This window comes from Leucoraja erinacea, chromosome 4 (genome assembly GCF_028641065.1).
Source record: "Leucoraja erinacea ecotype New England chromosome 4, Leri_hhj_1, whole genome shotgun sequence".
NCBI lineage: Eukaryota > Metazoa > Chordata > Chondrichthyes > Rajiformes > Rajidae > Leucoraja > Leucoraja erinaceus.
The window spans coordinates 79,242,164-79,314,252 of NC_073380.1; the positions used below are offsets into that span (position 1 = coordinate 79,242,164).

At 43.0% G+C, this 72,089-nt stretch overlaps 1 protein-coding gene across 1 annotated transcript; it reads left to right on the plus strand.

Annotated features, from left to right (window-relative positions):
• The first annotated feature begins 13,634 nt into the window (after positions 1-13,634).
• Positions 13,635-52,747, plus strand: mal2 (mal, T cell differentiation protein 2). Its single transcript, XM_055634607.1, has 4 exons — positions 13,635-13,994; positions 14,124-14,294; positions 49,008-49,178; positions 51,262-52,747. Exons 1-4 carry the CDS (start codon positions 13,647-13,649, stop codon positions 51,331-51,333), a joined length of 762 nt encoding a protein of 253 aa, XP_055490582.1. The 5' UTR covers positions 13,635-13,646; the 3' UTR covers positions 51,334-52,747.
• The last annotated feature ends 19,342 nt before the right edge of the window (positions 52,748-72,089 follow it).

The following is a 72,089-nucleotide window of genomic DNA, read 5'->3' on the forward strand; positions in this document are numbered from 1 at the left end:
TCTTCTCAAAATGCCAATATTACACACTCATTTGTCTCTTGTTCAAAACTTTATAAATTTTGGTGTGATATATTTGATATATTCTCAAAGCTATTTAAGACAAAAATGGAACCCAACACTGAAATGATTATATTTGGAGTAAGTGGAGATGGGAACAAATTAAATACACACCAAAACGCATTTTTCAATTATGGGTTAATAACAGCAAAAAAACATACTTAAATTTTGGAAAAATGCTAATATACCAACATTTAAAATGTGGATCAGTAATATGCTGGACACAGCACATTTGGACGAAATGAGACTCCTCCTAATAGACAAACAAGACCTATTCTTAAGGAGTTGGTCCCCATTTATTGATTTTGTGGATTCATGTGGTGACATAGTATCATGAAAACCAACAGTTTCAGGTATGGGTGAAAGATGATTTAGAATATTTAAAAAAACATCTCACTGTGGCAATGGAATAATCTCCCTCCTGCTTTCCTTCTTCACTTATTCCTTCTCTTTCACTTTTTCTTTATTGGTTTTTCACCCACGCTCACTAATCTATTCTTCACTTTTCACAACCTCTTTTTCTTCTCTCCTTTCTCACCTCTCTTTAAAAAATAAAAGGGGAGTTGTACAGAGAATGTAATATGTTAACATCATTTTTGTACCAATGCATTGTACTCACTTCTAATAAATAAAATATTTTTTTTTTAAATAAAAAGATGCATAGGGACTCGGGAGTGCTGGTGCAGAATTCCCAAAAAGTCAAATCGGTAGTAAGGAAGGGGAATGCAAGAGGGGAATTTTGAGGGCTAGAATACATAAATAGGGATGTTATTCACTTGATAAGGCACTGGTCAGACCCCATTTGGAGTATTGTGAGTTTTGGACCCCATATCTGAGGATGGGTGTGCTAGCGTTGGAGAGTAGTTTTACGAGAATGATCCCAGGAATGATTAGGAAGCATGTCAGGGGTTATGGGGAGAAGGCAGGAGAATGGGGTTGAGTGGGAAAGATAGAATGGCGGGGTAGACTTGATGGGCCGAATGGCATAATTCTAGAATTTATAAACCAAGATTAAGGAGAATCCAAAGAGATTTTATGTAAATTGAGGGAAAAGGAATAATTAGTGAGAGGACAGTACCTTCAAGGACCAAAGAGAACATCCATGTATGGAGCCACAGGAGATTAGCAAGGTCCTCAGTAAGCCTAAAGGGCCTGTCCCACTTTCACAACCTTTTTTACTCATGGACATTTTTTATCATGCTAGAAAAACGCCCCGACCTACTTGATGCCGCGAGTACCTACCACTAGCATCACGGCCTGCTACGACCTGCCTACGACCTCGTGACGACCATGCTGCGAGTACGAGTCAAGGGCAAATTCGGCAGGTCGTGAATTAGGTCGTGAAAGTGGGACAGGCCCTTAACATCTGTAATTGATAAGGTACTCAAGTTGATTCTGAAGGATGAAAGACGGGAATAGTCAGCATTATTTTGTATGCGGGAGATCATGTCACATGAATTTGACAGATTTTTTTTAAGAAATAAGACGATCGATAAAGGCAAGATGATAGACATGGCCTCTGCCGACTTCAGCAAGGCCTTAGATAAGGGTTTGCATCATAGACTGCTCTGGAAGGTTCAATCCTAAGGGATCCGGTGAGATCCAGCTAATTTGATACATAAGATAGACAAAAAAGCTGGAGTAACTCAGCGGGACACGCTGCATTTCTGGAGAGGGGTGGGTGACGTTTCGGGTCGAGACCCTTCTTCAGTCTGAAACATCACCCATTCCTTCTCTCCAGAGATACTGCCTGTCACACTGAGCTACTCCAGCTTTCTGTTTAAACCAGCATCTGCAGTTCCTTCCGACATAATTTGATACATAATTGGCTTGATGTTAGGAAGCAGAGGGTGATGGTACAAGGTTGTTTTTGAAAACTTTAAATTGTGACAGGTGGTGTGCCTCAAGGACACATTTGAAGCTGGTTTACTGAAATAAAATGTGAATTCCCATGAAAGTGTTTTCGCCGTTTCTGTTTTGAATGCATAATAAATGATTTTGACACCAGACATGTTTAGTTTGCAATATTTGTTTGTAGTAAAACAGTTGGCATTTTGACAAAGAACAGACAAGTCTTGTCCAGGAGCTTCTCTAATCCCAGGTCTGTTCCGCCAAGTTACACATCACAAGTTAGCTGAACATTTAATTAGACTGCTTCAACCAGTGCCACAACGCCATCTGCTAATAACATACAGGCACTGTTCCCCAGGTACTGTTTCACACCAGTTTGCTGTGATGTAGTCGCACAGGGATTATGAAGGCTTCTATCAAGATTTCAAATCTTTGCATCAGAAAACTAGCATTAAATGTTTGGTGAGGAATCAGTGATTGACTGTTTTGCTGCCTGCTGTTGGACAGCATTAAGAAGAATATGGGACTGCCCTGAGCGAAGGGGGCAATCGGGCAGATGCTGATTGACACAGCACAGCGGTTAGCTATTTGAAATTCTTACTTTGGGCTTTGTAAAGAATTGAAAACTATGATTCCATCTTGCATTTAGAATTTGGGCAACTAACTGTGTTTGATCTGAACCTTAAGCAAATTATATTTATTTGAAACCGAGAGATTTGTGAATTTGTGGAATTCTCTGCCACAGAAGGCTGCGGAAGCCAATTCACTGGATGTTTTTAAGGAGAGTTAGATATAGCTCTTACGGTGGAACAGAGGTAGAGTTGCTGCCTTACAGTGAATGCAGCGCCGGAGACCTGGGTTCGATCCCAACTACGGGTGCTGCCTGCACAGAGTTTGAACGTTCTCCCCGTGACCACATGGGTTTTCTCCGAGATCTTCGGTTTCCTCCCACACTCTAAAGACGTACAGGTTTGTAGGTTAATTGGCTTGGTAAATGTAAAAATTGGCCCTAGGAGATGTAGGATAGTGTTAAAGTGCAGGGATCGCTGGTTGGCGCAGTTCCAGTGGGCCAAAGGGCCTGTTTCAGTATCTCTAAACGAAACTAAGCTAAACTTAGCGCTAACAGAATCAAGGGAGAAAGCAGGGATGGGGTACTGATTTTGAATAATCAACTTAAATCAATTCATATTGAATGGCGGTACTGGCTGAAAGGGCCAAATGGCCTACTCCTGCACTTATTTTCTCTGTTTCTAAAAATTCACAAAAATGTAAAACTGTGAGGGGTTTAAATGAGAATGTTGCTGCCTACAGTGTTCTGACAGAGCTGATCTTGCAGCCATTGTAGAACATACCCAATTGTCATTGAGTTGATGAGCATGGACTAGGTTGTGTGATGATCACATAATCTACTGCCCCAGGTCATCTCCCAGGCACCAAGGTGAAAACCTTCCTTCCTTGCTTCATTGAAAGCAGTTGATGGCTGACCTACAAAAGCACATTCCAGTCCACAAGGCCCAAAAGAATAATTAATAGCAAATACCGAAAAATATTAATGATTAACTGAAAACAAATAGTGAACAGCCAGCAAGGTTTACTTATTTCTTTACTTTTTGAAAAGAGCTATCTCTGGACAATGATAAATCATTCCTCCTTGCATACAATATGCCATGTTGCTAACTGACAGTTCAAAAAATGCTTGAAGTATCAGAAGGTGTAACTGTACCTTAGGCCCAGTGTACTTTCAACATCATGATCTCAGCAGAATTAGCCCACACTAATAATGTATTCAGTGCTAAAAGGGCTTGGTGCTGTGTCATCTTAATGTGTCTTAATGCCAAAAGGGCTTGGTGCTGTGTCATGGAGCAAATTCCACATAGAAACATAGAAAATAGGTGCAGGAGTATGCGATTCGGCCATTCGAGCCTGCACCGCCATTCAATATGATCATGGCTGATCATCCAAATCAATATCCCATACCTGCCTTCTCTCCATACCCTTTAGCCACAAGGGCCACATCTAACTCCCTCTTAAATCCAGCCAATAAACTGGCCTCAACTACCTTCTGTGGCTGAGAATTCCACAGATTCACTCTCTGTGTAAAAAATGATTTTCTCATCTCGGTCCTAAAAGACTTCCTTCTTATCCTTAAACTGTGACCCTTTGTTCTGGACTTCCCCAAAATCGGGAATAATCTTCCTGCATCTAGCCTGTCCAACCCCTTAAGAATTTTGTAAGTTTCTATAAGATCCCCCCTCAATCTTCTAAATTCTAGCGAGTACAAGCCGAGTCTATCCAGTCTTTCTTCATATGAAAGTCCTGCCATCCCAGGAATCAGTCTGGTGAACCTTCTCTGTACTCCCTCATGGCAAGCATAGAAAGCAAAAAACAAAGGTAAAGCAATGTTCATGTAAAAAAGCTGGAGGAACTCACTATTGTCACCTATTCCTTTTCTCCAGAGATGCTGTCTGACCCGCTGAGTTACTCCAGCTTTTTGTGTCTATCTTCAGTTTAAACCAGCTTCTGCAGTTCATTCCTGCACAAAATTCATTTAAAGTTACTTTTAAGTCAAAGTTTAACATTTTGCAATGCTTAGCTAAAAAGTATTTGTTATAGTTTAATTGCTGTTTCTTGTATAAGTAATTTGGTCCATTTACCCACCATCACTCTCACTCCCCACCCCACTAATGAGCATGTTTTAGTCACCAAGACATTATGTTTCTCAATTCATTATGTCACTCCCCACCCCACTAATGAGTATGCTTTACCAAGACATTATGTTTCTCAATTCATTATGTCACTCCACACCCCATTACCCGTTTTAAAACCAATCTTCAAATTTGACTAATGGGCCTGCTCCACTTAGGCGATTTTTCAGCAGACTGCCAATGACTGTCAGTTACCAGCAGTCGCCTGAAAAACCGAGAACTGGAACGGCGACTGTCAGAGTGCAACACACACATCGTAAAGGCAGGGGCCAGGGCAAGCGGGGAGGGGGGGGGAAGGAGGAGTGGAGTCATCTTTTAAGAAGTCAGACAACATTTAATAAACCAGTGATACACAGCTGTGAAGTTCGGCGGACATTTAACATTACCAGTCGGTTATCCTTAGTTCTGAAAACTCCTGCTTATGTTTTATTTCCCCAATGAGCCAATGAAAATGGCCAATCAGCAAAGGCAATTAAATAAAACTACCTACAACTACATGGCGACCCCATTACAACTGCACCTACGACTAGCGGGCAAAACAATCAGACGTGATGATAGGTTTAAGAGAGCTGGCAGCGAGGTGGAGCCAGATATGAGATGGAGCCGACGTCACAGCTGATGTGGAATCTGATAATACAATGCAGATGATATGAAGATAGGTGGAGGGGCAGGTGCTGTAGAGGAAGCAGGGAGTCAGCAGAAGGAATTAGATAGTTTGGGAGAGCTGGCACAGAAGAGGCAGATGGAATGCAGCATAACAAGGTGTGCGGTCATGCACATTGGTAGTAGGAATAAATGTATAGACTATTATCTAAATAGGGAGAGAATTCAGAAATCAGATGTGCAAAGAGACTTGGGAGTGTTGGTGCAGGATTCCCAAAAGTTTAATTTGCAGGTTGAATTGGTAGTAAGGAAGGCAAATGCAATGTAGGCATTCATTTCAAGAGGACTAGTAAAATATAAAAACAAGGATGTAATGTTGAAGATTCATAAGTCACTGGCCATTTGAAGTATTGTGAGCAGTTTCGGGCTCAATATCAGAGGAGGGATGTGTTGGCATTGGACAGAACCCAGAGGTAGTTTATAAGAAGGTAGACACAAAATGCTGGAATAACTCAGCGGGGCTGGCAGTATTTCAGGAGAAGGAAAAGGTAACATTTCGAGTCGACACCATTCCACAGGAATGATCCCGGGGATTATTGGGTTTGATGAGCCTTTGACGGCTCTGGGCCTGTATTCACTGGAGTTTACAAGGATTAATGTTGGTGGGGGGGGGGGGGGGGGATCTAATTGAAAGATACCATATAATGAAAGGCCTAGATAGAGCAGAAGTGGAGAGAATGTTTCCACTAGTGGGTTAGTCTAAGACCAGAGAACACAGCCTCAGAATAAAAGGATGTACCTTTTGAAAGGAGACAAGGAGAAATTTCTTCAGCCAGAGTGAATCCATGAAATTCATCCGTGGAGGCCAAGTCTTTGGGCGTTTTTGATTCTTGATGAGTAAGGGTGCCAAATGTTATGCGGAGAAGGCAAAATAATGGGATTCAGAGGGAACGATAGATTGGCAGAATGGACTCAATGGTCTAATTCTGCTCCTATGAATTGTAAATTGGAAGGGTCTGTCTGGAGAGCTTTAAGAAACTTCAAAGTTCGGGTATAGGAAGATAGGCCATTACTGGATACTTTCCTACTTTGTAGATAAATAAAATGGGACAAGGTAAATAAATCACACCCATCAGAACAATGTGATTCCTTAACTGTGTGTACACTAGAGCAAACTTTAATCACACAGTTTATTAATATAAGCATATTTACATATTTTTCAATATCACGTTTTTCAGCAGGTCTATTTCAAGTTGTTGCTGGATAACATATCTATGCCTTTAATATTTTACCATTATTTTGAATCCATGGCTCAGATTGTATCCATAAGCAGGCAAAGCTCAGGTGCTATTCAGTTTAAGAAATATTTAACTCTTGAAACAACTTGTACCTTCATCCCAGAATCGACCTTTATACTACTAAAGGGCCTCCTGCCCCACTTTCACGACCTAATTCACAACCTTTTTTACCCGTGGACATTTTTTATCATGCTAGAAAAAAAGCCCCGACCCACTTGATGCCACAAGTACCTACGACTAGCATCACTGCCTGCAACGACCTACCTACAACCTCCTACAACCTTGTGATGACCATGCTGTGAGTACGAGTCCAGGGCAAAGACAGAGGTCGTGAATTAGGTTGTGAAAGTGGGACAGGCCCTTAAAGAGAAAGGTACTGAAATTATTTTTTCAGGCAGTCTCCAGTTTACAGCAGGATTCTGTGCCCGAGAACAGTTTGTAACCCAAAATGTTTGTAATATTGGAAATAAGCAAAAGCAGTGTATTCACAGAAACAACTGAGATGGGAGAGCAGCCGCAGGTGGCCTCTCTGATCTTGTAAGTGACCGAATGAGACTTCTTGTTCATCTAGCCCAGCTCTGCTTGGCTCAACCCAGCCAGCCCCTGATATTTAGGACTTGGAAGGGGAAGGGGAGGGGGCCGAGGAAGAGAGAAGTTACCCGGAAATGCCCCGTTTCTACCCGTCAGGTCTGACAAATTCACTTCCATCCACCCCAGCAGACTGCCAAATGCTCACGTAAGCACAAATTGTCCATAAGAAAGTGTTCATAACCCAGGGAGGAAACAGTACAATAATAGAGGGTGAACATCAGTGGTCCCATCTAATGAGTTCAGTAGATCACCTCTTCTCTAAATCGTCTGTATAATGACTGATCTCCATTTCACTGTATGTCAAATTCCTCATCAACAATCATAAGGTCATATAATAGGAGCAGAATTATGGCATTCAGCCCATCAAGTCTACTCCATCATTTGATCATGGCTGATCTTTCTCTCCCTCCTAACCCCATTCTCCTGCCTCATAACCCCTGACACCCATACTAATCAAGAATCTATCTATCTCTCCCTTAAAAAATATTAATTGGCTTGGCCTCCACAGCCTTCTGTGGCAAAGAATTCCACAGATTCACCACCCTCATGATGAAAACATCCTAACCAGAAATGCACATCACATCCGGCCATTACATGTTATTGGAATGGGCATGATGAATGGTGGTGGGGACCGGGCAGGGCTTAGAGTAGGGATGAGTTACAGGGGTTATTATTGTTTTCAGCAGGTAAAAATTACTATTCCTAAGAAATATTATTAAATTGAAAGACATTCCATGGTTGTTTTTGTGTTCAGATCTTCAAAATAATATTGTACGAGTCAAAACAAATTACTGTTGATTCTTCTTGAAGATGTAGACAAAAAGTGCTGGGGTAACTCAGCAGGTCTGGAAAAAAAGGATGGGTAATGTTTAAGTTCCTCCCCCTCACTTTCAACTGCCCAACTGATCCCAATTTTCAATGTCCTGCCTACCTGTTGATCATTTCATCCTTTTCCCCTTTTCTTCCACGTGATTATTGAAAATAATCACAATATTCAATCAATTGTCACAATTAAGAGATATAGGACTTTGTGTATATGAAAGTGGGTCAGGCAACACAGGTAGGGGAGATATGGGGGATGATTAAAAAAATGGAAGGTGATAAAAGGGTGTGGAGTTATCCTATCCTGATGGTTAACACTTTTAGTAGGGTTCACAGCTCCCACAACTTATCAGATGAAGGAAGAAGAGGTAGGGAAAGAACAAGAGAGGAAAATGTTGAGGCCTTACAAAGGAAAGGTATCACAGAGGCCAAGTACAATATTCCATTTAATTTGGGGGAACTAAAGAGAGCTCTGGCCAAGTGTAAGAACTCAGCCCCAGGGAAGGATGATATTTGTTACATAATGATAAAGCATCTAAGTGAGGAGGGACTCCAAAAGATACTTGCACTATATAACAAGGTGTGGGAAGAAGGGCGAATACTGGAGAGGTGGAAGGAAGCAATCATTGTGCCTATTAGAAAACCAGGGAAAGATGCAAGTAATCCAGTAAATTATAGACCTATAGCTTTAACAGCACACATGTGTAAACTGATGGAAAGACTGGTAAATGAAAGATTAATGCATCTAATGGAAGAAAAAGGTATAGTGGCTAATTATCAGAGTGGCTTTAGAAAAGGGAGAGGTACTAATGATCCAGTTCTGTGCTTGGAAGATGATATAAGGAAAGCACAAGTCAAAAAATAATCTGTAGTTACCATATTTTTTGATGTAGAGAAGGCTTACGATATGTTGTGGAGAGAAGGTCTTCTAATAAAGCTGCATTTAATGGGAGTAGGAGGAAATATTTTTAACTGGATAATGGATTTTCTCAACGGTAGAAGTATCCAAGTTAAAATAGGGTCAGACATCTCTAGTAAATGTGTAGTCGAGAATGGAACTCCCCAGGGAAGTGCGATAAGCCCGATCCTATTCTCAGTCATGATCAATGATATATTTGCAAACATTCAACCAGAGATGGGGCGATCGCTCTTTGCAGATGATGGCAGCCTATGGAGAAGGGGGAGGAATATAGATTTTATTGTGGAAAAAGTACAGCAAGGGATAGCCCAGGTGGAAGAGTGGGGAGGGAAATAGGGTTTTAAATTCTCTATAGAGAAGACAAAGACAATGGTTTTCACAAGGAAGAAAATTAAAGAGGATGTCCAGTTAAAACTATACGGCAACAATTTGGAAAGAGTTAAAGATTTCCGCTTCCAGGGGGTTCATTTTGACTCCAGATTAACATGGAGGGTCCACATTACAAAAGTAATTGAAAAATGCAAAAAAGCCATCAATGTAATGAGATGCTTGGCAGGTTTAGAGTGGGGAGCAGATGTATTATCTCTTAAACGTATTTATGTATCGCTGATCAGATCCAGACTAGAATATGGCAGTATAGCTTATGGGTCAGCATCTGGGTCAGTGTTGTCCAAGTTGGACAAAGTCCAAGCGGAAGCTCTAAGAGTCTGTATAGGAGGTGTGCGGACGTCACCTGTATGTGCACTACAGGTGGAAACTGAGGAGATGCCGTTGAGACTGTGCCGCAAACAACTATTGGCTAATTACTGGCTAAGCCTTAAGGGTCATGGAGAGAACCACCCAACAAAACAGGTAGTACAGGAGTGCTGGGAGAGAGGGGTGGCTCAGCCTGGAAGCTTCGGCTGGGTTGGAGGAGTTGTGGCAAGGGACATGGGAGTAGAGGACAAAGAGTTCTGCCCTGCAGTATTGTGGCCATCTGTGCCAATATGGTTACTGAACATCCCAAAAGTAGATCTGGAGATATGGGAGGCAAAAAGGAGGAACACAAATTCAGACCTAAAGACAGAATATCATAGCCATATAGATACAGGGAACACCTCTTAATTTTCACAGATGGATCAAAGGATCCAGTAGCTGAAACAACAGGGGCGGCTGTGGTAGTCCAGGGGATGAATGTTGAGCTTTATAAAAGAACAAACAACTATTTGACAGTATATACAGTGGAACTGTACGCTATTTTTATGGCAGTTCGGAGGATGGAAAATGGGGCATTACATGTAAAGTAGTAATATGTAGGTACTCATTATCCGCAATCCAGAGTATTGGATCTGGTGCATGCCATAGGCGGCCTGACTTAGTTTATGAAATCCTGCTACTATTAAGAAAGGTGACAAGGAGGGGCAGTCTGACAAACTTTAGAGTGGGTCCCAGCACACATTGGCGTGGATAGGGAATGAAAAGGGGATAAATTGGCAAAGGAGGCCAGTAGGCTTTCGACAAGGGTCCCACATAAGAGATTAGTAACAATCTGAAGGACAACACATTGTGTGGAAGAAAATTGATCAGGAATGGCAACAATACTGGGAACAGGAGACAAAGGGGAGACACCTCTATTCGCTACAAAACAGAGTGTGCATTACAGCAAGAAGAGTGGGGGGAACCCAGGTAGTATTTAACAAGATTGAGGATAGGACACACTCACCTGAGCAGCACATTAAAAATTTGGGAAACACCCTGGGGGGCTGTGTGTGAGGAATGCCATCAGACTGCAAAACAGTTCAGCATGCCCTAGTTGCATGTAGGAGATATTAGGCAGAAAGAGGATTTATGATCATTGAAATGAGGTTAAATTGGATTGACAGAAAAAATCAGTAAAGAAGACATTCTAAGTGTGATGGGGGAAAGGAAAATGCAGCGATAAAGTTGTTGTTTGATTTCAGTCATTGAGGGCCTCTGGGCTTATAAAAAGGATCTAATATAACCATATAACCATATAACAATTACAGCACGGAAACAGGCCATCTCGACCCTTCTAGTCTGTGCCGAACACATAATCTCCCCTAGTCCCATATACCTGAGCTCAGACCATAACCCTCCATTCCCTTCCCATCCATATAACTACCCAATTTATTTTTAAATGATAAAAACGAACCTGCCTCCACCACCTTCACTGGAAGCTCATTCCAGGAGCTTGACCTTATAGAAACTTACAAAATCTGAGGCTAGATGCAGAAGATTGTTCCCATGTTACCCCTAAACTTCAGGGTCCCTTAAGGATCATGTCATGTCCCCTTGTTTGAATCTTCCCTACTCTCAGTGGGAAAAGCTTTTCCTCGTCAACTCTGTCTATCCCTCTCATCATTTTTAAACCTCTATCAAGTCCCCCCTTAACCTTCTGCTCTCCAAAGAATAAAGCCCTAACTTGTTCAACCTTTCTCTGTAACTTAGTTGCTGAAACCCAGGCAACATTCTAGTAAATCTCCTCTGTACTCTCTCGATTTTGTTGACATCCTTCCTATAATTAGGCGACCAAAATTGTACAGCATACTCCAGAATTGGCCTCACCAATGCCTTGTACAATTTTAACATTACATCCCAACTTCTATACTCAATGCTCTGATTAATTAAGGCCAGCACACCAAAAGCTTTCTTTACCACCCTATCTACATGAGATTCCACTTTCAGGAAACTGTGCACAGTTATTCCCAGAAACCTCTGTTCACCTACATTCTTGTGGGTCCCTACCATTGTTCCATGTACGTCCTATTTTGATTTGAGGCTGTAAAAAAGATGTAGAGGTACCTCACACATCCAAATCAGCATTAAAACACATCGTGTCTGCCATCTTTCAGCCCACAATCTTCCAACTGGCATAAAGGGGAGACACTCTCTATTTGCTACAAACTCTAGTGTCATTACCCGCAACCCCACCTATCTTAGTATCATCTGCATACTTACTAATCCAATTTACCACACCATCATCCAGATCATTGATGTACATGACAAACAACAGTGGACCCAACACAGATCCCTGTGGCACCCCACTCGTCACTGGCCTCCAACCTGACAAACAACCATCCACCATTACTCTCTGGCATCTCCCATTCAGCCACTGTTGAATCCATCTTGCTACTCCACCATTAATACCCAACCATTGAACCTTCTTAACCAACCTTCCATGAGGAACCTTGTCAATATAAAGAAATGAGTACTGTGGAATGAAGCCAGAAGGTGGCAGCAATGCAACATTGCGGATGCCGGCTGCCGTAAAACTCCAAAGAAGAAGAAGTAGAAGAAGAAAGTGGGTCAGGCAAAATTATATCAGTGTAGGAAAGAACCGCAGGAATGGGAGACTTTTCAGGTCGAGACCCTTCTTCAGACTAGTCAGGGGAAAGAGAAATGAGAGATATAGACGGTGATGTAGAGAGATATAGAACAGATGAATGAAAGATATGCAAGAAAGTAACCATGATACTGGAAACAGGCCATTGTTAGCTATTTGCTAGGTGATAACAGGAACCTGGTGTGACTTGGGTGGGGGAGGGATGGAGAGAGAGGGAGTACAGGGGTTACTTGAAGTTAGAGAAAACCAATATGCATACCACTGGGCTGTAAGCTGCCCAAGCGAAATATGAGATGCTGTTCCTCCGCTTTGCGATTAGCCTCACTATGACGTTGTAGGCGGCCTAGGACAGAAAGGTCAGTGTGGGAATGGGAAGGGGAGTTAAAGTGTTTGGCAACAGGGAAATAAGGTAGGTCCAGGTGCACTGAGCGAAGGTGTTCAGCGAAACAATCGCCCAGTCTACGTTTGGTCTCTCGCCGATGTATAAGAGTGCACATCTTGAACAACGGATACAGTAGATAGACACATAAATCTGGAGTAACTCAGCAGGACAGTCAGCATCTCTGGAGAGAAGGAATGGGTGACGTTTCGGGTCGAGACCTTTCTTCATACAATAGACACTGGTTTATACTGTAGATATCAAATGCTGGAGTAACTCAGCGGCACAGGCATCTCTGATGAAAAGGAGTGTGTGACTTTTCGGGCTGAGACCCTTCTTTAGACAGGTCTCGGAACCTTCTTCTGAAGAAGGGTCTAAAACCAAAACATCACCCATTCCTCTCCAGAGATGCGGCCTTTGCCGTCGGAGTTACTCCAGCATTTAGTGTTTATCTTCACGATAATTCAATTCCTGGTTCATTTAACGTCCAATGCACTGCAAACTTGGATCCGAGCTGTCAACAATAACATCTAACTACTACTCTTCCCTGGTTACCGCATACAACTTATTTTTCTGGTAATTATAACCGGGTTATTTAATTCTTAAATTCTAAAATCTAACACTATCCGTTTGAAAGTGATACCAGCCTTCACCTGACTCTCAGTCTGAGAAAGGGTCTCGGTCTGAAACATCACCCATTCCTTCTCCCCAGAGATGCTGCCTCGCCCGCTGAGTTATTCCAGCCTTTTGTGTCTATAACCAGTGAAATAAAGATGATTCGACTTTACAAACGTCAGCAAGGACAACGTTCGTGTTTACCTTTCTCCTCAGAACCACCGTCGCAGACTTGGTGACTGATTTAGACACAAAATGCTGGGGTAGCTGAGCGGGACAGGCGGCATCTCTGGAGAGAAGGTACTTTTTGTGTCGAGACGTGTGGACATAACACATTTGACGGAGTGACGCATTCGATTATTTTTTTTTCTCTTTCTTTCTTTCTTTCTTTCTTTCGCTCTCTCTGGCCAACTCTCAAAAGAGGCGTGAATTATTGCATTTTATTGCTGCCAATTAAAAACGCATGATGATAATAATAATACTTCTACTACTACAATGCAGCAATTGCCCCACACACAGGAAGGCAACGCCGTGCGGCGGGTGGAGCGCTGCAGGTGTTCCCGGGCCATTGCCGCTGCTGCTGCCGCCGCCGCCGCGTCGCGGGGAGTGGCTGCACCTGGCCGGGCTCCGCCTCACGTCACGCCGCCTGCTCCCCGGGGCTCCTCTCACCTGCACCATGTCGGCTCCCGCTGTAAACGCCAACGCCAACACCAACCCTAACTCGGTGTCTTTCCCGGCTCCGCGGGTAACCCTACCCCTCGGCATACCGGTGCTACAAACCTACTCCGGTGCATTCATCTGTTTGGAGATAGTGAGTACGGCGGTTGATTTATTCGGCGGGAGGGCGACTCTGGGACTGGGCGGCGGCACCTGTTTACTCTCGCATTTTAACAATCCCCCCCTCCCTCTCTCTTTCCCCCTTTTTCTCTCCACGACAAAGTTGTTCGGAGGCCTGGTGTGGATTCTGGTCGCCTCGTCTAACGTGCCGGTGCCTCTGTTGCAAGGATGGGTGATGTTCGTGTCGCTCACCATGTTCGTGGGCTCTTGCCTCTACCTGTCGGTGTATCTTTGCGGGCTGGCCGACCGGGTGGACACAGACTGGAATATGGTGGTGAGTAAGCGTTGCCTGTCCTCACCACAGCCCGGCATGTCCCGAGAGTCCGTCCCTGCCATTGTCAATTGCGAAATCTCAGCCTACTCGCTACTGGAAGGTGTAGGGCGGAGCCAGCTTCTGGTTACCTGGTTGAAACCTCGCCATCCACCGGCCGCCCTTATCCCTGCAGCCCAGACTCTACACTAGAGCTTGAAGATCAACCCACCTTTCGTTAGTGTGTAGGAAGGAACTACATACACCATGCTGCCTGCCTCGCTGACTTACTCCAGCATTTTGTGGCTACCTTTCGTTCGTAGCTTGTTTAAGTGACATTGCGGGAAACTAGAGAGGAAATTGCTGGAGCCCTGGTTGAAATTTGTGAGTCGTCCTTAAATACAGGAGGGGTGGAGGGGTGCCAGAAGACTGGAAGGTGGCAAATGTTGTGCTTCTTTTCAAGAAGGGCTGTAGAGAAAACGCTGGGAACTATAGGCTGGTGAGCTTAACATCAATAGTTGGAAAGTTACTAGCGAGTATTCTGAGGGACAGGTTATACAGGAATGTAGACGGGCAAGGGCTGATTAGGGATAGTCAGCATGGTTTTGTACGTGGGAGGTCGTGTCTCACAAATCTGATGTGACCAAAAAGGTTGATGAGGGCAGAGCTGTAAATGTTGTATACATGGACTTCAGTAAGGCATTCAACAAGGTTTTGCATGGTAGGCTGCTCTGGAAGGTTAGATCGCATGGGATCCAAGGAGAGATAGCTGAATGGATAGCAAATTGGCTCCATGGAAGGAAGAGGGTGATGGTGGAAGGGTGCTTCTCGGACTGGAGGCCTGTGACTAGTGGTGTGCCTCAGGGTTCAGTACTGGGCCCACTGCTGTTTGTCATCTACATCAATGATTTGGATGAGAACAAACAGGGCAAGATTAGCAAGTTTGCAGATGACACAAAAGTGGATGAATTTGCAGATAGTGAAGATGGTTGTGAAAGATTGCAGCAGGATCTGCATCGATTGGCCAGGTGGGCTGAGGAATGGTTGATGGAATTTAATACAGAGAAGTGTGAGGTGTTGCATTTTAGGATATCTAACATGGGCAGGACCTAGACAGCGAATGGTAGGCCTTCAGGGGAGTGTTGTTGAGCGGAGGCATCTAGGAGTGCAGGTGCATGGTTCCTTGAAGGTCGAGTCGCAGGTGGATAAGGTGGCCAAAAAGGCTTTTGGCACATTGGCCTTCATCAGTCAGTATATAGTTGCAGTTGTATAAGACATTGGTGCGAACACATTTAGAATATTGTGTTCAGTTCTGGGTACCATGTTATAGGAAAGATATTGTCAAGATTGAAAGGGTTCAGAGAAGATTTACGAGGATGTTGCCAGGACTAAAGGGTGCGAGGTAAAGGGACAGGCTGAGTAGAATGAGTCTCTGTTCTTTGGAACGCAGGAGGATGAGGGGTGATCTTATAAAGGTGTACAACAATAGCATGAGAGCAATAGATCGGGTAGATGCAAATGGTCTCTTGCCCAGAGTAGGGGAATCAAGGACCAGAGGACATAGGTTCAAGATGAAAGGGAAAGGAATCTGAGGGGGAACTTTTTCACACACAGGGTGGTGGGTGTATGGAACAAGCTGCCAGATGAGGCAGTTGAGGCTGGGACTATCCCAACGTTTAAGAAACAGTTAGACAGGTACTTGGATAGGACAGGTTTGGAGGCATTGTTTCCACTTTGAAGATAATGACCCAAAATTCGTGAAATTCGGGTTGTCTTCGGGTAATTTCTGGGAAATAAAATAATTTCGGGAAATTTTCGCATCCGGCATGCGGGATGATTTTGGGGGAAGTAAGTATATTTACGACCATCCACACCTGCGCAGTTGGGGGAGACCCAGCAGCCGCGTCACAATTGAAAATGGCGGAGGTGACGCGGTGGAGACGCAAAATGACGCCGTCTCCCCGCGTGCGTGCAGTGGACCCAGATCACCGGTTTCACTACATCGCCTCATGTCTGGTTGAGTGGGGCCATGGAATATTGCGTTGGGGAGGGGGACTCGGACCTAACGGGTCCACACTTGTTATATCAGAGGTGTCAAACTACCCGCAAAGGGGTCCAATCCGGCCCGCGGGATGATTAGGGGAAAATAAAAGGAGTGCCTGCTTCTCCAGGCCCGGGGCTGCGGTGTCTGCCCACGGGGCCCATCGCCTCCATCCGCTGTGTCGGATCCTCGCCACCGGTCAGCCTGGCGACCAGGGACCGGGTCTGTTGCCGGCGGTCCAGGGAGACCATTCTCCCGTCGCCTGGCGGGAGCAGGAAGGACCGACTGCACCCAGTCCTGGCGGGCGTGACCCTGACACCAGACGCCGCTCTGGCTGGGCCCCCGCATCCTCCGCCCACACATTCACAGCCCCCCCCATCGTGGCCCTCCATCGCTGTGAGGGAGACAGAGGGAGAGAGAGGAGGGGGGGGGGGCGGAGAGTGGGGAGGGAGGGAGAGGGGGAGGGAGAGAGAGGGGGAAAGAGGGGAGAAGGAGAGAGCGAGGAAGAGGGATGGAGATGGAAAGAGGGGGAGGGGAGAGGCAGAGAACGGGGAGAGGGAGGGAGCTGTCACAACCAGGTAGTGTAGTTTGAAGCTAACTGTGTTCATTGTCTGAGCTTGATTGCTGTGTTGTTAACGTGTGCCCGCGAAAGAAAAACAACAAATAGCACATAGGAATCATTTTTGAAAATTTCAGGAAATACCATCAATTTCCAGGAAATTTGGGATTCTATTTCCGGGGGAAAAAAATTGACGTGTGGAAGCATTGTTTGGAGGGATATGGACAAGCACAGGCAGGTGGGACTAGTGTAGCTGGGACATTGTTGGGCCAAAGGGCCTGTTTCCACGCTGTATCACTCTATAACTCTATGACTAAGTCAAATTGTGGTTATCTGTACTTGGTGATATTGTTGGGGGCAACAGCCTCTCCTAAACTCCTTTACTTCTCTTTCCGTGACTTGGGGTGAGAAATTGGTAATATTAAGAAGCACAAATTGTTGAAACGACATTATATTATTGATGAGACAAGTTTATTATTCAATTACATATTATTGAAGATACAAATCTGCCTGGGCCTACCCGATCTCCTGGTTGCCAAGAACTTTAAATCCCATTCCCACACTGACCTTTCTGTCCTGGGCCTTCTCCATTGTCCAAGGGTGAGGCCAAATGCAAATTGGGGGAACAGCACACCATATTTAGCTTGGGCAACTTGCAACTCAGCGTTATGAATATTGATTTATCTAACTTCAAATAACACTGGCATCCTCTCTCCATCCCCCCCCTCCCCACTTTAGGTTCAAAGTTGTCTTGTTGAGTCTCATCGTCTGTAACTCATTTTCACCCAGCCCACAGCTAAGCCTGTTTCCTTTATCATCATTACTTTTTTGAATATCTATGATTCATTTGTTCTATATCTCTCATTTCCCATTCCCATTGACTCAGCATTAATGTTTTCCAGTCTTTGTTTGAATCTGAAGAAGGTTCTTGACCCGAAATGTCACCTATTCCTTTTCTCCAGAGATGCTGCCTGACCCGCTGAGTTATTCCAGCTATTTGTGTGTATCTTCATATTTTAGACAGGAACTGCAGATGTTGGATTCGAGCAAAAAAAAAAACAGAGTTCTGCCTAACTCAGTGGGTCAGGCAGCAGCACTAGAGGCACTGGAAAGGTGATGTTTTGGGATGTGCCTGTATACCTTTTCCCTCAATTTGTCTTCTCTCTCAGTAAGAATGTGAGTGGGAAGAAAGAGCTGATTGGCTCCAAGCGTGCAATTATGTTTGTTCAGCACAAGCCACTTTAATCTAATGGTAGAGGTATATTAGCTGGTTAGGGTCCTAATCTTTCCTGATTCCTTGGGAATTATGTCTTGCTGTAAATTAATTATCTACCAAAATATTGCATTTTCACAAAGCATTTTATAGTAAACTAGACCAAGGGGGACCCGTTGGGTCCCGTCCCCCCAACACGCGGTTGGGGGGGGGGGGGGTGTGGCCTATGGCGTCACATGCATACTAACCACCCCCCACACACAACCCACCCCCCTTGGTATTATATTAATATTATTAATTGCCTCCTTATACACCATCCCTGCCCAATCCGCTGGCGCGTAGCCCCCACCTCGCAGGTGTGTCTAGAGAGGGAGAGCGGGGGGGGGGGGGGGGGGGGAGGGGAAGGGGAGAGTGGGGAGAGAGGGGGGGAGAGGGAGTGGGGGGTGGAGAGGGGAGGGAGATGGAGGGGGAAATAAGGGGGATGGAATGGGGGAGAGAGAGGGGGGGGGAGAGAGAGGGGGAGGGGGATAATGTGCATTGTGCGCCGAACTCAGAAGCGCTCGGAATGTTCTTGAAATGCTAGTGTGCGTCGTGCATTGACCAAAGCTCTCGGCAGCTCTCGGGAGTTCTTGGGAAAAAGCCGAACCGAGGCGCTAGTGTGCGTTGACGTCGGAAGTGCTCTGAAGCTCTCGGAAGTGCCTTCGGAAGCACTCGGGATCTGCAGAACAGAGCCCGCTTGCTTGTTCTTTCTGCGTCTTTTGAAGAACGGGAGGGGTGGTGAGGGGGGAGGGTGTTGACGCCACTCACTGCACGTGGAACACAGGGCAGCAGGCCGCGAGGGGCAGAGCCATTGGAGCTTTAAAAAATCTCAGATTTGTGAACAAATGTAATAGAAAACTCAAGTAATAATGAATCAAAGTGTCAGATGAGGCGAGTTTCGAGATCATGAGGTAAATCCCTATCGGAATATTAACAATTTCACCATTAGTGTGTCATGTTTTTGAGGAGATGTGAATCACAGAAAAATACACACACACACACACACACACACACACACTTTGAGTTTTTATACTAGACCAAATGCAGACCCGCTAGCTACCCCCCTTGATATTGTATTAATATTATTAATTTGCTCCTTTTACCCCATAACTGCCCTATCCACTGATGCATAGCCCCCAACTCGCAGGCGTGTCTAGAGAAGGAAGAGGGGTAGAGAGTGGGAGCAGAGAGAGAATGGGGAGAGACAGAGAGAAAGTGGCAGAGACAGAGGAGGAGAGAGAGGGAGAGGGGGTGAGGGGGTAGGGTGGGGGGGGAGGAGTGGGGGGGGGGGGGAAGGAGGGGAGGGAGAGGGTGTGAAAGGAAAGGATGGGGGAGAGGTGGGGGGGAAAGGGAGGGTGGGGAGGTGATGCGGTGGAGGGAATGGGGTAGGGGGAGGGAGGGAAGAGGAAGAAGATGGAGAGAGTGTGGGGGGGAGGGGAGGAGGGAGGGGGGGAGAGATGGGGGGGTAGCGTGGGGAGGGATGGGGAGAGGGGTAGGGAGAGGGGTGGGGGCAGTCCATCTATTCCCCACTCCCTATCACCCCCACTCCTCTCCCTCTATTCCCACACTCTCCCTCCTCACCTCTCAGTCCCTACTCTCCCTCAAATGCCAGCGCTCGTTGCGGGGGAGGGGGGTGTTGACGTACCTCGGCCTCGCGACGCCTGCATCCATTGATAACTGCCAGCTGACAACAGCGGCGGGGGACGGGGCCAGGACGCAGGTGGGCCTGGATTGGTGGGCATGTGGGCATTGTGACGTCAGCAGCTGGTGAGCGGCGTTTATATTTTAAAAATTAAGTTTTGTGAACAATTCTATTCAAAATCTGGATAAATAATTGACGAAGGAGTGGATTTCTGAACTGCTAAGTTAAATCCCTACCGAAATTGTAAAAATCTCTGCGTTGTTACGTCTGGTTTTCGAGGAAATGCGTTTCAAAGGCAAAACACCCCCACACACACGCACACAGTTCTAAAAGTATATAGATTGGTATTTCGAGAGAGAAAACAATTTCCGTCACTGCAATGACATCATTCACTCTAGATTTTCAATCTGACAAACCGTTCCATTCAATTACACTTACATTAGGAGCCATCACTGGGGATAGACTATCGACTGATATCTATAGTGAACATCCCGCACTACATCTGTTATCTGCACTACACCTCTTTCCATCCTGGCTCTTGTAAAGATGCTATTTAGACACATAGGCAATATGTGCAGGAGCCCTTTTACACACCAAATCCATACTGCCCATTGATCACCCATTCACTCTGTTATCCCACTTTCCCAGTGCTTCCAAAGCTTGTCGCTATTTTATGTAGAGAAGAATGTAAGAAACTTGTCATTATCATTATTTGTCGTTGAATTTTCCATCAAACACCAAAATTATAGACTTTTGTGTTAGATAGATGAAACACTTTACTGAGTCAGATTCGTTTTGTGCAGATTTAAATGACTGTCCGTGCTACCCTATGCAACTTTAGAGACTGCAGAGAAAAAAAAGTTGCAATTCTCTTGCCTTGTCACTATTTAGTAAACCCTGGAGGGAAGTGTATGCATACTGGTTGAAGGCAGGGCCATTCTTGAAATAAGCGTGTCATTCAGTTGCACAAGAGGCACCAGAGGGAATGATGTGATGCCCGTATACTATCTACCTCTTTGGTGACCCTCAGACTACCCTTGATCGGACTTTGCTGGATTTACCTTGCACTAAAGATAAAGGATTTATCTATACACTGTAAACGGATCGATTGTAATCATATATTCTTTCTGCTGACTGGTTATAACGTTACAAAAAAGCTCGGTACATGTGACAAAACAAACTAAATCTTCAAAAAAGGCAGCAAGTAAGAATCTGAAGATAAATATTTTAGAAAAGACACTGGAAAAGATGCACCTGGCTTTCAGATAATGGCAACTTTGGACTCAAAAGTCACTTTTTAGAAAAAAAGCTATCAGACAAATTATGAGAATGCTAAAAGCAAGCAAACGTTTACTTTTGTAATTTAATTTTATAGGTCTGATTCATTATACTTAGAATCAGTTATTTAAAAAAAGTTATAGATCAGTTTTATAGCCCTGTCCCACGGTACGAGTTCATTCCAAAAGCTCTCCCGAGTTTGCTCAGATTCGAACTCGGAGATTTACGGTAATGGCTACTCATCGGTACTCAGGGCTCTCGTGGACATTTTTCAACATGTTGAAAAATATTCACAAGTCCTCCCGAGCTTACCTGCCATTAGCGAGTCTTCCCGAGTACCTGCCGTTAGCGTTTTGAGCCACTAAGAGACATCCCTGAGCTCTGACGTACCCGCTACGTTCATTCTCCGTGCTTACAACGAGTTTGAATTTTTTTTTAAACTCGGGAGAGCTCTTGGAATGAACTTGTACCGTGGGACAGAGCTTTAAAGGCTACTAGACCAAGTGCAGACCCGTTGGGTCTGTTCCTCCAACGCCCGGATGCGGTGGGGGGCTGGGGGGGGCGGCATGCGGCATCACACGCACTGACCACCACCCATACACACGCTAACTACCCCCCCTTGATATTATATTAATATTATTAAGAGGGGGGGGGGGTAGAGAGTGAGGTCAGAGAGAGAATGGGCGGGGAGAGAGAGCGGCAGAGACAGAAGGACAAGAGACAGAGGGAGGGGGTGGAGTGGAGGAGGAGAGGGAAGGTGGGGAGAGAGATGAGAGGGGAGGATCGAGTGGGGGGATAGTGGAGGGGGTTTAGGGGAGGGGGGGCAGAGGGGGGAGAAGGGAAGGGGGGGTTGAAGGGTAGGGCCACTCAGCAGCCATCGGCCTCAGTCAGCCTCAGCTCCTTGGCCTCGCATCCTCTCTGTACCCCCAGAGCCAGCCGGTTACCTCCGGGTAGTCGCAGAATTCCCGAATGCTTCAGTGGAAGAGAGCCGGGCGGCAGCAGCCATTGTCGCCGAACAGGGCACGCAATGAGAAGTGGCTACGGTGGCCATTACTCCCTCTAGATCTTTGGTCCGTAGCACAGTGGGAGGCAAAAAAAATGACGGGGGGGGGGGGGGGGGGGGTGGGGCAAAGTGCTCCTGCGCGGGTGAGAGCATCTACCGCGTTAATCAAGTGCGGGGGGAGGGGGGGGTGGTGCCGCGAGCAAGGGCATTGTGACGTCCGCAGCTCCCGCAGCGGTTTGATTTTTTTTTTAAACAGTCCGTCTTGTGAACAACTTTATTAAAAATTTGGGGAAATAATTGATCAAATTTAGAGAGGAGTCGATTTGCGAAATCGTAAGTTAAATCGCTACCGAAATATGTAAACATCTCAGCGTATGTGTGTCTGGTTTTCGGGAAAATATGTTTCAAAGGCAAAATGACATACACCCACAAACACACACACATAAAGTTTTAATAGGTATATGATATATTTAATACATAGTTTTGGCTATACAAGCATAAACTCATGCATTGGGTCATATTTTAAAAAGCCATAATTTGCCACGTTCTCCTTTGCCAGTAACATTAAAATTGGTTGAATATTTTAGAATGGATCAGTAACACTTTAAGAATTATGTGCATTATTTTGTTTGTCGTTATTCCATAAGGTTATGTTCTTAATACTTTGAACTTTGGCTTCATTGTTCTTGAGATTCTACCAAACTTTGTCCAGCATCATACAAATTTAAAGAAACGTTATCCAAAATGAAATGTATTATGGTGCACTTGAAAGTATCATGTACAATTCTGGGTAAGGATTGCAATTTCAGTTGTAATGTCAAATGTGTTAAATATGTTTTTAGCACCCATGACCCATTGGTAATAAAGGAAACGAGTTTGGACTTGGCTATGGTGACGAACTTTAAAAAAACGTCTTGATGAAGTACTGGTGGTTTGATTGTGTAATGTGGCAAGCTCATACACAATGTGGCATGGAGATCTATATATTTCCAATTGCACTTGTATCAATACTTATTTAAATGTTTGGATTGTTTAAATTTCTAGGCTTTTCATGTTCAAGTAACCAAATAGGAACTAAGATGAATGCCAATGGTTGTCATAAAATTTAAACTGGGGTTAAGGCGTGCAATAAGCAAAATTCTGAATGTTGTTTATGGGATCTTCCATTTTAAATATCCTCTGCAACTCTGAACCACTGGTCCAAATATTGTGACTGTGAATGAGTCACTGGAGACAAAAGCTGATAGATGCATGAGGTCTTTATTCATCACAACAAGCAGGCATTCTTTCGGAGACACTCGGTAAAATCTCCCAGAACTGAAAGAATTCAGTTTTTATGCTATTAACAACAAAGATAACAGCAGGTGATAAAATACAATTTCAGTCACTGCAATGACATCATTCACTCTAGATTTTTAATCTGACAAATCGTTCCATTCAATTACACTTACAATAGGAGCCATCACAGGACATGGACTATCGCCTGACATCTATTGTAAATATCCCGCACTACATCTGTTATCTGCAGTACATTTCTTCCCACCCTGGCTCTGGTAAAGATGCTATTCCCTACTCTCATAGATACATACACAATAGGTGCAGGAGTAGGCCATTCGGCCCTTCGAGCCAGCACTGCTATTCAATGTGATCATGGCCGATTGTCCACAATCAGGACCGCATTCCTGCCTTTTCCCCATATCCCTTGATTCCGCTAGCCCTAAGAGCTATATCTAACTCTCTTTTGAATGCATCTAGTGAATTGGCCTCCACTGCCTTCTGAGACAGAGAATTCCACAAATTCACAACTCTGGTTGAAAAGGTTTTTCCTCTCAATTTCTCCGTCTCGCCAAATCTGCTCCCAAGATGAGGTGTTCCATAGTAGAACATCTGAGTTTAGTTTAGGGATGCAGCACGGAAACATGACCAGTGATCCCCACACCCTGACACTATCCTACACTCGCACTGGACAATTTTACAATTTAACCAAACCAATTAACCTACTAACCTATACATCTTTGGAGTGTGAGAGGAAACCGGAGCTCCTGGAAAAAACTCATGGGGCAAACGTAGAAACTCCGTACAGACAGTACACGTGGTCAGGATTGTACCCGGATCTCTGTCACTGCAACTCTACTGCTATGCCACTGTGCCACTCTCATTCTTCAGGGAACGTGGGTTCCCCCTTTCTGTTATAACTGAGGCCACGCACATCTCCTCTGTGTCCGGTAGTTCTGCTCTCGCGCCCGCTACCTCAGCTACAACAAGGTTCCCTGAGCTCCGACGTACCCGCTACGTTCATTCTCCGTGCTTACCACAAGTTTGATTTTTTTTTTTAACTCGGGAGAGCTCTTGGAATGAATCGTACCATGGGACAGGGCTTTAAAGGCTATATATTTAATACATAGTTTTGGCTATACAAGCATAAATTCATGCAATAGGTCATATTTATAAAACCATAATTTGCCACATACTCCTTTGCCAGTAACATTAAATTGGTTGCATATTTTAGAATGGATCAGTACCACTTTAAGAATTATGTGCATTAATTTGTTTGCCGTTATTCCATAAGGTTACGTTCTTAATACTTTGAACTTTGGCTTTATTGCTCTTGAGATTCTACAAAACTTTATCCAGCATCATATAAATTTAAAGAAACGTTATCCAAAATGAAATGTATTATGGTGCACTTGAAAGTATCATGACCAGTTCTGGGTAAAGATTGCAATTTCACTTGTAATGTCAAATGTGTTAAATATGTTTTTAGCACCCATGGCCCATTGGTAACAAGTTTGAACTTGGCTACGGTGACGAACTTCAAAAAAACGTCTTGATGAAGTACTGGTGGATTTGATTGTGTAATGTGGAAGCGCGTACAAAATGTGGCATGGAGATAATCGCATCTTCCAATTTCTGTACATCGGCGAGACCAAATGTGGACTCGGCCACCATTTTGAAGAACACTTGTACTCCAAGTCTGCAGAAGCCTACGGGATCTCCCAGTTGCCAACCATTTCAACACCCCGACACATTCCCGTATTAACCTTTCAGTCCTGGGCTGCTCCAATTGCCATAGAGAAGCCACACACAAATTGGAGGAACAGAACCTCCTATTTTACTTGAATAGCTCACACCCAGCAGATTGAACATTGAATTCCCTAGTTTTAAGTGACTTCTACTAACACACTCCTTCCCCCCCCCCCCCCCCCCCCCTCCCCTCCCGCCCCTTCCTCCACCCTAGTCGTTTAACCAGTTCCACAGTTCACCACATTGTATCCCACTTGAGATCACACTTTCCCTAGCCTACCACCTGAGGAAGGGTCTCGACCTGAAACATCACCCATTCCTTCTCTCCAAAGATACTGCCTGTGCCGCTGAGTTACTCCTGCATTTTGCATCTATCTTCGGTTTAAACCAGCATCTGCAGTTCCTTCCTACACAATTGGCCTACCAGATCATTCGTGGCCAGCCCTGATTTGATCTGGTCTTTTCCGCCTCCCCCCCCCCTCCTCCAGTTGGTCTGAAGAGAGTCCTAAAACATCACCTATCCTTTTCCTAAAGTCCTTTTCTCCAAACATTATGGAGGGCACTATATCCACACAACTTCTTGGATGGACTGTAGAAACAAAGAACTGCAGATGCTAGTTTATACAAAAGATAGACAAAGTGCAGGAGTAACTCAGCAGATCAGGCAGCTTCTCTGGATGAAAAGGAAGGGTGAGGTTTTGGGTCAGGACTCTTCTTAGATGTGGTCCTTGTGGCTAAAGGGATCAGGGGGTATGTAGAGAAGGCAGGTACAGGATACTGAGTTGGATGATCAGCCATGATCATATTGAATGGCTGTGCTAGCTCGAAGGGCCGAATGGCCTACTCCTGCACCTATTTTCTATCTTTCAGACTGAAAGTAAGGGGTGGGGGGGGGGGGTGACGAGCTGGAGGTGAGAAAGATTAGAGCGAGTGACAAAGGGAAACTCCCATTCCCACTCTGACCTTTCTGCCCTGGACTACAGGAATGAGTTCATATGCAAAGTGGAGAAACAACACCTATTTTGCTTGGCTTGCTGATAACTTAGCGGTTTGAATGTTGAAATCTCTAATTGTGAGTAACTTCTACAAGCTCCTCCCTCCTCCTCCTCCACCCTCCCTTCCTTTACTCTAGTCGCTTAACCAGTTCCATGGTACACAACTTATCCCTCTTGAGATCTTGCATTCCTTTAGCCAACAGTTGGACTGCCAGGCAAAGTTATTTTGTGGATGGCCCTGGTTGGTCGTGGTCTTTTCTCACCTCCAACTCTTCACCTTCCCCCCCCCCCCCCCCCCCCCCCCATTACCTTCAGTCTGAAGAAGGGTCCCGACCCGGAACATCACCCATCCTTTGTCTTCATAGATGTTGCCTGACCCGCTGAGTTACTCCAGCACTTTGCGCCTATTCTTGGATGCACTGCTTCTTTAAGTTGAGGTCCTGCAAATTCATTTCAAATTAAATAGCACTCATTTTGTTGGTCACATCCCAATCGGCTTGCAGAATAACTTTAATAATGAACTCCCAACGTAGAATTAACAAACTCTTAACAGCCTTTTTACTCACTCACCCTGTCCATTCTCTCCTCTACAAATTAAGGTGAAATGACAAGATGCCACAACTCGCGTAACATTTTAAAAAAGTTCAAACCACTTCCAAATATGACGATCTCAAAGGTCCTATTGTCAAAACATGTAAAAATACAATCATGACCAAACTAAGGAAACTTCTGAATTTTTAAGGCTTGAAAACAAAGAATGCTGGCAAATGCTAAATGATCAATGCCAATACCAATGGTGAGTAAGTTTGCTGGTGACATCAACATTGGAGGAGTTGCAGGCAATGCTGTCAGAAGATGAGTGGAGAAATGGCAGAAGGAGTTTAACCTGAGCGAGTGTGAGGTGATGTACTTTTGGAGGTTGAATCTATGGAGAGAATATACAGATAATGACACGACCCTTAAAATCAAGACCCTTAAGAGAATTTATGCACAGAGTAATCTTGCAGTACAAATTCATAGCTCGCTAAAAATAGCAGCACATGTAGATAGGATGGTTAAAAAGGTGTATGGTATGCTTGCCTTCATTGCTAGGGACATTGATTATAAGAGTCAGGAAGTGTATGGTGCATACAGGACTTTGGTTAGGCCGCAGTTATAGTATTGCATGGTTGCACCACAGCAAGAAAGATGTGCAGGCTTTGGAAAGGGTGCAGAGGAGATTTGCCAGAATGTTGCCTGGGATTGAGAGTTTCAGCTACAGGGAAAGGTAGGATATTACTTGCTGCCTTTTTTCTCTGGAATGTCGGAGGTTAAGGGGAGACTTGAAAAGTGTATAAAATTATGAAAGGCATAGATTGGGAAGACAGTCAGAACTTTTTTTTTCCCAGGGTGAAAATGTTCAATACTAGAGTCAACCAAAATTCAAACAACTTTTTAAAAAAAAAAAAAATAAAAAAAAAAAAAAATCCTTTTATTCCAATCCTTGATCTTTGTTACAATTAAAACGTGTTTGGCTTGGCTTTGGGGGTTAGGTGTCCTACTGTAAACATTTAGAAAATCTAATCTTGTAGAGCCTTGCTTGCTCTAATTTCCAGGATTCCTATTTCTTAGGCACAGTGAGATTCATTGCTTGCATACACAATGTACACAAATAGCGGCCACCTACAGCGCTGACAACGTTACAAAGCACGCCGGCTCCCCCTTTTGTCCCCCCTCCCACCGCAGCAGTTCCCCCATGCTGGGTCCCCATTGTCCTTTGTCCCCCCCCCATTGAACATCTTTGGCTGTGGATATTTTTAAGGCAGAGATAGATAGATTTTTGATTAGTACAAGTGTTGGGGATTGGAGAAGGCAGGAGAATGGGGTTCGGAGGGAGAGATAGATCAGCCATGATTGACAATGGGCAGAATGGCCTAATTTTGCTCCTATCTCTTATCTTACGCTGCCTGTCTCGCTGAGTTACTCCCGCATTTTGTGTCTATCTTGGGTGTAAAGCAGCATCTGCAGTTCCTTTCTCCACTTTTAATTTCAAAACTGGTTGGTGCTTGTGATTTGCATTCTCCTCTGAACGTAACATTGAATGAGTACAATGTGCTCATCTCGGGGAGAAGACTTCAGTTCGGATAGGCAGTACTTGCCAGCAGTGACCTACTTGTTTATCACTGACAAACAAAGGGGATTACAAAAGGTCTGTTCATGATTAATTCCATTCTTTTTCCACTTCCAAAATGTGAACAATCATGGGCTTGATCCACTGTATGTGTGATATAATGTCATTACGTGGTTGAGTCAGAGGGCATGCAGCCCGTGAAATGGTTGTGAAAAAAGTTTGACAGTCCTTAGTTTGCCAGCTGTTGAACCAACGACTTTGAACGTTGGCTACGATCGGAAGCACATTAATGCAAATGCAATGTTATATTTAAATGTAACTTTGACTGTATTTAAATTTATATTAACAAATATTTGCCAATCTCCTTTGGTATGATACTTTAATTTCAACTGTACAACCTCATCTCCCCCCCCCCCCCCCCCAGACCAATTTCCCTTAAAATGGTACAATTCCTTCTCCTTCTGTCGTGGGTGTGAGATTCTGACTCCCCTTACTTTTTTCCCCCCCCCCCCCCATAATCTTTTTACAAACCCAAATCCTTTCCGCTCGTCACTTTAACTTAACATGTTTCGTGTACCTTGTGATGTGTTTAATGACTGTTGGCAGACCAATTTCCCTCCTGGGATAAATAAGGTTCTATCGTATCGTATCTGTTCCTCCATAGAAATTACGACTTGATAGTTTTGTGTGAGATTCCGAATGCAACACCTGGCAGATTTACACTCTGGGAAAACTCTGAAGTGACCAACATTCCAGTGCATAGAATAATTTAAAAACCTACAAATGCTGGAAACCCTGGGTCTATGGAAAGAGAAGCAAATAACATTTTAGGTTGGGGATTCCAGTCTGATGAAGGTCCTGTAACGTTAACTGCTTCCTGTGCATCTGCAGTATTTACATTTTCATTCACAGTGTACAGTGTTCAGCAAATTCTGGGCTGCATTCTCAGAGTTCTAACCTTTATGGAGAGAATTGTCAGCAGTTGAATTTCTATTTTCCAGCAATTTTGTACATCAAATTTCTCATGTATGGGAGGGTGGAGGAGGAAGAGGGAAAGTATGAATTAGACTGTTGTGGGTTTTGGGATGTTCTAGATAGATCCAGCACTGATATGAGTCAAATAACCTCCAACCTGCTGTGACAATTCTGATACTAATCTGTGAAATGGAAGGCAATTGGATTGTGCTTAATGCCAACCTTGATGGTATTGAGCAACTATGTGGATAATACCTGGACTTTATTTGTTCAACAATCTTTAATTGCTCTTTTAATTATTTTATGGTCAAGCAATTAAACACCCAAGACAAATCCAAATTGAATATGCAATTGTTGACTCGCTTGTTATTGTCAAAGTGAGAGGGGCAAGGCTTAAAGGAGATGTGCGGGACAAGTTTTTGTAAATTCACGGTGAATGGCGAGTGCCAAGATTGGAGGTTGCGGAGGTAGATAGAACAAGGGCATTTTAGAGTTTTGGATAAGCACGTGGTTTTGCAGAAAATGGGGGGATGTGGATTATTTGTAGGCAGATGAGGGTTGGTCGGCCTGTCATGTTAGGCATAGAGAGTGGGCCGAACTGCCTGTTCCTCAATTACAGTGGGGGGGAAAAACTGTGGTATCCAGTCCGATCATGCCATACGTGGCTACATGTAGTGCAAAAAGAAACGAATGATGCAGTATACAGTGTATTGAAAAAAAAGTAGAACAATTGTAATAGATGTATATTGGACCCAGTGTGCAAAAGGTTCCCTCTCTCCAGTGCCATCTTGAATTAGGAATTAACTATAATGTGGAAAAAGTTAACTTTTTCAAGTGACATGGCATGTGGACATGTTGAAATGTGTGCAAAAATACTGCGGGATAACAAAGTAAATATCAATTGGTTCTTATTATTCACAATATAAATTTACCCAATTTACATTAATGTATGGGAAGAACACAATTGTTTGGGTAGTAGAATCCCTGGGGCATTGTAGAGTTCGGTTTAGTTCAGCCGAGTTACCTTTGTATTAGGAAACTATATTATCGAGATTAAAAAATAATACATACCTTAATTGTAACCGGGTAAAGCGAGAGGTTGCGGATTTCGTAGATAGGCTAAATGAAATTCACCCCCGACCGGGTCTTGCAGAGTAAAAATCTTTTACATCTAGCCCCCTCCAAACAGCGCCAAAATCGCCGTTTTGGATGAGGCAGATTCCTAATGACGATTCAGGTAGGTTTTGTAACATACCTACTTCATGCTGGATTCTCATTATTTATTACTGCAGTTCAGGTATTTTTCAATGGTCCCCTTGTTGAAATCAAACATCATGGATATCAGTTGACTATTGGCACCTTCCACTCTTGGTTAGGCAAAGATTTGATTACTCTATTTCCCACCTCTGCATCGGTGCTCATGTTGGCCCTAGTTGCCGCCTAATCTGAATTTGTGAAGATGCATAGAGTTTCATGCTCTGTCAACTCTCCCACTGAGTCAGCCATGCATGCCATTTCACCAAGGCTGGGCTTTCTCTCCCTGGTGGACAGAGAGAGTATTTGAAAAAGGTTGCCCCTGTCATATACACTTTGGAACTCCCTGCAATTCTTACCTGTGGTGTTCCTCTGGTAATTTAAGAATTGCTGTCGGATATCAAGTCCATACATGAAAGTGTCATGGGGACCCCATGCTCATTGACCTTTTAACGCCCAATGACCTAATATTTGCTGGATGTTGGAAAGACCAAACTGACCAACACATCAAGCCATAAGCTGACGTTGTAGCCGAGGGTTCGAAGTTTAAAAATAGGGAAGATTTGTTCCAATTGTACATGTTTTGGTGAGGTCAATGGAATATGGTGTACAGTTTTGGTCCCATTACCTAATAAAAGATACAATAACATCAGAGTACAAAGGAGATTCACCAGGCTAATTCCTGAGATGAGAGGTTGGTTTACCAAAGACCTATGTTCCTTGGCGTTTAGAAGTATGAGGGATGACTTTTCAATATGGCGCCTGTCTGTGGTGACATGTTACCAGCAGCACAGCAGAAAGACATCAAATACAATATTTCTCAGCTTACCTGTATAAAAGAACCAACAGAAACAAGCGTTATAAATGACAAGCTACTAAGCATTTGAATGATTAAAGCTATTCCGATCTACTGGCAGCAACGGAGCTGCTGAGTGTAAGGGAATCCCTGACCAGGCGAAGGACCGCAGGAACAGTACGTACTGTACCTGGAAACACTGGAGAGGCCTCCATGGTGTCTGGAAACGTGGCCGCGGGCAGGACCACAAGTCAGACTGAAGTGCAAGGGACAATGACCCACCCCCTCTCCCTACCATCCTACTGGCCAATGTACAATCAATGGAAAATAAAGTGGAGGACTTATGGTCAAGGCTGCTTTACCAAAGGGAGCTGAGGGAATGTTCTGTTTCACAGAGACATGGCTCACCCCCAGATTCAGCCATCCAGCATGAAGGTTTCTCCATCCATTGTGTGGACTGAACCCTGGCATCTGGGAGAGGACGGGGCGTCTGCCTCATGGTCGACTCTTCATGGTGCTCACAAGTGGCAGTTCTGTTTAACTCCTGCTCTCAGCACCTGGAACACCTGGCAGTAAAGTGCCGCCCCTTCTACCTCCCAAGGGAATTCACCACCATCATCCTGACCGCGGTCTACATCCCACCCTAGGCAGACGTCCGTCTAGCATTGGAGGAGCTGCACGCCGTGGTCAACAAGCATCAGTCAGCGTACACCGAAGCGTTTACCACCATAGCTGGGGACTTCAATAAAGCCAACCTGTAAAATCACTCCTGAACTACCACCAACATGTCGCCTGCAGCACCAAACACCTTTGACCACTGCTATACAACCATCAAGGATCCCTATCGCTCTATCCCTCACCCTCACTTCGGGAAATCCAACTATTCTCTGGTGCTACTTCTTCCTGCATACAGGCAGCAACTCAAGATCGCACCCCTGGAGGTGAGGACTGCACAGAGCTTGCCTGGTGAGGCAGAGGAACAACTATGGGACTGCTTGGACTCCCAGTCAATAGACTGGGTAATGTTCAAAGACTCTGCAACGGACTTGAATGAATTTGCCACAGTTGTTACGGACTTCATAAGGAAATGTGTGGAGGACTGTGTTCTGACAAAAACCTTCCGAGTATTTCAACCATCCGAGTCATCCAAGCCTTGGATTAACCAGAGCATCTGCATTCTTCTGAAGACCAGATCCCGGGCATACTTCTTCCTCATTAACAAATATTTGAAGTGGCTAAATCTTTGAGAAACTGAGGGGAATGGAGAAATAATCATGAGGAATTGAGGCCAGCATAGATCAAATGGTGAGGCATGTTTCAAGGGCCTGGCAGTGTATTCCAGCTCCTACTTGCTTTTTGTTCTCGGGGCAGGTAGGAAACTAATTGCATGTAGCTGCAGTTGGAAACTTGTGGTCCGTTCCTGACAGATTGTGATGGAAGGCTGGAGCTCTGTCATGATAGACTGGAGGCTCAAAATGTCCTAAAGGCAGCAGGTAGTACATCTAGCTGATACGTACTGTGAAAAGCAGCGACCACTTTGTGCAGAGAGTCTTGTTTCCCTTTCATTTCTGAATTTCCCCAGAGGTCAACAACCTATGAAAATTGTGGTGAAAGGAACTGCAGATGTGGTTTATACCAGTCTGAAGAAGGTTCTCAGCCCACACGTCATTCATCCTTTTTCTCCAGAGACGCTGCCTGATCCTCTGAGTTACTCCAGCACTTTGCGTCTAAACTAACTAAGTAAGTAAGTAAACTTTATTGTCAATTCAAATAATGCAACAAGTAGTTACACAGAGGATTGAAATTGTGTTTCCCCATACTCCAAATGTGCAAGTAATATTTATAACACAGACAGACTATATACCAATAAAGATAGACAATGGACATATACATTATATAAAATATTCAGTGTGTCAGTATAGTAAAATTTTAAGGTATGTAATTAAGATGCAATAATAAAGGTGCACTATAGAAAAGTGCAAATAGCATACTGCAGACATTGAGTTAAAGTTATTTTGGCAGTCAGTTGGTCTTTGTTTGTGTAATGTTCATGGAATTTTCTTGAATGTAAACTATGCAAATTGCTGAACTTAAACTAGATGTCGATGCAAATCCTTTATTTCAATGTTAAAGCCACAAAGTCTAATTGGCTGCACCTTTGTGTTGGGATCTTTTCCCTATTTAATTTATTTGAATATCTCTCTCCATGAACTGTGTTCAGCCTACTAACATTGGTCTGAATCTTCTGATGACTGGCAGGTTGACTCAATATGCTGGTTGTGCATCCTGCTGGGCTGTTATTTTTATCATCGTGTGCCAGCTGTACTTCAGCGCATTGGCACCATCACTTCCAACTGCAATAGGCCTTCTTTACCCATCAGTCTTGGTGTTTCACCAAAGAAAACTACTGGAGAAATGCATTCAATCAGCCTAAAGAATAGGATGGGCAGCTGCAGTAAGATCGCGCCTCTCCACTGGGGGTAGACACAAAATGCTGGAGTAACTCACTGGGACAGGCAGCATCTCTGGGTGGAAGGAATGGGTGGCACTTTGGGTCGATACCCTTCTTCACTGGGGACCCTTGTCACAGCATCTAAGCCACAAATTTGGTATTGCATTGGTCTGTCCTGTAACTATCTGTGAACAAAGAATGCCGTGGTTTGATGGAAGCAGGTATCACACTGCCAATTCATAATTTGAGGCTCCTAGACACCATTTCCTCAAACATTTTAAAGTGCTACCTAATCTCTTATTGGGCATGAGTGAGATTCTTGCTATGCTTTTTAAAAAAAAAATCATAATATCATAATCTCAGACCATGCTCCAGTAACATTTATGATTAAACTAAACGGAATGGTAGAGACACAGTCACAATGGAGACTTAATCCCCAAATCTTTAAAGAAAAGTTATATAATGAATACCTCGTAAAACAGATTAATATGTTTTTTGAGGCTAATGATAGCCCTGAAATCTCTGCTTCCCTTCTTTGGGAAACATTTAAAGCAATTGTACGAGGAGCATTAATTTCTTCCCAATCATTTTTTAATAAAGAGAATAGGGCCAAACAACAGAAACTGGAAATGGAAATAAAGCAATTAGACACAGGAAATGCAGCAGCACCATCCACGATAAAACACAATAAAATTGCAGTACTGAAATATAAATTAAACAAGATATATTCAGACCAAGTTATAAAACTTTATCAACATACAAAACAATTAAACTTTGAATTTGGTGATAAACCACAAAAACTATTAGCGCGTCAACTTCGTAAATTGGACGGGGAAAAAACAATATACAAAATTAGAACAGACAAGGGAGAAACACTAACCCTGCCAAACGATATTAATGATAGATTTTTACAATACTATCAAAAATTGTACTCATCTAAAATGACAGAACAATCAGCAGGAATGGAAACATTTCTACAGAAATGTAAGCTTGTGGGTTTAAATCAGAAAGAGAGAGAATCACTAGGTGCTGAAATTACGATAAAAGACATCAAAGAGTCAATTAAATCTTTAAAAAACGGAAAGGCTGCAGGTCCTGATGGTCTTAAGTTCTGAATTTTATTAAAAAAATTATGATCTGGTTTCTCCACGCCTACAGACACTGTACAAATACGCTTACACTCAACAGAAACTCCCAGAAACTCTAAATGAATCTACAATCATACTCATAACAAAAACTGATAAGGATCTTGAAGACCCAGGTTCATATAGAGCAATAGCCCTTTTAAATACTGATCAGAAAATATTAACTAAAATTCTATATCATAGATTGAGCTTAGTGATTAACAAATTAATACACCCCGACCAAACAGGTTTTATTCCAAAACGTTATTCATTTTATAATCTGAGAAGACTATTCAATATTATATACTCCAATAGAATTCCTAATGCAGATCTAGCAATTATTTTGTTAGATGCTGAAAAAGCATTTGACCAGGTAGAATGGCCATATTTATTTTCGGTGATGGAAAAATTTCAATTGGGAGAGAAGTACTTTACATGGGTTAAATTGTTATACTCTAATCCAACAGCTAGAATATTAACAAACCAAATGTTATCAACTAAATTTAACCTCTCTAGAGGTTGTAGACAAGGATGTTCACTATCCCCACTATTATTTGCTCTTGCAATCGAACCCTTAGCAGAAAGCGTTAGAACCCATACAGGAATATACGGATATAACACTAGAGGAACAAGGAATATGCAGATGATGTACTAATATATATTACAAAGCTAGAAACTAGTATTCCAAATCTATTAAATTTAATAACTCAATTTGGTCGGTTCTCGGGATATAGAATTAATTGGAATAAAAGTGAAATCATGCCAATAATAAAACTCAATCTACATACATTACAACAATCCCCTTTTAAAATAGTTAAAGATAAATTTAAATACTTAGGAATCTATGTAACTAAGACATATACCTCTTTCACCCTTTTTCACCCTTACTGAATAAACTACACAAGAATATTCGATACTGGAAAACACTTCCCATTTCAATGCTTGGTAGAATTAATGCTATAAAAATGATCATCTTACCGCAACTACTGTACCTATTTCAATTAATCCCGATATATATCCCAAAAACGTTTTTCAAAAAAGTCGACTCCATTGTTACAAGTTTTATCTGGGATTATAAGAATCATAGAATAAGTAAAAAACATTTATGTAAGTCAAAGATAAATTGAGGTTTGGCTTTGCCAAATTTCTTGTTTTATTTTTGGGCAGTCCATATTAAAAACATGAATTTCTGGCTGGAAAAAATGGATCAACACCCAGATTGGTTAAGGATGGAAAAGTAAGACTGTTTACCTTTTGAAATTGGACCGATCATATTTGCTACCACAAAACTGCACAAAAACACCTATAAGCAAAACCCCATATAATACATAGTGGAATACGAATTTGGAAACGATTAAAAAAAGTTTTAAAATTGAATAATATACCACTATGCCTTCCCATTGTAAATAATCCCTTATTCAAACCATCCTTTTTGGATAAGGGTTTCACACAATGGAAAAATTATGGAATTAAAAAGATTGGACATCTTTATGGGAAAGGCACTTTTCTTTCATTTCAGGAGTTACAACAGAATCATGGACTGCACTCAAATAATTTCTTCAGATATCTACAAATTAGAGATTATGTTAAATCTAATACACAAGTCTACAGGACTAGGGAACCAGAAATCCTTGATGAATGTTTAAACAAGCATCCTAACACTGAAAAATTAATAGCTTATATTTATAACACCCTCCTAAACAACAAGGTACAACCAATGGAACCATATGAATTAGGTCATCCTATAACAAAAGATTTGTGGGAAGAAAGTTTACAACTTATACATCAATGTTCGTTAAATGCCAGACATGCTTTAATACAATTTAAAGTCTTACATAGATTACACTAAAATAAAACTAAATAGAATCTTCCCACAAATCTCTCCTATTTGTGATAAATGTCTACATCTAGATGCTAATTTAACACGTGCGTTTGCAAATTGTATAAAAATTAAACATTTCTGGACTGATATTTTTGAAATAATTTCAGAAGTTATTAATATAAAACTGGATCCAAACTCAAAATTAGTAATACTTGGAATATCAGAGCAAAGTTTAACACTCACAACAAGCCAAATAAATTTCCTCGACTACAGTATAATAACCGGGAAAAAATTAATATTAAAAATTTGGAAAGGCCCTACAATTAAATTACAATTAAAATGTGGATTGTGGAAATGTCGGAGACCCTATATCTAGAAAGAATTAGACTTGTCTTAATGGACAAACAAGAACTTTTTGATAAAATATGGGCTCCATTCATTAATTATCTGACGGGATAGATTGGCCCAGCACGAAAACCCAACTGAAACTTGAACTCAGGATTAGATGAAAAGTCATACTTTATAATCTACGAACCTATCTCCAATGACGTATTATAAGTAATCCATTCCACCTTTTTTGGGTTTTTTTTAAATATTTGTAACTCTTTTTTCTCTCTTTCTCTCTTTATCTATATATATATATTTTTAAAAACATTAGAAGCAGAAGTAATCGACAATTGAAAATTTTAATAATGTATGACTGATGTATATGAAAAGTTTTTTTTACTATAATATGTAACTATACTTTATAATATGTCTACTTCTAATAAAAATATTATTTAAAAAAAAACCCACAGGATTCAGATTTCTATCACTCAATGGACTAGGACATTGAATGGGCAGAAAAGTATTTTGGAATTATGGATCTTTATGGAGAATTTAGTGTTACAGCAGTGGCCCCTCTGTATCAATGAGATGGTTCAGGAATAAGTAAATTTGCCTGATGGACTCTAGTTGACTATTTGTAAACATAAAGACTGTATCAGCTGACATTTGGAGTAACTGCTAGTTGGGTGTTGGAAGAACAAGCCCAATGCTGCATAAATCTCATTGTATCATTCACTTTTTAAGTGTTTATTGGATGTAGGCTACTTGTTTAAACAATAGGTGTACAATATTATTCCACTCTAAATCTTTCCATTTACTTGCCTGTGAATGCTTTACCTGTCGTATTTAATTATAATTTGAATAAGCATAGTTGTTGAAAAATTAGTGGGTTAACTTGGGTTTAATGGAGATGGCGCAAATGCATTGCCAGAATGGTTTGGAATGTAAGTGCTACCTGATATTAAATACAGCCTAGCAATGATAAATCAAATGAAATGTCAAGGCTGAATTATATCATTCCTAAAATTATTTATTTCACTGATTAGATGCAAGAATGTTTCTTTCCGCTCAACTGTTATATACTGATTTTGATACTAATAACTACACATTGTATTTCCAAATATGATTCTAATTCATTTTAAGGAGTTTGTGGTGTTTTTTAAAGTGCATTTTTTTTAATGTCACTCATCAGGAATTAAGCTTGCATAATCATTCAAATTAAATGCCTGATCCCTAAGCAAATCAACCATGTTATTCCTTTAGAAAGGAATTGATAACATGTCCGATCAAAGAATCCGGAGGTCAGCAATGTGGTCCTGAACTACTATCTGCCTCATGGGTGACACTTGGACTATCTTTGACCAGACTTTACTATGCACTAAACGTTATCCCCTTATGTATCTGTACACTGTAAATGGCTCGATTGTAATCATGTATTGTCTTTCCGCTGACTGGTTAGCTCGCCACAAAAGCTTTTCACTGGGCCTCGGTACACGTGAAAATAAATTAAACTGGAACTTGTGAAAATGCCACAAGTTGCAAATGGTTAATTGGATGTTGCATTGTATACCGTAAAGGTTTGCTCTGAGAAGCTGAATCTCCTGTTTGTATATTTACGCGCACTTTTCAAGCACCATTCGCCACTAACTCGCATTGGAGGTAGGCGTTTGTCATTTTGTATGGCAGTGTCCCTTGACTTTGGTAAAAATTGTCATGTTGCTTTTCAATCCTTTCCAAATAAAAAATGACGATTGTGTAAATTATTTAATGTATTTTGTTTGATGGGAAGATGATTAAATGTGGGATAAAAAATACATTTCTGTCTTTTGTGATGCATTTCATGACCGAAGTATCAAGTCTAAAGAGAAGCACAGTAATTGGTTACGTGGGTTACAAAATGAACTGCAGGCTGAATTTTACATTCGTATCGATTGGTTTGATAATTCTTCAGTTTGATACTTTTACAATTAGTACTAACATGGAAATAAACAAATCCTTTCAATTATCATGATCCATTCTTGATTTGAAAACATTTCCCCACTCACTCTTATTCAAAAATAACACGTTTCTTAATGAAACACTTATTAACATTTGTCAGTCAGTCTGCCAATTGAACTTTGGAAAGTATACACAATCTATCATCTGTGGTTGCACATTTACAATTATTGAAAGTTGGTGAATTGACAGCCACGTGAATGACCTGGGCCAGTTGCTTCTGGGTGAAAGAAAAACTGTCAAATGTACCAAGCTTGTGGGATTCAGATTTTTCTCTCCTTCACACTTAGTTACAGATATATAAGACATGGCTAGTTTGTAATTGACGCCGTATTCACCACCGTAATACCTACAGTGCCCTCCGTAATGTTTGGGACAAAGACCCTCATTTATTTATTTGCCTCTGTACTCCACAATTTGAGATTTATAATAGAAAAAAATTACATGTGGTTCAAGTGCACATTGTTAAATTTTATGAAAGGGTATTTTTATACATTTTGGTTTCATCATGTAGAAATTACAGCTGTGTTTATGTTAAACTGAGTTATTTTGTCAATCTAAAGTCAACTTGACTCAAACACTTGTTGCTGTTAAAATAAATTATTTATTCAGCTAGTCTCTTGAACCTTCCAACGGAGCTGATGCTCTAGGGCAGATCCAGAGAGGAGTAACTTTGATACAAACTCATGGCATTTATATAGGTATTAGACGTTTCAGATACAGAGGGTATGACAAGCTAGTAACCAATCATCTGAGTCCTTCTGGTGATTTACAACATCAGTCTCATGATTCCCCCTTCCCTGGCCTCTTTACAACCTTTGTTTGCCTGTGGTATAACTTTGCTTATTTTATTTCAACACAGCAAAACCCATTAGGCCCAATTATCAAAGACCACTCCTCAAAATATAAGATACATATATAATACAATAATCACACGTCATACACACTTCCCAAACCAAGAAGAAAGATATTTCTATAAATCTAAACAATTTCTATGTCTAATGTTTACATTCCTACTAAGACAATACATTTCATAATTTGTTTTACTACAATTTCAGTTTGAAATACGGTTACCTATGTCTTTAAAACATTAATTATATAAGTTTGCTGAATTACAGTTTCTAAGTTCAAAACCCATACACATCCCAACTTCATTCTTAATTTACAGCCTCCCCTTTTCCTGCTATCTCTGGGAGCTGTATTTCCAATCTCTCTACAAGGCCTTTTACAAATATTACAAATGATCTTCTTCTCCAAGCAACTACTCCTCTTCACATACATCCTAATTCAACATAGCCAAGGCTAACTACAGGGCCTATTATCTCTCAGCCCTGAACTATATCTCAAACTCAGCACAAACCTCACAGCTTAAGAATGTCCATAAAGAAAAGAGCAGTTGACCTCTGGCCTAAGAAGAGGCCCCTATTCAGCTATCCATTCTCCAACACAAAATCATATCAAATACAATTCCCTCCAGTGCTATAATCGCCTCAAAGCAATAAACTAAGCTAAGCAGGTTCAGGTTCAGGCCTCCATGTTTTGATTCATCTTTGTTTGTTTGTACTTTATTTCGTTAGGAAAACCTTAAGCATTTCTTTTGCAAATTACCTAGCTTATATAAAAGTCACTATCCAAGCGGTTCTATTTATATAATATTTCCTCATTTATACATAGTCCCCCCCATTTCAGGGCACCATAGTGTTTGGGACACAGCAATATCATGTAAATGAAAGTAGTCATGTTTAGTATTTTGGTGCATATCCTTTGCAGGCAATGACTGTTTGAAGTCTGCGATTCATGGGCATCACCAGTTGCTGGGTGGCTTCTCTGGTGATGCTCTGCCAGGCCTGTAATGCAGTCATCTTTAGCTTATGCTTGCTTTGGGGGCTAGTCCCCTTCAGTTTTCTCTTCAGCATATAAAAGGCATGCTCAATTGGATTCAGATCGGGTGATTGATTTGGCCACTCAAGAATTGAACATTTGTTAGCTTTGAAAAACTCCTTTGTCGATTTAGCAGTTTGTTTGAGATCATCGGCTTGCTGTAGAATGAACCGCCGGCCAATGAGTTTTGAGGCATTTGTTTGAACTTATGCAGATAGGATGTGTCTATACACTTCAGAATTCATTATGCTAATACCATCAGCAGTTGTATCATCAATGAAGATAAGTGAGCCAGTACCTTCAGCAGCCATACATGCCCAGGCCATAACACCCCCACCACCGTGTTTCACAGATGAGGTGGTATGCTTTGGGTCTTGGGCAGTTCCTTCGCTCCTCCATACTTTTGCTCCTGCCAGCACTCTAATATAAGTTAATCTTCGTCTCATCTGTCCACAAGACCTTTTTCCAGAACTGTGGTTGTTCTTTTAAGTACTTCTTGGCAAACTGTAACCTGGCCATCCTATTTTTGCATCTTGCAGTGTAGTCTCTGTATTTCTGTTCATGAAGTCTTCTGCGGACAGTGGTCATTGACAAATCCACACCTGACTCCTGAAGAGCGTTTCTGATCTGTCGGACAGGTGTTTGGGGTTTTCTTCTTTGTTATAGAGAGAATTCTTTTGGCATCCGCTGTGGAGGTCTTCCTTGGCCTGCCAGTCCCTTTGCAAGCAGTAAGCTTACCAGTGCCGTATTTCATCGTAATGATGTTCCAAACAGTTGATTTTGCTTAGCCTAAGGTTTGGCTGATGTCTCTAACAGTTTTATTCTTGTTTCTCAGTCTTATAATGGCTTCTTTGACTTTCATTGGCACATCTTTGGTCCTCATGTTGATAAACAGCAATAAAAGTTTCCAGAGGTGATGGAAAGACTGGAGGAAAGACGAGGTGCTGAGTGCTCTCTTATACCTGCATTAAAGGGGCCTGTCCCACTGCAGCGACCTAATCCACGAGGTCTGGCCAGTTTGTCTTCAACTCATACTCGCAGCATGGTCGACACGAGGTCCTAGGAGGTCTTTGTAACACTCCTTCATGCTCGAGAGTAGTCCCCGCGTACTCGAGGCCTCAGCTAGGTCGTGACGTATTTTTCAACATGCTGAAAAATACCTGTGAGTAAAAAAGGTTTCCATGGAAAAAATCGATACTTTTTTTACTCGTAGGTTTAGTCTAAGTAGGTCGTAGTAGGTCAGCATGTTACTCATAGGTAATCAATGGTAGTCGTAGATAGTCTTCAACATAGTTGAAAGGAGGTCGAAGGAGAACGAAGGAGGTCGTCTTCACTCTCCAGTATTCGGTGTCCAATTTTCCCGAAGTTGGTCTTCAACATAGTCGAAGGAGATTTTCAACAAGACAAATTTTTCAAACTCTCCTAAACTCGCCAATTAGGTCGTCGCAGTGGGACAGCCCCTTAAGGAGGCAATTAAACACACCTGAACAATTACAAACGCCTGTGAAGCCATGTGTCCCAAACATTATGGTCCCCTGAAATGGGGGGACTATATATAAACACAGCTGTAATTTCTACATGGTGAAACCAAAATGTATAAAAATTGTCTTTATTAAAATCTGACAATGTGCACTTTAACCACATGTGATTTTTTTTCTATTACAATTCTCAAATTGTGGAGTACAAGAGGCATATAAATAAATGATGGGTCTTTGTCCGGAACATTATGGAGGGCACTGTAGTTGAGTTTCAGATCAGTCATTCTCTGCGTACATTTTATCAAAATTGTTTAGAAATAATGCTTTTTATTGCTTGCCTTTGCCCATCTCTCCACTCTAATAAGATCACACCCTTCATATACTTTCCTTGATGGCCTTGAACTTAGAATATGCTTCCATTTGTAGTACACTGGATTGGAATACAAGCTTCCACTATGAGACTCCCTCTCCTCTCACCAGCTGCTACTTTTTCCTGTTGGAGTCACTCGATTCACTCTGCCATCTCCCCCCCATCCACCACCGCCTCTTCCTTTTTCCACTGCTTTGTTCACTCTGCCACCCTCTCTGCATCACAGCCGTCACTGATGTAATCCAAGGTGGAGTGGGGGAGGAGGTGGGGGTGGAGGGTGGTGTCCGAGTGGACAATGCGAAGGCCGATTGGAAGAAGCAGTAGCTGGTGTGAGGGGGAGAGAGCCCAACAGTGACCGGGGTCGTCTTGTCGTTGGCAACGTCCTGAAGAAAGTGTTGCCGACCAGGGGATATAATGTGTACCACGTTAACAGCCGTATCAACTGCACCATGAGGCAGCCGGTGAAGAAGGGCTCACTGGTGGACCTTGTGAGCCAGGGGTAGCATTGACAGCATCGGTAGGTCCGTCTGCCACCACTGAAATCCGTTATAAAGGGGTCTGTTAAAACGAGGGTTTACTATACTTGGTTGTAAACTATGAAACATCAGGCAAGTAACTTGCACAACAAGCTCCCGTGAGACGCTCTTTCATTGCTCGTTCTCAGGTTGAATTTCTGCTTTCAGCCCTTCTCCTCCTCCTTGTAGCTTTTTCTGTCAGCTCCAACCCTAGATTCAACACATCCCACTCTGCCCTATTTCAGCATTTTGAAGAGATCACCCACCTTGACTCCCTGGTCCATCTGTAGTTCGCAACTCGTCCTGCCCATGGTATGGTGCTTTCTTGTGCTACAGCAGTGGGGAGCATTCTGTTCTTTCACGTCTTCCCTTCCCACCATCTAGTGATCCAGTCGGTCTTTCCAATTTGGGTAGAACTTCACTTGCACTCCAGCTTGCAAAAGTCAATGTTCATGATTTGGCCTCCTACATTAAAGAAATGAAAAATCTGGAACAATTACCCTATATAAAATTATGAGTGGCATAGGTAGGGTAGACACAACCATTTTTAAGTTGACAATGTCCAACACTATAAGGTGAGGGAAAGGACGTTTTTAATGGGGGTGTGCATGGCAAGCATTTTACACTTTAATGGGGGGGTGTGGATCACATGGCCAGGTGGTGGAGGAAGATGTGATAGTGCCACTTAAGAGGGTTTTAGATAGGTATATGCAAGTGCAGTGAATAGAGGGATATTTGTACCTGTACAGGCCGACGAGACCAGTTCGGCTTGGCATCATGTTCGGTGCTGACATTGGTCTGAAGGGACTTGTTCTGTCCTGTCTTGTTCTATGGTCATGGAGCATGTGCTTTGTCTGCAAAATTAACTCTTGAGCTTGCATTTGCCCACCATGTGAATTTGTCATCCTATTCCCTCCCTGATCTGAGGCCATGTACATTGTTACAACATATGCTAAAGGAACAGCAGACTTTTCATGTGGGCATGTTGCAGCCTGCAGGGCTTGTATTGATTTTTTTTTTTATTTCAAGCATCAACTTTATAAACTCTATTTCAAATAAAAATGCATACAAAATAAAAGCTATGCAAAGCTCTTCATATATCCCGGTCTAAATGTTAATTAATGTCATACTTGGTATTGTTTGCATCTATCATTAAACAAAACACCCTTGCCCCTCATGGCTCCCTAGGGCAATATTTGCAAGTTGAATCGGCATGGAGGAAGGCAAAAGCAATGGTAGCATTTAGTTCCAGAGGACTAGAATACAAAATCAGGGATGTAATGCTGAGGCTCCGTAAAGTGCTGGTCAGACTTCATTTTGCAGTATTGTGAACAATTTTGTGCCCCATATCTGAGCATGGATATGCTGGTGCTATATAGGAGGTTTACAAGAATGATCCCAGCAATGAGTGGGTTAACAAATGATGAATGTTTGAGGGTGCTAGGCCTCTACTCGGCAGTGATTGATAGGTTGTTGATTAGACAATGTTTGCAGGAGTAGGCCACTCGGCCCTTCGAGCCAGCACCACCATTCACGGTGATCATCCACAATCAGTATCCCGTTCCTGCCTTCTCCCCATATTCCTTAATTCCGCTATCTTTAAGAGCTCTATCTAACTCTCTTGAAAGCATCCAGAGAATTGGCCTCCACTGCCTTCTGAGGCAGAGAATTCCACAGATTCACAACTCTCTAGGTAAAAAAGTGTTTCCTCATCTCTGTTCCAAAGGGCCTACCCCTTATTCTTAAACTGTGACCCCTGGTTCTGCACTCCCCCAACATTGAGAACATGTTTCCTGCCTCTAGCATGTCCAATCCCTTAATGATCTTATATGATTCCATAAGATCCCTTCTCATTCTTCTAAATTACAGTGTATACAAGCCCAGTCGCTCCATTCTATCAACATATGACAGTCCCGCCATCCGGGGAATTAACATGGTGAACCTACGCTGTACTCCCTCAATAGAAAGAATGTCCTCCCTCAAATTTGGAGACCAAAACTGCACACAATACTCCAGGTGTGGTCTGACCAGGGCCCCGTACAACTGCAGAAGGACCTATTTGCTCCTATAGTTAACTCCTCTTGTTATGAAGGCTGACATGCCATTGGTTTTCTTCATTGCCTGCTGTACCTGCATGCTTACTTTCAGTGACTGATGAACAAGGTCCCGTTGTACTTCCCCTTTTCCCAACTTGACATCATTCAGATAGTAGGTCAGAGGTTATGGGGAGAAGGCGGGAAAATGGAGTTTGGAGAGAGATAGATCAGCCATGATTGAATGGTGGAGTAGACTTGATGGGCTGAATGGCCTAACTCTGCTCCTATCACTTATGAACATTAATATCCCTTCCCTTGTTTGAGGGGTGTCCTACTGCAGTATATCCCTCTGCACTTTTACCATTTCGGGCAGAGCAGTGTGTCTTTCACTGAGTTGAGCATAAGAATCAGGAAGTCATGATGCAGCCTAGGATTTGCTTTGGCACATTTAGGAATATTGCATGCAGTTCTGGTTGTCCCATTACAGAAAGAAGGTGCAATCATTGGAAAGGGTGCAGAGGATGTTTTTCAAAATGATGCGTGGATTAGGGACCTATTAGCCACAGGGAGACAATGGACAGATTTTGATTGTTTTTTTCGGGAGGTTGTGGGAAGACCTGATAGGCAGAATCGTTTTCTCAAGATAGAAATATTAAATATTCGAGAGCATTGGTTAAAAGTGAGAGGGGCAACGTTTCAAGGAGATCTGCGGAGCAACATTTTTTTAGAGGGTAGTGAATGCTTAGAACATGCTGCGGATGCAGATAGATTAGTGGCATTTAAATTACTTTTCAAGAAAGACCATAGATATGGATGTTACACAAAAATGCTGGCGAAACTCAGCGGGTGCAGCAGCATCTATGGAGCGAAGGAAATGGGTAACGTTTTCGGCCGAAACCCTTCTTCACACAGATATAGATATGGATTATGGGCAGACAGATGAGACTTTGTCGTCACCATGTTTGAACCAGACATTGTGAGCCGAAGGGCTCATTCCTGTGCTGTGCTGTTCTGTTTTATTACCCAGGCAAAGGATTTCAACTATCAATTTAAGGGCTACATAATTTCACCGTTTTAAAGAAATTGTCTTTGTTCTACTCGTAGCCTTATTCCACCTTCTCTGCTATCTCAATTGCCTTTCTCGATTTGGATGAAGGGTCTTTGACTTGAAACTTTGACCAGTTTCACTTCTCACAAATACTGCCTCACCTGGCAAGTTTTCTCGCATTTTTCTTTTTCTAATTGTAAAGTGTGAAGTTTCCTTCATTTATCACTTTTTTCCAAATGTCGGATCAACGTGAGGAAAAAATGTCCCCTTCAAGTCAAGTATACTCTATTGTCATTCAGACTTTTCAGTCTGAACGAAATTTTGTACCTTTCAGTCATAACATAGAATAAAATAACAAAACACACAATAAACACAGATTTAACATCCACAACAGTAAGTCCACAAGGCACCTCCTCACTGTGATGGAAGGCAAAAATCTTAAAGTCCTTGTCTCTTCCCTCCTTGTTCTCCCTCTGCGCTGAGGCGATCCAGGCCTCCGATGTTGTGACCCCGCTGGGTGATGGTAAGCATGTCCAGCGGCTGAATCCGAGCTCCACGAATGGGCCGGTTAAAACTCCGCGGCCCAGGGCTGTCGAAGCTGCCGCCCTCCCGTCTAGCGGACGAAGCTGTTTTTTGCTGGAGCTCCAGAAAAACAGGTCACCAGAAAAACAGGACAACGTTGTCGTCCACTGGGCCCGCGGCCGAGCCTCCGAGGCTCCGAAGACGGGTCACCGCCGCTGTAACACCACCACAGCCCCGAAGTTGGCCATCCTCCCGTTGGTAAGTCCTGGCTGGCTCTGCCTCCGGAGCCTTGAAGTTGGTCCCAGTTGGAGGCCGCCAGCTCCGCCATTAGGTCTCAGCGCAGAGGGAGACGGAGACGGGGGATACGACAAGAAAAGGTCAAAAAACAGGACAAAAGAAAACAACAAAAAAAAGAAAAAACAGATGCACTGCAGGCGAGCCGCAACTTCCTGAAATGCAGAAGATATTCTGCATGGGCCTGTCCCACTTAGGCAACCTTTTAGGCGACTGCAAGAGACTATGCATTCGCCCCCATGTTTGCGCAGGTAGTTGCCGGAGAGTCGCCTCCATCGTCGCGAGGAGTTTCCGTATTCTGGTAACTAGTCGTGGCCTCATTGTGGTCACCGCGAATAATTAGTGGCGAATAGAATGAAGCTGCCATGGGGAGTGGCGAGAATTCTCGTGCCGCAGGTGGGTCGTCAGGAGGTCCTAGTGGGTTGCCAGGAGGTCGGAGGTTCTTGTAGGTTGTAGCTGGTGCTGATGGTGAATCTCATTGGGGGGGGGGGGAAAAGGGTAAGCAGTATTTTTCAGAACCAAGGATAACCAACCGGTAATGTTAATGCCTACCGTGCTCCACAGCCGTGTATCTCTGGCTTATTAAAAGTTGTATCCCCTCCTTCTCCCCCTTCTCTCCCCCCCCCCCCCCTTTTAAAGGATTGTGCTAGCTGCCTTAATTACAGCGCCAACCTTCCTGTTTATCGCAGTGTGTGCCTGTATCACCTTGGCTTTGCACCGTGTGAATTTTTTAGACAGTGGTCACCCCGCTTGCCTTGTCCCCCGCCTGCATAACGGACTGGTGAAGGAAGCGATGTGTTTGTGTGTGTTCCACTCCGACAGTCGCCATTCCGGTTGCCGGTTTTTCAGGCGACTGCCGGCAACTTAACAGTCGCCGGCAGTCCGCTGAAAAATCGCCTAAGTGGGATTAGTTATAACCAATCTCACCACCAATCAACATGATAGAGCACAGAATGGTACAGCATAGGAACAGGACCAAATGCAATATAACATCCTAGTTTCTATATTCCTTGGTACACAAAAATGCTGGAGAAACTCAGCGGGTGCAGCAGCATCTATGGAGCGAAGGAAATAGATGACGTTTCGGGCCGAAACCCTTCTTCAGACTGATCACTTCACATGCCCTCCACTTCTATATTCCTTGCCTTGAGTGATGAAGGCCAGTATACCAAGAGCCATGTTTGCCATCCTGCCTATATGTGCCACTTTCAAGGAACTGTGTACTTGTATTACAATGTCACTCGCTTCATCAACAGGGCCCTGACATAGATTGTCTCCTAATGAATTATTTTTTAAATAATCATTTAGTTTTGCTTGCATTCACTGTGTTTTATCTCCTGATTACTCTTTTTGGAGTATTGTTTGTTGTCATTAGCTACCTTATTGGCTTTCATCTCATTAATGGGTAATCAGTCTCTGTGACTAAGTGGACATCATTGACTTTGTCTACCCTGCAATTATTGGGTATCATATGGGAGTTGCAAGTTTCTCCAAAGTTAAATGTAGCACCACTCTAGGATGTTAAATAGGCCACAGATCAAAGATGGCTCTAAAAGGATTCTTGTACTTAATAATACTCTGCTATGCTTGCATACTGAAGAGCACCAGAAACTTTGCCCTTTTCTAAAACTGTTGGCAATCTGGTAATGTGTAGTCTGTAGAAGGGTCTCGACCTGAAACGTCCCCCATTCCTTCTCTCAAGAGATGCTACCTGTCCCGCTGAGTTACTCCAGTTTTTTGTGTGTAATGGCTTTGGTTTAAACCAGCATCTGCAGTTCCTTCTTACTCAATGTGTAGTCGCTATCTATCTCAAACTTGTATGCTGCCAGCATTTTTATTTTTGCAGAATCTTTTCGTCAACTGATTACGACTTTGGTCAAATTTATAATTGATGCATTTGATGCAAATTGACGTATTCCTAAGACTCTTTTTTTTAAATTACAGGACTTTGTCTATCACTTCATCGCCTTTGTATTCTACTTTGGGGCATCACTGCTTGAAGCTGCAACAACGTCTGCGGCTGTAGATCCTGGAAGCTTTAATGGAACCTTAGGGGGAGCTAAGTTGATAACTTTACTAGATTTTCGACAGTACAGTATCAATGTTGTTGCTACGGTAAGTTGTCATCTGCATTTCTAACTAATACAAGGTTCAGAAGTTAACTCTAATTAGAATTGCAACCTTAATTATTTAATGAACAATGAATCTAGCAGGAGTATAGAGAAAACCAGAGAGCCACAGTGCAGCAGCAGTAGAGTTGCTGCTTTGCAGCGCCAGGGACCTGGGATCGATCCTGACTATGGGTGCCGTCTGTATGGAGTTTGTATATTCTCTCTGTGACCGCGTGGGTTTTCTCTGGGTGCTCTGGTTTCCTTGCACATTGCAAAGACGTGCAGGTTAATTGGCTTCTGTAAATTGTCCTTAGTGTGTAGGTTAGAACTAGTGTGCAGGTGATTGTTGGTCAGCACGGATTGGGGAGGGAGGCTGTTTACACGTTGTATCTCTAAACTAAACTGAATTTAGTTGAAACGGTGCAGCTGTTCTCATCCTGGAAGTCTTTTTTTTTTTAAGCCCTTCTAAATGCGGGTAGACGATCAACTACGCGTAACTGCTGAGATTCCTTTGCTGCTTCTGGTCAAATGTCCCAGTGTCTACAATTTGCATGAATTATAGATTATTCCTTCAGATGGATGAAAGTAACCTACATTTCTTACTGACAAAGTGGTATTTCATATGACTTTTTTTTAATGTTGAAACCAGAGGAGGCCACTCTGCCCATTGAGTCTATTGCCAGCTTAGAGCAATCCCATACTTCAAATTATTTCCATGTACCTTATCACAGACATGTTGCCATGTTGGTTTACCGTTACCTCTTCTGTGGGTGTCATTTATCAAAGTCGCAACTCATTGTTTTGACCACACCCCTCCCCATCTCTAAGTTCAACCGTGTGTTATCTCAAGTTTATTAAATTGGCCTTGCTTTACTACCAAAACTGGATCCACAGTGTTATCTCAAGTTTATTAAATTGGCCAAGAGCTCCCACACACAAGAGACTCCTGTCAAATGCCCCTTAAAAACCTATATCTTTGACCAAACTTATTGCTCCAGGATAATGTTTATTAACGGCTGCAGCACATGTTTCAACTTAATGACCACAGCTTAAAACTCCTTTGTGAATAATAACACAGCCACTTGACATTCTTGTTATATCAGAAACTTCCGCACAAAAGGTGAAGGAAGTTCCCTCCTGAAGTAAAACAGAAGATAATGTCAGTTGTAATCAGAATCATCATGAAGGTGGTACTTGTAGTCAAGGTGATAATAGATTACCTGTGACTATGGGTGGGAATGTCTCTTGTGCAAGATATGCTGGGATAGATCTGAAAGGAGGAATTTTAGAATGGAAATTGGACATGGTTGAAATCATCTTAAAATGTTTACCTGAAGCATTAATCAAACTGGCAAGAAGTAGTTGTGTCTATCCTTGCAAAATAGTTTTCTCAATTAATACTTTGATTGCAATAAATGATCATCTTGGTCTGCTGGGTAATTTTTTAACAAAAGTAACTATCAGTTTGATTTCCAGTCAAGCGTGCAATAGAGATTGTGTGGCAGACCCAGGCTTACACTTTTCTATTCTCTAACAGTGAGGGTGTGACACTGTTCCAACTATCCGCAACTTTCTGCTGACCTGGCCGTTTGTTTACAAGTTTCGGCGCGGTTGTATGGTGGCATCAGAATGTCTCCAGGCATTACGCAGGGGCATTGCCCAACAAAACCTGACTCAAAGCCTGACAAGGGCTGTGAAAAAGGATTGTTAAAACGCAAATGTTAAGAGTATTTTGAAATAGAACATTAGGAAGGGAGTTGCCGATTTTAAGATTAGGCAACCGAAGGTAACGCAGTGATGAAATAATTAAAATAGATTTTCAAGAGGCTGATATTAAAGGAGTCCAGAATATAGGTGTGTGTAACTGAAGATAAGTGGGTTGGAGGAGTGGGGAGCATGCATGGCTATGGTTATCAACCAGTCTCTGGTCCTTAAAGGTTTGTTCAGTGATGTGTTTACTGTATATTTTTGAAGTACAATTGCAAGCAGATTATCAAATGGAGAAATGCAATTCATACCTAAAATGAAACCATAACAACTGCAGCATTCCGATTTGGTCAGACTTTTTTTTTATCATTCTGTTTCAGATATTTTCATTTGTCGTTACCCTGTGTTACGCCTGTAGTCTGACTCTTGCCTTGAGAAGATGGAAACTGTAAATCGGTGCCCATGAACTATATGGAAAGATAGAGGTGGCTGGATTCATTTCGCTGACACACCACTTGCATTGCTGAAAGACTCGTCCCAAGACCAAGGGTGGTCCTTCAAAGGCCAATACTGTTTTATACTGGGGTGATTTTGCAGCAGTGTCTTTTGTTAATAAATTAATAACATTTTTGTGATTATTTTCAGTGTTAAGATCTAAAACTTGTGAAAGAATAAATTGGATTCCAATCTGTCGGAATGTTCAGTGTGTTACTCAACAGTTATAGGTTTCACAATATATTTGATTGCAGTATCAGAGTTTATGTACAGTAAAAGATTTGGGGTGAAGGGAATAAAAAAAATCCCAAGGACTGAAATCATGTTTATCTGCTTGCATAAACACTTTTTTTAAATGTAATCATTTTCATTCGTGCTTGTGAATTTTCATATTGCATAATTTATTTACATGATATAACCTTTACACTCTTGAGATTCAGTACATTAAATGGGTAAATATGAAGTATTGTGAAACAAGTCAAATTTGTTTTTATTAAATCCCAGTTTTTTTAGTTTTCTTACACAATATATCAGGAGCTTTTTGTTATGGAAGAAATAGCCTTGTATTATATGTGCTAGTTAAAATGAAGATGTTTCTAAGTAGGTCAGGGAGTTTGGGATATATTAATAATTCTCTGATCAGTAGTAATGCTTTAAGGGTTTGTGGTTAATCTGACAAGAATTGCTTCATGCTAATCAACTGAAGTCCTTTTACTGAACAAATGTATACCATCTTAACACTGGTTTGCCACATGGTGCAGAGTTTTGTCACGTTAAACCTAGTTATTTAAATGTGTAGAGCTCTTGCTGTAGACTGCATGAATACCTTCAGTCCATTCTCAGCTTAAAAAGCCATTCCCATTGTTTATGGTTTTCATGATGTGCCTAAAATTGTTATTCAAAACCTTTCATCCAGCATCCATAATTCGACTAACCAGCAGAAGAAGAGATTACTATTTTTTTTCCAGACAGATATGATTTCATAATTGGTGATTTTTATTTTTACTAACAAAACAGTGTGATTTGGTTTACCACAGATATTTCTCTCGGTTTTCATTGGGTATTTTTTTTTTGGTTGCTCCAATATTTGCTCCAATAGGAAAACTGTAATTTGACATCAGGCTGCTGATTCATAACTTCAACCATCTCGGAGCAAGTATTAATCCGATACCAAGTAATTAATCTATCATACACTTCAGTTTGGTCAATTTCGCAAATACACTTTTGCAAATCATCAACACAAGCTAAATATTCCCTAATTTGCTATCATACTTTCCAATGGTATACATTGTGGTTTTCTTGATTCTGACTAGTCTAATGTTTATCCTAGTTTTTTAACAGTAATTGCACTGAATAAAGGTTGTAATCTGACATGTTCTGTTATTTGAATTGTTTCTTTACTAGACTCTTATCAGAATTAATGTTTTATAGATTTATAAAAATATAACCTACCGGTACATACTGGTTCTCAATAATTTTGTTGTTTATTTTGAGGATTTGCAATGGGATTAAAAGCTATCTGGAAATAAAGGAGTGGATGAACACACATTCTTGGACCTCTGATCCATTCCCCAAGCATGGGACTGGACTTGGTGGAGGTGGGAGTTTTTTTTGCTTACAGGTAAACCAAAGCTAATAGTTTATAACATTAAGTGTAGCATCTACATCAACGGCCGAGAGAATGGACGTACCGATTGACCATATTCTGAATACAGCAGGATGGTCGCGGGAAACGACATTCAGAACTTTTTATAATAAGCCGTTGATGAAACCTGATCTATTTGCAGAAAAGATATTACAAGCTGCAAATATTTAATTTAAGCCCGGGGGAGCAATTTATTTTTGTTATTGTTAATAAATTCCTTTTTGTTTCTTGAAAAACAGATTCATTGGTTGATTACGATAACATTTCCTCCCTCAAGAACTTCGGCAGTGAGTGAAATAAAACTGTTACACGGTTTGAAATCACAGAGCTTTGAAGTCTTCACGTAGTCACTCACGTGACTCCGAAGTAAAATAGTAAGGTTAAACGAGAATTTACCAGTTTGATTTTATGAGGAGTTATGATGATGGATTACGTGCCCTCCGCTCACACCCTCATTATATGGATCAAACTAATAATTGATGTCTCCTTTTCTTTACTATGTTTACTTCAAATAACTGTGTCTATCTGTGATTCCACACCGCTGCTTGGAAGTATGCCGCGCCTGCGCACTGAGCGGTTTCTTCACGTAATCCCTCATCATAACTCCTCATAAAATACAGATCAAACTTCAAACTGGTAAGTTCTCGTTTAATCTTACTATTATACAAAATCGCCATATCTGACGGGTGGCCTGCAAACCCGACCAGCACTCATGCGGTAGATGACTGCCTCGCCTTCTTTCGCGGGAGAAAATTCGGGAGTGGGGACACCACCGGCGTCCCGCCGGGCCTGCCGGGAGTAGCCATAGGCGAGCCAGGTGTAAACCAACGCGGGGAGCCCGCGGCAGAAATAACGGCTAATGGTGGAGTAGCTGAAACCGATGTTGGAGCGAACACGAGTGGCTGGGCATCAGCACCTGGAGTTGCAGGACGCAGTTCCTTCACTGGAAAGATATGTTGACGGTTGCGTCTGTAGATGTCTCCATCCACTTCGACCAGGTACGAACGTGGTTCTTTGGACAGGCCGTAAATGTGTCCCAGCCTGGTATGTCCCTTGTCAATTTGCAGGCAAACCACTAGTCCACGTGTGAGTGGTTTGAGCGGCTTGCTGGACTTGTCGTAGAAATGCTTCTGTGTGTCACGATTGAATTGTAGCTGCTTCTGCACCGCGGGTGGAGAGCGGACGCGCGGCTGCAGCTGCTGTTGAGAGACAGGCAGGACTGTACAGGTCTGGCAAGACATTAGTCGCTGGGCAGGAGAGCCTAGGATGTTGTCCCGTGCAATGTTTCGTAGATTGAGCAAGTCCAGGTAAATGTCGGATTTGGCAAGGTAGGAACGTTCCATCTTTCAGCAAAGTTCTTAAATGCTTGGCTGGTGAACTGCCTGCCATTGTCAGTCTGAAGACGTGCAGGGGACAACATCCTAGGCTCTCCTGCCCAGCGACTGACACACAAAGACACGGCATGGTCCTGGTACCCGCAGCACTAAAGGGCTTTTGACACACTTGTAGATTGGTTTATGCATGACAACCAATCATAATAGACTAGCATCACTAATCCCACTTCTGACACGCATTAGTAGACCGCCTGATAGATATGGCGAATTTGTTTAATTCTTATGACATGTGTGCTCACTATTCACTCTTTAGGGGGAAGGATAAGATTGGTTTATGCATGACAACCAATCATAATAGACCAGCATCACTAACACCACCTTACTGTACCATTTATATTAACACCCACTTCCTCTACTGCTCAGTTCTGGAAGCAGTCAGGATGCTCTGACATCTAACAACCTACTGTACTGCTATAGCTTGCGTAAAGATTAAAGATGATCTTGGATTATATGTTGTGTGACTCTCTTGTTTACAACACTCAAACTACAATTGGCCAGCGCACCAACACTGTCATATTTCGATCTAAAATTACCAGTCACAATCACATGCGATGCGTCCCAGTACGGACTAGGCGCAGCATGCCTACAGACCACTACCGACGGCGGCGACAAGCCAGTCTCATATGCATCCCACTTCTGACACCATGTAATTACCAGACTCATACACGTGTAAAGATACAACATATCTTTATTAGACACTTACAGCATGGGATATGCAGTACATTACATGTCCAAGCTGCTACATCTACTGCCTGACGTAGGCGAGTTCTTAATATTGTAAAGCATGTACTAGGCGGGGCTACTACTAACAAGCACTATGATTGGCTAACATGCTATAGCCGATCTACATTAAGGATCGAGATTAATTCCGGGTTTTCGTTCAGTATTCATTCATTTGATGTGGATGTCAGTAGAAGGTTTGGTTTATTGTTTTTGTCTAGCTACTTAGGTTGTGATTGTATTGTATTGTATTCAAATTTATTGTCATTGTCTCAATTTGAGACGACGAAATGAATTTCCCTTACAGGCAGTATCATAAAAAAAATCACCAAAAAATAAATAAATAATAAATAAATAATAAAACATATTAAAAATAAAATTGAAATTAAATTTTTAAAAAAGCACAAACACAGAAAGTCCACGACACAACATAACATAAATGGCACCAAGGTGAGGATGGCACCATAGTCCAGCCAGCCTCCCCTCCGTGTTCTACCATCCATGGTCAGGGGCCATCCTCGAGCACCCGCAGTCTCTTCGCCCGACCTTTGGAAATCCGATGTTATTGGAAATCATGCCGGGCTAACGGTGGTACGTTATAACCCCGACGGTGAGAGCCACCTACTCAGCGGAAAGCTCCTGATCAGGAAAAATCCCGCTGCATAGAATGCAGGATCCTGAGTCCGCAGGTGTGAGCAATGCAGAGTCGCAGGACACCGCGCTGTCCATCAGCGCCGCCCACGTTGGGAGCTCCGCAAACCGCCCAGCTCCAGGATGTCGGTGCAGTAGGTCCAGCACTCATCTATTGACGGCGAGGGGTGGGAGATTGCAACCTTCACGTGGTCCGCGATGTTTCGATAAATGTCCCAACGCTGCTGGAGCAATCAAATAAGATCAAATAGGAAAAGGCCGCGCCAATCCAGGTTTAGGCTGCTGTGGGGGATACGGGGGAAGAAGAAGAGGGGGGGGCGGGTTTGCGAGTTCGCGTCTAGGTTAATATCGCGCCTCACCTTGGAAGCAGCTGAAGGTCACTGTCCCCCGCACCGTGCCCTCTTCCCCCAAAAAAACATTTTAAAAAGTAGACACCATTACATAACCTAAATAAACAAAAAAACAGAAAGGTATCTACCGGGCTGTAGGTGGAGGCTGCTGACACCAGCGCCACCGGAAGTACAACACTTGTACTTGTGATTTGTCACAATTAACTACTACGATCTGTGAAGATACCCATGTTATGTAGAATTCTTACCCAACTACATTGAAGAACCAATTCTTCCAAGTTAAATGATGTTTGATGTAAAGAAACTGTGATGATACAGTTTAATGTAAAAGAGAGATTATTTTCTGCTACCGCCAGCGTCAAACAATACCTGGCAAATGTGGTGAGGATGTGCTACATGAAGGCTCAGAAACAAATAATTAACTGGTGTAGACCTTTAGTCTCATTTGAACCAGCTCTACCATTCATAATCAGGGTTAACCCTCGGCACAATATTCTCTTCTCTTGACCTTTGGAAATCTATCTGTGTTATTGGAAATTTTGAAAAGTATAACGATGAGTAGGTTATAATCTGATTAACCTTAGAGCTCACTTACAGGGAAAGCATGATAGGAAAAATGGCCAACATAGAATGTTAGGATGATAATAAATAGAGGTGTCAATGCATTTAGCCTTCACAGCTACCTTAATTAAAATAAACATTGTGGGTTGTAAATAGCTAAAAACCCAACACACTTTGTCAAAAAGTAGGTTTTCCTCATCTATTGAGGCAGAGGGGTGGGAGATTGCAACCTTCACGTGGTCCGCCCTGTTTCGATAAATGCAATCAACCTGGCATGCACAATCAAATAAGATCAAATAGAACAAGTAGTCCGACAACTTTAGGCTGTGCACGCCATACGCAAGAAGAAGAAGAGGAGGCAGAGTTGTTTGCAGTTCCGTCTAGGTTCTTATCTGTTGCAACCTTGTGATTACAGCTGTCCTTTGAAAAACAGGTCACCAACCTGTGACCTGTGAGCTCCCGACGATGTCGTCCACTGTGCCCGAGGTTGGGTCGCCGCTGCCCCAGCTCCAAGGCCGGGTCGCCGCTGCCGCTGCCCCAGCTCCGAGGCCGGGTCGCCGCTGCCGTCGGAACACCACAACTCCGGAGTCGGAACGCTGCCTCAGCTCCGAGGCCTCTGCGCAGGCGGAGACGGGGTATACGACAAGAAAAGTCACATCCCCCCGAAGGAAGAGACCAAAAACATGTTTCTCCCCCCCACCCACACACATACACAACCTAATAAACCGAAAATTAACTAAAACAGGACAAATGAACAACAACAAAAAGAATTTGGAAAGTTGCAGCAGGGAGTGGAAGATTACCTAGTTATTGAGTTACAAATTTATAGTTAAAAACAAAACTTCAATTTAATTTGGTATGCATAAGGTCTTACCAACCATTGAAGTCAGAGTGACCGGCCTATTGTTTCTACTATTCTGCGTTGCTCCCTTCGTGAACAGTGGGGTAATATTGGCAATTTACCAATCACCTGGAACCATTCCTGACTAGTGGTTCCTGAAATATATAGTGCCCTCCATAATGTTTGGGACAAAGACCCGTCATTTATTTATTTGCCTCTGTACGCCACAATTTGAGATTTGTAATAGAAAAAAATCACATGTGGTTAAAGTGCATATTGTCAGATTTTATTAAATATATATTATATATTTTGGTTTCACCATGTAGAAATTACAGCTGTGTTTATAAATAGTCCCCCCATTTCAGGGCACCATAATGTTTGGGACACATGGCTTCACAAGTGTTTGTAATTGCTCAGGTGTGTTTAATTTCCTCCTTAATGCATGTATAAGAGAGCTCTCAGCACCTAGTCTTTCCTCCAGTCTTTCCATCATCTTTGGAAACTTGTATTGCTGTTTATCAACATGAGTACCAAAGTCGTGCTAATGAAAGTCAACAAAGCCATTATGAGACTGAGAAACAAGAATAAAATTGTTAGAGACATCATCCAAACCTTAGGCTTAACAAAATCAAGTATCTGGAACATCATTAAGAAGAAAGAGAGCATTGTTGAGGTTACTAATCACAAAGGGACTGGCAGGCCAAGGAAGTCCTCCACAGCTGATGACAGAAGAATTCTCTATAATAAAGAAAAATCCCCAAACACCTGTCCGACAGATCAGAAACGCTCTTCAGGAGTCAGGTGTGTATTTGTCAATGACCACTGTCCGCAGAAGACTTCATGAACAGAAATACAGAGGCTACACTGCAAGATCCAAACCACTGGTTAGCCACAAAAATAGAATGGCCGGATTGCGGTTTGCCAAGAAGTACTTAAAAGAGCAATCACAGTTCTGGAAAAAAGTCTTGTGGGCAGATGAGATGAAGATTAACATATCAGAATGATGGCAAGAGCAAAGTATGGAGGAAAGAAGGAACTGCCGAAGAACAAAAGCATACCACCTCATCTGTGAAACACAGTGGTGTGGGTGTTATGGCCTGGGCATGTATGGCTGCTGAAGGTACTGGCTCACTTATCTTCATTGATGATAAAATTGCTGACGGTAGTAGCATAATGAATTCTGAAGTGTATAGACAAATCTTATCTGCTCAAGTTCAAGCAAATGCCTCAAAACTCATTAGCCGGCGGTTCATTCGACAGCAAGACAACGATCCCATACACATTGCTAAAGCAACAAAGGAGTTTTTCAAAGCTAAAAACTGGTCAATTCTTGAGTGGCCAAGTCAATCACCCAATCTGAACCCAATTAAGAATGCCTTTTATATGCTAAAGAGAAAACTGAAGGGGACTAGCCCCCAAAACAAGCATAAGCTAAATATGGCTGCAACACAGGCCTGGCAGAGCATCACAAGTGAAGACACCCAGCAACTGGTGAAACTTCAAGCAGTCATTGCATGTAAAGGATATACAACAAAATACTAAGCACGACTACTTTCATTTACATGACATTTCTGTGTCCCAAACATTATGGTGCCCTGAAATGGGGGGACTATGTATAAACACTGCTGTAATTTCTACATGGTGAAACCAAAATGTATAAAACTGGCCTTTATTAAAATCTGACAATGTGCACTTTAACCACATGTGATTTTTTTTTTTCTATTACAAATATCTAATTGTGTAGTACAGAAGCAAATAAATAAATGTTGGGTCTTTGTCCCAAACATTATGGAGGGCACTGTGACTATTAATGCCTCCACAATCTCTTAAACTACCTCTTTCAAAACCCGAGGGTGCAGTCCATCTGGTCCATGTGATCTATCCACCTTCAGCCCTTTCAGCTTCCCAAGCACCTCCTCCTTAGAGATGGCCACTCCACAAACCTCCACCCCTGACTCTGAGTGGGGAAAAAATGGCCAACATAGAATGTTAGGGTGATAATAAATAGATGTGTCATTGTATTTAGCTTTGACTGCACAATAATTAAAATAAGTACTGGGGTAGTAAATAGCTAAAAACTCTGCTGAAAAAGCAGGCTTCCTTATCTATTAAGGGGGGGTAGTTGTTTGCAGGTCTGTCTAGGTTTTTAATCGTTGCAACCTTGTGATTACAGATGTTTTTTGTCACTTTGTTTAGCAGCAGGACTAGCAGAAATTAACAAGACAGCCTTTTTAAAATAAGTAGACCCCCCATCAGTTCCCTACAGGGATATTGACATGGTATCTATTTGTTGGATTTATGGGAAAGATTTTCAAAATAACAGGAAACACAAGGTTAAACATAACTCTCGGTAAAGACAAAGATGAACGGTTACATTGATCAATGAAGATTTATTTCAAATGCACGTAGCCATTGTGTCATGAAAATATTAAACGCTGTAAGTACAGTGTATCTTTGAAACACTTGGTTATCTCAGAGTCTTTCAGAGTGTTCTCTCAGAGTGCATACTGTTGAGGCTTTCAATGAACCGACTTGTTCGATAGACTCGACACCGATCTACAAGCTGTTTTATTTTGTGTCTTTGCCCATCTGAGTAAAGCCAGATACTTGGTACGGGTATAGTGCAAAATCTCCTCCTACAATCAGCCTCAAGTATATTCATTGACGTGGACTCCACTGCCCTTGGTGCTAGAGAATTCCGTGTTTGCCACCTGCTGAATGAAAGCTTTCCTCCTTTAAGATCAAATTCTCTTGCCCTGTGTCCCATTAACTTTTGTTCCAATTATCCACCCCCTCTCAGGGTAATTATCTAATCTCTTGAGCCCTATCAACTTTTGGTTTCAATAAATCCCTATTTATTCTTCTAAACTTTAAATCTAATGATGAGTAGATCTATAGGTCTAGTTGATCCAATCTCTCATGTTCTGTCATTCTGGAAACCAGTGTGGAGAAGCTTTGATCCACTCACTGCATGGCAAGTAAATATTGAATATGGGAGGAGCACTACACACAATAGTCCATGTTGTGAAATGACCAACATGATGATTGGACCTCATTGAAACTTTACCGAATAGTGAAAGACTTGGATAGAGTGGATGTGGAGAGGATGTTTCCACTAGTGGGAGAATCTAGGACTATCGGTCATAGCTTTATAGGACATTCCTTTAGGAAGGAGATGAGGAGGAATTTCTTTAGGCAAAGGGGTGATGAATCTATGGAATTTTACTTCGGAGTCACGTGAGTGATTCCGTGAAGAACCCAGCTCTCCTGCGCATGCGGCATAATCGCACAGCTGTGCAGAACGCGGCCAGCGGGAGTCGGGCAGCTCCCGCATCCAAGGACGAGAGGTAAGTACTTACCTTAATCGGGCCTTGTGGTTTTTGCTCCAGGGGGAGCAAAGTAGAGAGGCATGGTGAGCGGCCCCGTTTCGACTCCAGCGTGGAGCCGACAGTGGACGGGGAAAAGGCGCTACCCGGACCGCAAACGCTGCGGACCGCTGCAAGGAGCTGCGCTAATGCCGGTCCGCTGAACAGCTGTTTGGTAACAGCAGCGGACCGGCGGGAAGTTTTAAAAACCCGACCGGCAGCCCTGCAGACTCCTGACAAAGAGAATCGCCGCCCGGGAACCGCCACAATGCCGCCTGGAAAACGGCAGGCAGCCTCTACATACAGGTAAGAGAAAAATCTTCCCAATTCAACAGGTTCTACAGGAGCCAACTTCCTCCAAAACTGGAACAGGTTGGAGAAGGCAAAAATAAGTATGTCTGTCTCCCCAAGCCAGAGGAGGTCATGGAGTTCACCTCCACGAATAAAGGGGCACTGGCTGAATGCCAAGGGAGCTGACTCCTACCCCAGTGCTATTGCACTAGCCATCTCCCTTGTCGAGGGATTGATGCAACAGCAGAGTTTGAGCTATGCCTCCTCCAATTTATAGCACACCCCTTTGCTCCCTCTTTTGAGGCTAGCTAAGGAGGCCAGGGCTGGGCTGGCTTAAACGCTGGGCAGGCGGACGAGAACAGCAGTATGCCAGGGGAGCAGGATCAGGAAGAGCTACTGGGTGTCGTGGGCCACTACATGGCTCCTCCACGCGACCATCTTCCCAACAAAGCCCTGCAGGAGCAGGCCTTTCCAGAGGCAAATCCGCAGGCAGCTGGGTCAGCGGACTCGCAGACAAGCAGCGAATTCTACAGAAGGGTCAAGATGTTACCGCCTTTGCTCGTTTTTTCCACGGATTATACTCTCCCAGGATGAGACTATCCCATTGCACTACCAGGGTGCTGATGCCTAAGATGTTCCCAAATTTGGGATACTCGACTGAACAATGGTGCATATAGACCTGCCCGCAACCCCAAATATATGGGGCTATGCAAACCGCTGCTGCGGGAAGAGAGGCAGCTAAACCTGTGCGCCTCATGAAGGCAGGCCATGGAACGAGCAGGACATCGCATCCAACACCCAGCTGGCAGCACCCCTCGGCATCCACCAGCGATATCAAACAAGGACTGGTGAAAGCCTGGCGACCGCTTCACATTACCCCCAAAGTTCTTTTTAGACGGGGCCCAGAGCGGAGCCGTGGGAAGATGCGCCGCCCCACCGACAGCACCAGCATACCAGCAAACTACGCCTTCATGAAAAAACAACAAACATGGAGGTAGGTAGTCTGGTTCCTCCCAGTTTACACTAAACAAGGGTGTTCTACTAACTGCGGGGGGGGGGGGGGGGGGGGCATTTACACTTGTTAATAAAGCATGGGATGCTGTCACAAATAACTAAAATATACTCAACAGTATTGGAGGATAAAAACGAATTCAAATTGGGCATATTACCGCCAGTTCAGCAATGCGCCCAAAGGGCACTTTCTCCCTCTAAGAAAAGAGAAGTGAGAAGGTCAAGCTGAACTAGAAAGGCTCATTACTAAACGGATCATGGGAGTAAACATGAACCATTGGAAACTACAAAAGATGGTGAATGTAGCATCATCATTGATCTAATATCACTAAATAAATCTGTTGAGTATATATACACTTTAAGATGGAGATGGGTTTTTGTCACTGCCAGGCATCTGATCTCCCAAGGATACCTAAGGGGAGCATTGATATGGAAGATGCTAACTATCTTATACCCATACACTAGGATCATTATAGATACCTAAAAATTTTACCTGGATAATGGATATCCCGGTTAGGGCAACCATGGGAGCATAGAGCAGTCCCTATGGTCTAACTTCTGCCCTAAATCTATTATAAATATCAAACGGCCATGAAAATATTAAGAAAACAAGCATAATCATGGCATATATTGGATGATATCCTCATATTAGGGGAAACAAAGGAATTAGCTGTGGCAGCAGTTCTAGCTACGAAACAGCTCCCTAAGCTCTGAGGTTTATCCCACGCCCAGATAAACCAGTATTGAAGCGTTAACTACCAAGGATTATCTGGGCTTCAATAATAATTCCGTCCATATGACTGTTACTTTGCCTAGGTACTTGGGTCACTATAATCAAATCATGAATGAACCCACTAAAGCTATATCACAACTAAGGTGGTGGGTAGACATCTATTTGGCATAGTTTTCAGCTCTATTATCATCACCAATCCCAATTTGGTTATTAAAAACCGATGCCAATACTTTAGGCTGGGGAGCAACTAAACTCCATATCCAGCACAGGTAACAGATGGACCAATTCACAAACATCGTTACTACACATACCGGGCATCAACTACTTGGGATTGGTGAGCGCCTATTGGGCTAAAAAACATATGCATTTCAAATGCAGCACGTACATATGTGGTTACGGATTGATAATACTATGGTGGTGGCTTATATCAACCATATGGGGAGCATAATAATCATTGTTGTGCATCAAATTGGTCAAACAAATCTGGCAATGGTGTGTCAAAAGACATTTTAACTATCAGCTGCCTATGTCCTAGGAAGCTAGAACACAGTGGGAGACACCAGGTCACGGGGTAAATTTATGATTACATTGAATAGATGTTAAACCCAAAATATCTGCTAAAGGTATTAAGCAGTTTGAAAGCCAGATATCAATTTGGTTGCACAAGAAGGAATCACCAGTAACCTATGTATGTGACTTGGGAACCAGATTAGAGGCAGCAGCGATAGATGCCTACACGCTGGAAGGGGGAATTTCTGCTTTGCCTTCCTCCCTTCTGCCTCATCAGACGGGCACTTCGGAATACAGATGGGAGTCCCCGAGATATTGAACGTGCCCGACCGGCCTACACAGCCATGGTTCCCAGTTCATCACGACACGGTGGGCGAGTCACCTATGGATTTCCCTAGTGGACCATGGTTGCTGACTCAACCCAGTATCAGGCACAAGCCACCCATGCCAGGGAAACATCAAACTCCTGGGTGCAGGGTTTGAATAGACCTTACCAGGGACTGGGATTATCCAAGGGACCACCATGTCGGCATCCCTGCGAACAGTCACTAAAAGCTAACATGGGTAAAATACTGCCACGACGCAGGGACAACATACCGAATTATTCAACCACTGACGTATTGGAGTTCCTGGAACATCTACACCATGACCAAAAGGTGAGTTACAGTGCCGTAAATACAGCATGAAGCGCCTTATCTGCTTATCTAAAACAGCATGACAGCGGAGCATGGGATCCCATCCACTGAAGGTAAACTTATGAAGGGCAACTATAATATAAGCCCCAAACACCCAGGTATATACCCATGTATGGGATATTGGTGTGATATTGACATATCTCAGAGAATGGCACCAGCCAGATCCCTCAGCTTGCTTAATCTATGTTTAAAAAAAACGCTCATGCTTATGGCTCTCGTACACGCTCACAGAGTCCGGTCACTCCATAAACTAGACTAGATACATGGTGATTACCCCGGACGCATCACGTTCATATTTAGGTCTGGTAAAATCTAACTCGCAGGTATTTGGGACTAGGCGAGATTATGAGTTCGGCACGAACTAGTAGGGTCGAGATCGCCTGTGTTTTCCGTGCTGTAGTCGTTATATGGCTATATGGACCAGGAACGCCCAATTCACTGGTGGGGTTCCGGGCCTACCCACCAGAGTCCAGGTTGAGTGTGGTGACCCATCTACTACTATATATAGACACAACACACAATCTTAGAGGGAGAGGAAAGCCTATGGGTCAACCACAGTAACCCAAGATGGGGTACGAGCCAAACCACTCCAAGGTGGCTCAAACAGGTACTGAAAGCTGCCGGAATAGATAATAATACATTTAATCCCATTCCACTAGGGCAGCATTGGTATCAGCGGCTGAACGAATGGACATCCCGGTTGACCACATTTTCAATACAGCAGGATGGTCAAGGGAACGACGTTCTGAACATTTTTTATTATAAACCGTTGATAAACCTGATTTAATTGCAGGAGAATATTACAAACTGCAATATTAATTTAAGCTCAGAGGAGCTCTTTATGTTGTTATTGTTAACAAATACCTTTCTGTTTCTTTTGAAAGCAGATCCACTGGTTGATTACGATAACACTTCCTCCCTCATAAACTTCGGCAGCGAGTGAAATAAAAACTGTTACACGGTTTGAAATCACAGACCTTTGAAGTCTTCACGGAATCACTCACGTGACTCCGAAGTAAAATATTAGGATTAAACGAGTACTTACCAGTATGAAGTTTGATCTGTATTTTATGAGGCGTTACGGTGAGGTATTACGTGCCCGCCGCTCCCACCCTCATTATATAGATCAAACTAATAAACTGATGTCTCGTGATCTTTACTATCTTACTTCAAATATTGTGTCTATCCTGTGATTTCACACCGCTGCTTCGAAGTATGCCGCATGCGCAGTAGAGCTGGGTTCTTCACGTAATACCTCACCGTAACTCCTCATAAAATACAGATCAAACTTCATACTGGTAAGTACTTGTTTAATCCTACTATTCTTTGCCACAGCAGGCTGTGGAGGCCAAGTCGGTGGATCTATTTAAGACAGAGATAGATAGATTCTTGGTTAGGGCAGGTGTCAGGGGTTATGGGATGAAGGCATAAGAATGGGGTTAGGAGGGAGAGATAGATCAGCCATGATTGAATGGTGGAGTAGACTTGATGAATGGCCGAATGGCCTCATTCTGCTCCTATCCCTTATGACCAAAGGGGAGTATAATTGTGGCATGACAGCCCCTTGAAATAACATTGTACATTTGTTATTGTTTACTGTTGGAAACGTTTTATGTCACATTTATTATATGCATAAATAAGGTGAGTAGCAAGGAAAGCCTTGCAGCAGCATCACTGGCACATACAGTGCATCGAGAAAGTATTCAGATCCCTTCACTTTTTCCACATTTTGTTACATTACAACCTTATTCTAAAATTGGTTACAGTCATTTTTTTTATCATCAATCTACGCACAATATCTCGTAATGTAAAAACGAAAACAGGTGTTTAGTAATTATTGCAAATTTATTAAAAATAAATAACTGAAATATCACATTTACGTAAGTATTCAGACCCTTTGCTGTGACTCTCAAAATTGAGCTTTGGTGCATCGTGTTTCCATTGATTATCCTTGAGATGTTTCTACAACTTGATAGGAGTCTACAAGTGATAAATTAAATTGATTGTACATGATTTGGAAAGGCACACACCTGTCTATATAAGGACCCACCTTTGACAGTGCATGTCAGAGCAAAAAACAAGCCATGAAGACGAAGGAATTGTCTGTAGACCTCCGAGACAGGATTGTGTTGAGACACAGATCTGGGGAAAACATTTTTTGGAGCATTGCAGGTCCCGAAGAGCACAGTGGCCTCCGTCATTCTTAAATAGAACTTTGAAACCACCAGGACTCTTCATAGAGCCTGGCCAAACTGAGCAATCGGGGGAGAAGAGCCTTAGGATAGAGACTTACTAACATATTCAGGGAGGTGACCAAGAACCTGATGGTCACTCTGGCAGAGCTCCAGAGTTCCGCTGTGGAGATGGGAGAAACTTCCAAAAGGACAACTATATCTGCAGCACTCCACCAATCAGGCCTTTATTGTAGAGTGGCCAGACAGAAGCCACTCCTCAGTTAAAGGCACATGACGGCCCGCTTGGAGTTTGCCAAAAGGCACCTAAACAAGATTCCCTGGCCTGATGAAAACAAGATTGAACTCTTTGGCCTGAATGCCAAGTGTCACATCTGGAGGAAACCAGGCACCGCTCATCACCTGGTCAATACCATATCTACGATGAAGCATTGTGGTGGCAGCATCATGCTGTAGGGATGTTTTTCAGCGGTAGGAACTGGGAGACCAGTCAGGATCAAGGTAAAGATGAATGGAGCAAAGTATAGAGAGATCCTTGATGAAAACCTGCTCCAGAGCGTTCAGGACCTCGGACTGGGGCAGACGTTCACCTTCCAACAGGACAACGACCTAAAGCTCACGTCCAAGACAACGCAAGAGTGGCTTTGTGACAAGTCTGTGAATGTCCGTAAGTGGCCCGGCCAGAGCCCGGACTTGAACCCGATCGAACATCACTGGAGGGATCTGAAAATAGCTGTGCATCGACACTCCCCATCCAACCTGACAAAGCTTGAGAGGATCTGCAGAGAAGAATGGGATAAATTACCCAAATACAGGTGTGCCAAGCTTGTAGCGTGATACCCAAGATGACTTGAGGCTGTAATCGCTGCCAATGGCGCCTCAGTAAAGTACTGAGTAAAGGGTCTGAATACTTATGTAAATGTGATATTTCAGTTATTTATTTTTAATTATTTTGCAAAAATTTCTAAACAACTGTTTTCACTTTTTTATTGTGGGCTATTGTGTGTAAATTGCTGATAAAAAAAAATGAATTTAATCCATTTTAGAATAAGGCTGTAATGTAACAAAATGTGGAAAAAGTGAAGGGGTCGGAATGTATAATTTATACATACATTAATAACGTTGTATTGTCCTCAATAAGTGAGGACAATACAACGTTATTAATGTATGTATAAATTATACATTACAAGATGGTGGAAAGAAAAAACCCCAGCATTTCATCTTTCCAATTCTGCTTGGCAATGACATCCATAGGCAGATAGTACTAGCAAATCACAAGGAATCTATTGGAAATGTGTTTAATTGGAAATGTTATGATCATAACACTAATAAGTAACTTTGGGTTGTTTGAGATGAAATTGCGATGTAGACAGTTCCCTGCTGTGAGATGCTAATTGTAGTTATGTTGACTTGGTCTGGCTAAAATTCCAGCTGGATCTGGGGTAAAGCCTCGAGCACTGTAGTGGGGTTTCACAATACTGGTCCAACCAGTGAGGCCAGCCAATTCTTTATTTCTTGAATTGCCTTTAGGTTGACTCTCATAGAGATAGAGATCTCCCAGAGAAGGTCAGGTTGACTATCCACATACCATTGAAACATTCCATTGCCTTTACACTTGCTGGGCCATGCCCTCATTCTGGGGAAAGTTCATGGAGTTTTTGTAGGCTGTGGACACAACAGAATGGAGGTGGAATATATTTTTTGCTAGGCTTCGATTTTGGAATTTAAGTGCCAGTAAAGTGTATTTCTGGTTAATTATAAAACATAACTTTCTTCATTTTGCCAAAAACTATGTCACATTGAATTCAAACCATACTGTTTCATTGTTCCAAATTTATACCAAGCCAATTGACCTACAAATCTGTACGGCTTTGGACTTTAGTTTAGTTTAGAGATACAGCGCGGAAACAGGCCCTTCAGCCCACCGGGTCCGCGCCGACCAGCGATCCCCACACACTACTGCCATCTTCACACAATTTTTACATTTACCAAGCCAATTAACCTACAAACCTGTACGTCTTTGGAGTGGGAGGAAACCGAAGACCTCGGGGAAAACCCACGCAGGCCACGGGGACAAAGTACAAACTCCGTACAGACAGTACCCGTAGTCGGGATTGAACCAGGGTCTCTGGTGCTGCATTCGCTGTAAGGCAGCAGCTCTACTGATGCGCCACCGTGACTGCCCTAAGTGTAGGAGGAAACCAAAGATCTCTGCGAAAACCCACCTGATCAGGGGTAGAACATACAAACTCGGCCCCGGTTGCTCGGCTCGGCCCGCCTTGCTTTTATTCAGACCCCACTTGCTCAGCTCAGCCCAGGTTGCGTTGGGGAAATGGGTTACATTGGGGGAGCGGCTGATGGGGGTGTTTGGCTCCGGGGGGCGCCCGTGAGCGCCGACTCCCCGTTCGGGGTCCTGCCCTCCTGTGTGATGCCGCGCCACCCTCCCGTGTTGGGGGACGGGACCCAACGGGTCCCACTTGGTCAAGTATACTATTAAAAGTCTTGACTTGTCCGTCTGTCTGATCTCAGGAGCTTCGCCAAAATGGTACACAATAGCGCAAACATTTTTGCAAATTTGACTCCGCTTTTTCCCGTGGTCATCGGTATCACATTTCTTTACATTTGATGTGCAATTTGATTTTTTTTTTTAACTCAGGGGAGTGCTGGAATCTTGCATTTGGCAACGGGTTGAGTTGGGGGACCATGCCTCCCGTGGGGGCTAAGGGTTAGTGGTGCAATATCGCGTTGTGGAATTGGTTGCATTGGGGGACCAGGCCTCCCGTGTGACAGGGACCCAACGGGTCTCAGTTGGTCTAGCATGACAATAAAACACTCTTGACTCTTGATCACATGCACAATGTCTGAATTGTGCACTTATTGTTTCAGCCAGCAGAGGGGGCTCATAATCTATTGGTTGAGCAGGAGTGTGGTTTTGGCATTTTGTTCCTGCATATACTCTATCAGGACAGTGTTGTCTGAAGGGCCATCTTGTGTCAAATTCATCACTTGTGTAACTACAAACAAAGCACACCCTCAGCACATAAAAAATGAGGCACAAACAGAAGTAAGAGTCAAGAGAGTCAAGAATGTTTACTTGTCAAATTTACCAACAGAACCATGAAATCTTCCTCGCTGCAGCTTAATAGGCCCAGAAGCATAATAATAAACAGGTAAATTAAATACATTAAATTAATAACTGTAATACTAAGTAACCATAATACTGCAAGACCAGTGCAACCTGTAGTGCAACCAAAGATACAATCCCGAGAAGATAATAGTTGCTGAGTTTAGTATTGTGTTGTGCTCAGCAGACCTTTGGGTGACGGAACAAAGCAGCTTTTTAATCTGCTGTCACAGTTTTCAGGCCCCTGTACCTTCTTCCCAATGCTTGTAATGGAGTGAGAGTGCAGCCAGTGTTGGTGGTGTGGGTCTTCCATGATATTGGCTGTCTTTTTGAGGTTGTGCTTCATATAGATCCCCTCAAAGATGGGGTCAGTTCCTGTGATTGGTCAAGCAAGGACTAGCAGTCTCGGTAGTTTTCTGTGTAGGAAGGAACTGCAGATGCTGGTTTACATCGAAGATAGACCCAAAATGCTGGAGTTACTCAGCGGGACAGGCAGGATCTCCCAGCGTTATGAATATTGATTTCTCCAAGTAATCCTTGCTTTCCCGCACTCTCCATCCCTTCCCCATCCTAGTTCTCTGACTAGTCCTTCTGTCCTCCTGATTAAATATTAATGATTTTATCCAATGTTGTCACCTTCCCCTCAGCTAACAATGAACCATTCTACATGTCCTCATCATCGTCTGTCTTGATCTGGTGTTTTCACACCTAACTTTTCTATATTTCTACTCTCTCTCCCCTGGCTCTCAGTCTGAAGGCGGGTCTTGACCCGAACTGTCACCCATTCCATCTCTGTAGTTCTTATCGTTGCTGGGAGTTTGAATTGTTGAAGCAGTGTCTTTGATCCTTCTCGGGCAAGAGGTTTCTTGCTGAAGGGTCTCGACCTGAAACATCACCCATTCCTTCTCTCCAGAGATGCTGCCTGTCCAGCTGAGTTAGTTCAGCATTTTGTGTCCCTCTTCCGTGTAAACCATCATCTGCAGTTCCTTTCTACACATGATGACAATCGAGCCATTCACAGTGTACAGATTCATAAGGGAATAATGTTTAGTGCAGTGTAAAGCCAGTAAAGTCAATAGACAATAGGTGTAGGGGTAGTCCATTCAGCCCCAAGCCAGCACTGCCATTCAATGTGATCGTGGCTGATCATCCACAATCAGTACCCCGTTCCTGCCTTCTCCCCATATACCCTGACTCCGCTATATTTAAGAGCCCTATCCAGCTCTCTCTTGAAAGTATCCAGAGAACCTGCCTCCACCGCCTACTGAGGCAGAGAACTCCACAGACTCACAACTCTCTGTGAGAAAAAGTGTTTCCTCGTCTCCGTTCTAAATGGCTTACCCCTTATTCTTAATCTGTGGCCCCTGGTTCTGGACTCCCCCAACATCGGGAACATGTTTTCTGCCTCTAGCGTGTCCAAACCCTTAACAATCTTATATATTTCAATAAGATATCCTTTCATCCTTCTAGTGTACAAGCCCAGCCGCTCCATTCTCTCAGCATATGACAGTCCCGCCAGTCTCTCGAGGATTTTCTGAATTCGGCTCGTGACATCCTGAAACCTGGCACCAGAGAGGCAACAGACCATCCTCATGTCTCGTCTGCCGCCACAGAATCTCCTGTCTGCTCCTCGTGCAATGGAGTCACCCACCACTATTGTTCTGCCTGACGAGTCTCATCTCTAGGATTGGAGCCACCGACGTGTCCGCCGCTCGGACTGGAAACATCGTCTCCCCCGACAGTTCCCAAGAGGGCGTACCTGTTTTCATTAGGCACCGCCACCTGGGTCTCCTGCACTCCACCGTTACCACCCTTTCTCTCAGTCACACACCTTCATTCTTCCCATATCCTCGGCGTGACAACCTCACTGTAGGTCCTGTCCAGTAAACTCTAATTTTTCCGGATGGCCCTGAGGTCATCCAGAAAATTATCACCAATGCATCCAGGATTTCTAGAGCCACTTCCTTAAGTACCCTGGGATACAGACCATCAGGCCCTGGGGATTTATCAGCCTTCAGTCCCATTAGTCTACCCAGCACCATTTCCTGCTTAATGTGGATTTCCATCCGTTCCTCCGTCACCCCAGATCCTCTGGCCACCAACATATCAGGAAGATTGTTTGTGTCCTCCTTATTGAAGACGGATCCAAAGTACCTGTTCAACTCATCTGCCATTTCCTTGTTCCCCATAATAAATTCACCTTTTTCAGTCTTCAAGGGTCCAACTTTGGTCTTAACTAATGTTTTCCTCTTCACATACCTAAAGAAGCTTTTACTATCCTCCTTTATATTCTTGGCTAGCTTACCTGTGTAGCTCATCTTTATTCCCGTATTGTCTTTTTGGTTATCTTCTGTTGTTCTATAAACATTACCCAATCCTCTTGCTTCCCGTTCATCTTTGCTACATTGTACTTCTCTTTTATTTTTATACTGTCCCTGGTGTCCCTTGTCAGCCAAGGTCGCTCCTTACTCCCCTTGGAATCTTTCTTCCTCCTAGGAATGAACTGATCCTGCACCTTCTGTATTATTCCTAGAAACACCTGCCATTGTTGTTCCACTGTCATTCCTGCTAAGGTATCTTTCCAGTCAACTTTGGCCAGCTCCTTGCAGTACCCCATTGGCCCCATAGTC

What these genes read in the sequence shown, in the direction of transcription:
- mal2 (XM_055634607.1), top strand. Translation starts at nt 13,647, where the DNA reads ATGATGATAATAATAATACTTCTACTACTACAATGCAGCAATTGCCCC. An exon ending in CATTCATCTGTTTGGAGATA is followed by an intron (nt 13,995 to 14,123) that starts GTGAGTACGGCG and finishes TCCACGACAAAG; the next exon opens with TTGTTCGGAGGCCTGGTGTG. An exon ending in GTATCAATGTTGTTGCTACG is followed by an intron (nt 49,179 to 51,261) that starts GTAAGTTGTCAT and finishes ATTCTGTTTCAG; the next exon opens with ATATTTTCATTTGTCGTTAC.